This window comes from Trifolium pratense, linkage group LG3 (assembly GCF_020283565.1).
Source record: "Trifolium pratense cultivar HEN17-A07 linkage group LG3, ARS_RC_1.1, whole genome shotgun sequence".
In the NCBI taxonomy this organism is placed as follows: domain Eukaryota; kingdom Viridiplantae; phylum Streptophyta; class Magnoliopsida; order Fabales; family Fabaceae; genus Trifolium; species Trifolium pratense.
In genome coordinates this window covers 39,656,888-39,728,976 of record NC_060061.1, presented here as the reverse complement: position 1 = coordinate 39,728,976, position 72,089 = coordinate 39,656,888, and the positions used below count along the sequence as shown (strand labels likewise).

Sequence of the window (72,089 nt, the reverse complement as noted above, 5' to 3'; positions counted from 1 at the left end):
TAATTTGACCATTTTTGTACATGAAGAAAATTGTATAAACCAAAGAAATAGAATAAATGTACCCAAAAAAAGATAGAATAATATTTTTACTACATGTTGGTAATCCAAGTGTGAGTCGAGTCCCACATCGGAATGAAAAGTAATTGTTGAACATTTTATAAGTGAGATGACTCATAAACCTAATCAATGCCTTACGGTTTTGGGTCAAGATGTGTTGTACGATTCACTTATGTAGTTGTTCAAGGTCCGATGTGATGATCCTCGAACCCTCTCATGACCTAACTAGGGATGACAAAAATACTCGTATCCGCGGATATCCACAGATAAAATCCACCACGGACACGGGGTGGATAACTTAATAAATATCCGTGGATAAAATAAATGGATAATTTAACTACCCGTTACTTAATGAATATGAATGCGGATTTAATGGTATTCAGGCTTGCGGATATCCGTATTCGTTAATAAATAAGAAAATTACATAAATATCCTTAAAATATAAAAAAAGGTTTTTATATTCCGTATAACTTTGTGATGAACTCTATTTTAGGTATAAATAAATGTAGGGTAAATGCCTATTTACCCCCCGCAAAATTAGGGATTTTTCGTTTACCCCTGTGCGGATTTTTTTCTGTTTAACCTCCTGCAATGTCAATATTTTTTTCATTTTGCCCCCTAGATGGACGGTGGGCATCTGATTGTGCTTTTTTGCTGACGTGACATGCACACGTGGAAATACATGAAATTTATATTTATTTTTAAAAATCCACGTCAGTTAATATTTTCTTAAAAAAATTATTATTATTTTAAAAAAATTCTTAAAAAATTATTATTATTATTTAATAATTTTTTTTTTACTGTCAAAAACAGTAATAATTTTTTTTTTTATAAAAAAACTCTTAAAAATTTATTATTATGTTTTCATTAATAACTTTTTTTACTGTAAAAAAAATTAATACTAAAGTTTTATGAATTTGTAAAAATAATACAAAATAAATTTTTAAAAATAAGTTAATTATTTTAAAAATTTATTTGTTAAAATTATTTTTTATTATTTTTAAAAATTCTTAAAAAAATTATTAAAAAAAGAATGATAAAGTTTTACGAATTTTGTTTTTTAAAAATTTAATTTTTTTTGGGAGTAAAAAAAAACAAAGTTTTATGAATTGTTTTTTCAAAAAAAAAAATTATTATTTTTTAAAAAAATTATATTAACTGACGTGGATTTTTAAAAATAAAAATAAATTTAATGCATTTCTACGTGTGCATGCCACGTCAGCAAAGATGCACAGTCAGGTGCCCACTTATCCATCTAGGGGGCAAAATGAAAAAATCTTTAAAGTGAATAGGCATTTACCCATAAATGTATGTATATTGTTCCGTTGCAGGGGGTAAACAGAAAAAAAAATCGCGTAGGGGGTTAAACGAAAAATCCTTAATTTTGCAGGGGGTAAATAGGCATTTACCCATAAATGTATGTATATTATTTTTTAAAATATATATATATATGGATATTACATTAATTTTTGGTAAAAAGAAGAAAAATGAGTGGTGACTTTTGTTGTTAAATTGAAAGTGAAATGTATGAATATTATTATGTGTTAATTTTTTTTACTTCTTTATAAAAAGTTGAAGAAATTTTAGGTAATTAGAAAAAAATATATGTTTTTTTATTTAAAAATTATCATCCATGAATATCTGTTAATATTTGTGGATATCTCAAAATTCGCGGATTACCCGCTTAGTGGATACCAGCACGGATACAGGGCGGATACAAATATCTTATTTATCAAACGGGGCGAACACGGATATCATATTATCTGCCCCCATGGATATCCATTTACATCCATAGACCCAACAGTGGTATCAAAGTCTGGTTTGACGAAGGGTTGGACCGGTACTAAATATGTGTAGGTTAAGTACGTGTTTAGTCCTAAAATGATACATACAAGCACGAGCAAGAATGTAATACCGATAGCGATATAGACAAGCAGCGAACCAGTCAGAGAGCGACGAAAGTGCTGATGCATAGAGATATTCGAACAAATAGAGTCAGAAGAGGCTACCAGTTGCGGCGCCGCCACACATATTATGGTTTTACGTCCCACCAATTTAAAAATTTATGTCCGTCGATTTGTGTGTTGGACTAATTGTGATGTTGCACATGTTGTTGAATTGTGTTGAAAACTACAAATAGAATAGAGAATGCAGATTAAATTATATGTATGTTGTAACAAACAAACAGATAATGTAATATGAATCCATATTTCAAGTAGTCAAGCATTTTAATTGCAATCAACTAAAACTCATAATATATGTCATGGTCATATATTTTCCAAGCATTCATTGCATAAACAACCGAATTACACTACATAATAATATTATAAAAGAGAGAACTTCCAATATTCTTCAAAGAATATGGCGTAACTGACTAACTGTCATCGTCAACAAATAAAAGTTGACATATCATAGAGCCCCTTATGCATGAATATAACTTCACCAATCCAAACTCATACTTGTTGCCACTGTAACCTTTTATGCAAAATGTTTTGAGCTGTAATGAAAGACATTCTGAAACAGCCGGTGGATCGTTCCAATAATTGTTCCAACAATCTTGATAATAGTTAAAAAAAAATTGTTTTTAAAAATTTAAATACATAAAATTAATAGTTACAAAGGAGAAAAATATTCATAAACATGAACAAAACTTGAATGTAAAAATGTTGAAGTTTGAGGACATGTGAGAGTATTCCTAGCAACGGTGTGCACTCCTCTTTCGTGTAATGTTCAAAACATACGTCTGATTCGGTCAAATTTTCAATCTTTATATTTAGCTAGGTCAAATTTTGAAACATGGGTAGATTTGTCCAATTTGTCCATATCACCTGTATGTTTTGCAAATTTACACAATTTAAGAAGTTCAAAATAGTAAGTTTGTATTTGAATTTGTTTTTTTATATTAAATGTATAACTTTTTAATAAATAATTGTTGTTTTTAAATAAAAAGTTACTACTAACATGTGCAATATTGCACATTACAAACTCAATACTTATTTAGCGGCGCAACTTGTTGTTCGTCTACCTTTTATTCACGTGTAATTATTTATACATATATACCAAAAAAAAATACTATACCAAAAAAAATGCACCAACAAAATATGAAGATTCTAACAAAAATATTAAAATTGTTATACGAAAATTGAAAACTACAGCTACAAATAGAACAAATAATACAGATTAAATTATATGTATGTTGTAACAAATAAACAAATAATGTAATCTGAATCAATATTTCAAGCCGTCAAACACTTTAATTGCAATCAACTAAAACTCATAATAATATATCATGGTCATATATTTTCCAAGCATTTATTGCATAAACAATTGAATCACACTACATAATATAATAATAGTATAAAAGAGAGAACTTCCAATATTCTTCAAAGAATATGGCGTAACAGACTAACTGTCATCATCATTCAAATAAAAGTTGACATATCATAGAGCCCCTTATGCACAAAGATAACTTCAATCGCATTTGCTACTTTGAAAGACATGCACTATTAATTGTCATGGTTTTTAGTACTTTTGAATGTTGCAAAATATATTTCGCTAATACAAACTCGTACTTATTTCCTCTGTAACCTCTAATGCAAAACGTTTTGAGCTGTAATAAAAGACATTATGAAACAGCTGGTGGATCGTTCCAATAATTGTTCCAACAATCCTGTTAATAGTTAAAAAAAATGTTTATAAAAATTAAAATACATAAAATTAATAGTCACAAAGGAGGAAAGTATTCCTAAACATGAACAAAACCTTAATGTAGAAATGTTGAAGTTTGGGGACATGTGGGAGTATTCCTAGCAACAACGTGCACTCTTCTTCCGTGTAATGTTAAAAAAATACCTCTGATTTGGTCAAATTTTCAATCTTATATTTAGGTAGGTCAAATTTTGAAACATGGGTAGGTTTTTCCAATTCGTCCATATCACCTGTATGTTTTGCAAATTTGCACATGTTAAGAAGTTCAAAATAGTAAGTTTGTATTGGAATTTGTTTCTTTTTATATTAAATGTATAACTTTTTAATAAATAATTGTTGTTTTTAAATAAAAAGTTACTACTAACATGTGCAATATTGCACATTACAAACTCAATACTTATTTAGCGGCGCAACTTGTTGTCTGTCTACCTTTTATTCACGTGTAATTTAATTATATATATATATATATGTATATACTATACCAAAAAAGGAACAGAATATGAATATTCTAACAAAAATATTGAAATTATTATATCTTGAATTTCTAAAATACTTGGTAAAGATTTGAATTTTGAAATAGAGGGAGTGGTGTGTGAAACAATATTATAATTCATTTAAACAATTACTTAGGAGTATGGTATTTGTACCTCTTCTATATGTAAAATCTTTGTCTTACAAACCAAACTCATTGGAGTGTTCAAACCCAAAATCCTTACTTTGACCAAATTAGGTAAAAGATTCAAATTTTCTATTATGTTGTCCATTCTACCTGACATATATAACTCTGATTGCATATTCTCTAAAATAGGACAACCAAGTAGAAACTTCACAATATATTCATGAGATATAAAATGGACACTATTTAAATAAAGAGTTTTGAGATGAGGAAAATCAACTTGATCAAAATGAAACGCTTGCATGTTTGTCAATGTAAGAACTTGAAGCATCTTAAAATCGAAAATGCAAGGAGGTAATTTAGTAAGACATTTATTATTGGCCATGTTGAAGTTAAGATTCTCCACTCCATATTGCATCACCATTTTTAAAATTCCATCGTATTTTTTTTGGTTGAAGCTAGAATATCTACCGTAATTGAATTTAAATGAACGGATTGCATCATTTTTGTCTCGTAAAGTGAACGTTGAGGGAATAAATTTGTGAAACATACCGAAGTCTTTGAAGGTTTCATCGTCAAAGTCGAGAGCAAGGACTAAGAGTGATAAGTGCTAAAAAGTAGTAAATTTACATATATATTTTAAGCACTTATTGACTTGTTTTATAAGTTATTTGAAGTAAAAAACCCAACTATTTGATGTAAATATTGTCATGATCAAATTCTAATCCCAAAACAATTTGTTAGGATTTGCTGAAAAAAGGGCAGGAACTGAAGCCTTCGCTCAGCGAAACATGGCGAGCAATGGCAATGCTCCAAGGGTCATTGGCGAGAAGTAGCGAGCCTCAGCGAACAACATCAAAGAAGGTTCGCTCAGCGAAGCTTAGCGACATTCAGCGAACAAAGTCAGAGAGTTATGGTCTGGTGGCGAGAGGTAGCGAGCTTCAGCGAAGAAATGATGAGTCAGGTTGTTTGCTACGTGTCAGAAAACCCCTTCTTGAAGCAACCTGTTCGCTCAGCGAACATCACTTCGCTTAGCGAACTCACCTGTTTTGAAAATCTATAAATAGCCATCAGACTTCATTTTTTAAGGATAATTCACATCCAACCACTCTAAACACTCAAAAACACGTCTAGAAGCAGAGAGAGAGAGAGACCCAAGGAGGCAGAGTTAAAGGGATTTGAGGGTGGATCTACAACTTTTGTTGGGAAATCATCATTGATGTTGTTCATCTCTCTTTTCTTCTTATCTTTTATGAAGCTATCATGAAAATGAATAGTTAATCTCTCTTTTGTTGGGATTAGATGTAATTTACTCTATTAGTATGTATTTATCTTGATCATGGTGTTATGTATGATTTTAGATTATCTATTAATGTTGATATTATCTTTGATTTCAATGTTTTATCCTTGGATTTGAATTGTTATAGACATATACCTTTTGAATCCAAAGAACTAGGATGATATCTTTTGAACACTAAATTCTAGAGATAGATTTAGGTTTAATATTCACTTTTTGTATCGGATCCTAATGCTATTGTATTGATTGATCATCCGAGACATCGGAGATTAATAGGTACAATAGATATCTCGGCGTTATCCGGACACGGAAACGTATGACGAGCGATACGTGATAATATTGGTAGATGACTAAAATCTATATAACTGATTAGGGAAATACAAATGAATGAGTTAATGAAATCTAATCCCAGCAAACTAATCTCTCTGTGATTTTCATCATTTCTCCACCATCACCATATTTTCGTACTTTCTCATAAACAAACTCCGTCAACCACTTTACTTGAAATTATATTAATTGTTGAACGGCATCGATATCGCATCAGTCCCTGTGGAGACGATAAAAATATACTTACTTTTGTACTTCAACAAAGAGCCACACCAGATTCCATCTCTTTGAAAGGACGCTTGTGGTTGCAGCCTATTTAGTCGGGAGAAAGGAGAGAATGTGACAGAGAATTGAATCCGACAAGTCGTCAATCCTATTTGCCATTGAAATTGACGGCATTGAAGATTTGTTCATCCTTTTTCTTTTTATGAGAGGAAGAAAGTATCCTTGGTTAGGAATGAGAAACTAGGATTCACACCTCTATTATTTATAGCTCATTACCGGAAATATCTAAGACTAATAATATTTTGATTTATGTTAAAATATCGATATATGTTATTCAATAATAATTTAGGTGAATTTATCGGTACACATTATATTTGGAAAAGACTGGTACATACGTTGAGGTGAATTTATTACAATTGTCCACCTCAATGGTATGTCAACACATGTCCAAATAAGATGTGTACCGGAATATTGACCACTAATTTATTATCATAATATCTATATTTAAAATAGAATTAAATTGAGTGACCAAAAAAGAAAAAATTAATTTACAGAATAATTTTGAGTTTTTGACAACACTATCAAAACACCTTTTATGTTCTTATCAACAAAAAAAAATAAATCATCTTTTATGCGGTGATGGGTTGTGGATTTATTTGTTCAATGTCATTAATATAAAAATATAAAATGTTTCATTAGCTTGTAGATTGCTTGATTGTCTCCCTATGATAATTTTTTTGCAACTTAATATTAACAGTTCACACCAAATTATATTTTTTTTTTGATAAGCCACACCAAATTATATTGATTGATAAATCAATGTGGATTCTCTCCTTTCGGAGTGTCTACATCAACCTCTCAACTATTAATATAGATCAATAGATGTATCTATTGGTTCTTAGAGAAAACAATAAATATGGTTATTTAAAAACCTTAAAATAATATTAAAAAAAAAAAGTCTTAAAATAATAATAAAAATATAATATCTCTATACATTATGAGATTCTCACAAGTTCTCTCGTGCATGAATAGAAATTGTTTAGGTGACATTTAATTAAAACTTCTAGGAAAATAGATTTTTTTATGAGTATGGTCTAAATTTATATTATAAAAAATATAATTAAATTTATATTATAAATGTGGGTATTACACATAGGGGTGACAAAGCGGGCAAACCCGCCCCGTTTAGGTTTGGCCCGCTTAAGTCCGCCTAAACGCGGGACGAGACGAACCGAGTTAACTTAGGTGTCCGAGTCTAAAATCACAGTCCACCCTGTTTAATGGCGGACAAGCGAGTTGGCGGGCCGGCTCGACAAACAATTTTTTTTTATCTATTTTTATTTTGACACTTGTGGTGCTACAAAAAACATGTATGTAGCTTATGAGACAAAATCATCAATGAAGTATATCATAAGTACATTGATTATATACTTATAAACATGTATGTAGTCACTCTAATTATCAATGAAGTATTTGACTATGTGTTTAGGGTAATGAATCGGAAAAAAAAATGTGAACCACACCGTATGTGTTGTTGATTCAAGTAATAGAATAAAAAAAGTAAGTTACGCTATAAATCCGGTGAAGAAGAAGAACGAGTATGAAGACTAAAAAGACAAAAAAAAGCAAGAACGATAATAAGAGTAAAGTGGCAACAAGTAATCATAAATTTGGCACCGGTCGTATGAATGAATAGAAAAAAAAACTAAATTTACTTTAAATAAATTTTGTATTTTATTGGGTTGGGGGCATCTTATACTATTCGTTACTAAAAAAAATAGATTTTATATTTTTATGTAACTCGCGGGCCGGTCTGCCCTATGTTCGCCCCGCTTTTTAAGCGAGCTTGGCAGGACGGACCACCTAAAGGGGTTGAGCTCAAAACTTAGGCTCAACCCACCAAAAGTGACGAGGTAAACGGGCCGGCCCGACGGGTTGGACCCGTTTTGCCACCCCTAATTACACAGTACAAGAAGAAGAATACATGGATTTTATGACGGATTTATTATATACTTACCGGTCGTTTGGACCCCCAATAAATTTTTGGCGGCCAAAACTACCACAAATTGAGTAAAAAAGGTCACTGAGTGTTTTCAGAATTCCAAAAAAAAAATGTTTGTGGCCGTTTTTCACACTTTATGGCGGCCAAAAGCAGCCACTAAATGACCATTTTCTTGTAGTGACATTTAATTTATGAGGATGGTCTAAATTTATATTATAAAAAAAATATAGATCATTACTCATAAATTTAAACTCTTACTCTAACACAAGTATTTTGGTCACTTGTCATCTTCTCCATTTAACTATTTATTTTTTTTGGTCAAGTAACTATTTTTATTTACAAACATGTGTAATCCACACATTTATAGTATAAATTTAGACCATACTAATAAATTAAATTTTACACCATGGAGATTTCCAAAATACAAACATCTATAATTAAGGAAGAACCTTTTGTTTTTTGAAGTTCACAATTTGGGCATCCTTAATATCATTTGTCTTTGTGGATATTGTATATGCTCAGAATATAACTTTTTTTTTTAATACATAATATATAACTCTATCATTGATGAACATGTATTAAATTAGACCATATATATATATATATATATATATATATATATATATATATATATATATATATATATATATATATATATATATATAATGGAGAAGACAAAAATAAGCCTTATCTATATTAAAATACTTCAAAGATGAAAATATTTCTAATTGATCGTAAACACCTTACTACATTTGTAGAAGCATTCTTCCCTATGAATAATAAACTTTTGTGTAAACACAAGATGCGGTGAAACATTGCTCTAGCAAAGCTTGCTCGTAATAATTGACATCGTCAATTGGGTGAATGTCTGAAGCAAATGATACACATAAAAATTTAGAAAATACATTAGTATACTCGTTATAATATTATCATTTGTTGCACATTTTAGTAACACACAAATATTTAGGAAATACATTCAAATATTTGTTAGAAACATTATCATCTTCTACAATTTTTAGTATCAACTATTCGAACAATGTGAAATATGACATTAACATGCAAATATAAGTTTGTGTTATGCAAAACATCATATGAATATCTAATTAAATGTTGCGCAAAATATAACATGGTAAATTCCTCAATTTAAGTAATTAGCATAACTTGGACCAGAAAAGCATATGATTTGTTTAATATAAATAGACTGATATTGCGTGCTATTGTAATCTTATATTTATATGGCTTAATTACATATTTGGTCTCTTATCTTTATTTTTAAGTTTTAAGTTGGTCCCTTATCTTTTCTTTAAGTTTCAAGTTAAAAGTTTCAAGTTGGTCCCTTAAGTTTGGTCTCAGTCATGTTCCAGGTTTTTTTTCCCAGTACCCCTTATTTTTTTTTCTGTTTTTTCCGTAATACCCCTGTTTTGAAAAATGTTGCCGTAATACCCCTTCTTCTGGGACAAAACCTGACGCGTTGCAGTTCCCCATTGATGGCTGAACTGACAACGTCGACATGTGCAGGGTGATGGCGGAAATGACAGTTCCGCCATTGACCAAGACTTTTTTTTTTACTTTTCGTTTTTATGCCAAAAATGACATTTTTTTTGTTTTTCTTTTAAAAAAATTAATACCATCATCATCATAAAAAACAGCAACCATATAAAAACTCATCTATCCAAGAAGTAGAAGGAGGTTTTGGTTTTGAACTGCAACACAAAGAAAAAAACACAGATCTGAGAGGGAAACAAAACAAAAGAATAAAAAAAACAACAACACTAACAACCTCAAGAAGCAGCCGAAAAAAACACAGAGAAACAAAACAAAAGCTCCCACATCAAGCACTAATATGACTCAAAAAGAGGTCTTGATTGCAGATCTGAGAAGGATACAAAATTGAAATTTTGATCGTTGTTGATTTGAGTTTCTTTCAATTTTTCAGTTCTAAAAAAAAAAAAAAGAATTAGAAACAATATTTTTTTTGGTTTTTTGGGGTTTAGTTTTGTTTGTTTAGATTTGATGTTCTTGGGTTTAATTTGAGTTTAAAACTGTTAAACAAGTGTTTTTAAAGGTGATTTGGGGATTTTTTTGTTTTTTGTTTTTAGGGTTCATGTGGTGGTAGGCGGCGGCCGGAGCGGTGGCTTCTAGTTTGGTGATGAACATTCCAATGAATGTTCTTGATGGAGTCAAGAGAAAAGAAGAGAGAGTGTGAAAGTGAGAAAGAGAAGAGAGAGAAAGAAAAAAGAAAAATGATATTTTTGAGAAGTTTTGGGTATTTATAGCACCTGATCCTATGCAACGCACGCCTACCGAGCACCTTCACTCTCCTAATCGTTTGATTAATCAAAGGGCCCAGATCAATGGCGGAACTGCCATTTCCGCCATCACCTTGCACATAGCGATATTTTAAATTCCACCATCAGTGGGGACCTGCATGCGTCAGTTTTTGTCCCAAAACAAGGGTATTACGACAATATTTTTCAAAACAGGGGTATTACGGAAAAAAAAATAGGGGTACTGGGAAAAAAAATTCCATGTTCCATGTCATTTTCTCTTAATTAAAAAAAAAAACAGAATTAAAATATAAGGGACCAACTTGAAACCTAAAATAAACATAAGGGACCAACTTAAAACCTAAAATTTGACGGGAGGGACTAACTATTGCAATGGAAGAAAAGATACGGAACCAACTTGAAACTTTTAAAAGATAAGGGACCAGTTAACTTGAAACCTAAAATAAAGATAAGAGACCAAATGTGTAATTAAACCTATTTATATTCAGGCAATCAATGAATTGTTTTATACAGTCAAGTTGTTCACAGTAAATACGTGATTACATTACTTTGGTTTTGGGAATAAAATCTATGCAACGCAACCATATGATCTAAATTTATGATCCATGCAAAATAAAATATAATCACAACATTCATACACAATTAACAAAATTAATATTTCGCTCAAAATAATTAATCACAATATTGCAGATTTAAAAAATCTCATCCTCTCGAATCATATTTCTTAAAGTCTTTTAGTTTCATCAAAACCAAATGGGAAAATTTCACATTCTCAGATCCATTTTAAACGTATGGCCAAAATTTATGCATGCAAAATGACATTAACTAATTTGTAATTTTACCTAAAAGAGAACATCTTGATATCACATTCAGGTTTTCTTCCATAATCCACATCAATCTTTTTGATTTGTTCACAAGATGATAGAAAAGGAACATTGATCATATGCAAACTACCGATTTTCACACCAATTTTTCCACTGATATATACATCAAACACCATCTCATACGCACTAATGTCTGATTTTAAATCATCGGCAGCATATTTGTTGACATTTGCATCATTTGTTGTCATTGTCATATCCAAATTTGTCTCATTTCGAGGCATTTGAGCGAATCCACTTAATGTAGTCTTACCTAATAACACATCATCACTTGTGACGTCGATAAAAAGAGGACCATACAAAAGTTTGAGTTCTTCATTCTTATTTGAGAATTTTAAACCTAAACTTATGATTGTATCCATTTTTTGTGAGTTATAATCAACTTGAAACTTGGTGACATTGAATGTCCTCACGTTGATTGTAGGCATCCCTGCTTTCAGAAACGCTAAATAGGATATTCCCAAAAAGATGAAAATAACGATGAAGATGAATAGAATAACACATGACCATGCACAACATGCCAAACAACATGGATGATAATGTCCATTGTCAAATTCTTCAATAGATTCATGGCTAAAGGACTGACTTTGGGGGCGGTTGTTAGGGGGAAATTCAAATGACACACGACGCCCTGATTTGCGACTACTGTTGGTGGATGAATTCTTCACCAACGCGGGCTTGATATCTAATTCTGCCATTTCCCAACCTTTCACCACCCCAAAGGAAGGGAACGTGCCTATGTCCAAAGTTAGTTTTGCATAATAATTTATGAAAGATTGGTTGTTTGTGTGATTGATGATATTTTCCGCTTTAGGCAAATTCTTAGTTATCACAAATACAAAATTCATCTATCTATAGTAAATACAGGTTAGCATATAAACACAACGAAAAGTTTTTGTATGCCATGCAAATTTTTTCAACCAGTTAACATGTAAATATACACACACTTCATAATTAAGGCTAATACTACGGTGGACCACCTTCACAAGTGGTCCACCGTGGACAAGTGATCTACCGAATACGAATTTTACAAAATTTACTGTTAGATTGAAAGTTTATATCATATAGGTAATCCACAAAAACATTTAGAAAAACTTAAAATCATTTGATATGCTTATAAAAGAAAATATAAAAAAAAGGTGCATGATATAGTGTAAATACATAACTCATCTAAAAAAGTCAAGGACATAAAAGTGAGATATTCTTAATTTGCAAATATACCTAAAATTGAATATGAATATCTTTGGTACTATATCAATCTAACATTAAAGTTCAATGATTATTAAATCGTGAAACCATGACACAATAATTTTTTATTTTATTAATCTTTAGACTTAGTTATGTAAGTTATCAAATCACCTAATGTAATACACACATATATAGAGGATAGATCAAATTAGACCGCTGTAATATTTAAGTAATGTTAAACCGCTCAATAACGTTTTAACGGATACAAATTTTACAAAATTCACCGATGGATTGAGTTCCCCATATAGAGGTAAATGTTATCACTTGCAAGAGTGTGGTGTCGGTTGATGACTCACTTTATGCAAGGTTTTTAGGTCTTTGATACTTAGATTGTAGGCAAAATTACACTACAAGTCCTTTATCTTATTTTTTTGTAATAGTTTGGTCCTTTATCTTTTTTTTGTAACAATTTGGTCCTTTATCTTTTTTTTGTAACACTTTGGTCTTTATCTTATTTATTTATAAAAAATAAAGGACCAACGTGTTACAAATAACAAAAGATAAAAGACCAAACTGTTACAAAAAAAGGGACTAAAGTGTTACAAATAAAAAACATAAAGGACTAAAGTGTTACAAATAAAAGATAAAGGACCAAAGTGTTACAAAAAAAAAAGATAAAGGACCAAAATGTTACAAAAAAATAAGATAAAGGACCTGTAGTGTAATTTTGCCTTGATTGTACTTCCCTTATAATATGGTGATCTCCTTTATTATTGAGTCGTTTTTGTTATATTTTTAGTATTTTGAGTCAAACACAATAGGTGTTACATTTTGTGGATTTCACGTAAATTTTACGTGCAAAGTTAGCCTAATGACGCTTGGTGTCATGATAGTCCTACAAGAGCCAAACACAAAAAGGTTGAAGTGCTCTCATATGATGTTTAAGAGTCGTGATACTTGGTTCCGTAAAGGTGGGAATTACGGTTAGCTTGAGGTGAGTCAAAGCGCTACGCTGACAGAAGGATAAGAACAAAATTTCACTGAAAGACAAGACAATTATCTTCTCCACACGCTACCATTGTATTATCCTCGTACTAATTCATATTGGGAATGTGATTTATTCTATTAGGTTGTCCTTATCCAAATTAGGATTGACCCGTTATCCAAGAAGTTGTCTATAAAAGGACCCATTAAACCCTAATACAAGAGACATTACATTGACTGAAGATCGGATTTGGTTGCGCCTCCATTTCCAAACCCTAACCACCAATCCGTTCAGCTGTTGAAAGATTAGTCGTTGGTTGTTGTACTTTTTAATTTTACATTTCTAAACTTTATTTTGATGTGTAAACTTATAATTCTAGTTGTATGTTATGCTAAGCTCACAATGAGGTAAAACCCTTGTTGTTAGAATCGTGTGAAGTTTAGTGAAACTCTTGTATGCTATATGTTTAATTCTAGGACTAATCAACTTTTGTGTGTTGAATATAATAGTTCCCAAACAAAATCTTCCCGCGCCCCATTGAAAACACAAAAATGTTGTGTTCTAGTTCTAAAACTTAAAGCGTTTTTTTTCCTTTCCAACTTCTAAATCCGAAATGGATGATTTTGAGTTATAAAATTCGAATTGTATCTTATAGGAAGCAAATTTCATTTATATATATTTTTTGGTCTTGGCGTAAATCGGATATTCTTTGTGTGCAACTACATAAACTACTCCCTCTAGCCTTATGAGACCCATGACTGACCCTGACTATTTAAAGGCCCTGCTTGAATATTAAAAATGACCCGTACTAAAAAAATGCAAAAAAATAATACAAAAACCTCCATTTAAATTGTAAATAACATAAAAAAAGCACATTTTTTTTTGTTTTTATCGTTGTTAATAACATTAAAAAAAGGCATACTAATCAATGATTAAATCTGCCGCATAGATTGAAATAACCTAGTGGTTGAGTTTGTGAGTGAGTTTTATATGTAACACGTTCAATTCTTAGGTTTTTTCAAATTCTTTTATTTATTTTAGTTTAATTTGAAACGAGTAAAACTAAAATTATGAAAAAAAATGGCAATGTTCGAAATTGACCCAAGAGTTTCTGAAAAGTGAAATTTTGTTTATAATTGTGGTTGCAGGGAGTATATTATCAATGCTCATTATTGTGTATGGCCTCTGAATTTTGAGGTTCGATGTCGCCGCATATCCGACACATGACTTGAGGATGGGCTTGGTGAGACCTAAGTGAGTGACAAACTCTATGTATGAGTTTTAACACCGTTGCATGCCAAAATTATAAATCGAACACAAGAACAAGAGATTAATAAAGCTAAAAGAGATCTTTACCATTTAATCTAAGCGCTTATGAGTAATTTTTTTTATACATTTGTTAAATTTTAGCGACTTTAAATTTGTGATGTGTTGATGTACTTTATCATATTTTGAAGGGTAAAATGTGCTTTTGATCCTTGTAATGCTAGAGAATTTGAGTTTTAGTCTCTATAAAAAATTCCTTTCAATTTACCCGTGTAATTTCAAATTACTTTGGTTTTAGTCCTTAGTGTGGTCATGTTACACAAAAAATGCTGACATGACCAAAATTTGCTGACTGGACCACTGCCACATGTGTTAGAGGGAGCTGACTTGGCAAATTACATGGACAAAGACCGAAATTCGCACAAATTACGGGGAAAAAACCAAAATCCGCTCAAATTGCTAGGACCAAATTTAAAATCCATAAACGTGAAAACCTATTCTCCAATTCTTCATCTTCTACCATGTCACCACCACCATTAAAGAACTCTTCTCACTTTTTTCTACGTGAAAATCCATAAATTCTTCATTGCAAAAAAAACTTATAGTATAATTTTTGAAAAATCTTACGATCTCTTCAACGATTTCTGCTTTATGATAAAGTTGACTTTTCTTCCCCATTTTTATCATAAAAATTAGAGTTTGTGTCATGGGATTCTGTAAAAAATTAGGGTACCATAATATAATCACTGTGTTGATAACGGATTGTGAAAAGTGCCAAAAAAAAAGGATTTTTTTTTAACACTAAATATGTATTGGAAATTAGACAAAATTTTGAAATTAAGATGAAATATGTTTCCCAATTGAAATGAGGATCTTAAGATTAAATATCTTATAAGAAAATGAAGAATTTATGGACTTTGTAGTTTGAAGAAGGTGAGAAGAGTTCTCTAACAATGGTGGTGCAAATGTAGAAAATGAAGAATCGGAGAATGACCGTTCACATTTATGAATTTTAAATTTCGTCTTTATAATTTGAACGAATTTTGATTTTTGTCGCTGTAATTTGTGCGAATTATGGTTTTCGCCCTGTAATTTGCCAAGTCAGTGCCTTCTAAACACGTGGCAATGGTCCAGTCAGCAGATTACGGCCATGTCAACATTGTTGTGTAACATGGTCTCATTAAGCACTAAAACTAAAGTAATTTAAAATTACAGGAGCAAATTGAAAATATTTTTTTTAAGGACTGAAACATAAATTCACTAATATTACAAAACCTTAATTAGTTTTTTAATGAGTTTTTTTTCCTTCTTAAATATGTGATTCTTAGAGGAAGAAACCTTAGTAATTTATAGTTTGTCCACAAAGTAAGTAAAATTTGACAAAAAATTATTTTCACCGATAATCAAATTCAGGTTTTCTGGAACAATTTATCATTCAGAAAGTTCACTTATGTCCAATGCGTTGGTTTCTAATCTAATGATATTATTATTATTATTATTATTATTATTATTATTATTATTATTATTATTATTATTATTTTAATTTTGACCCCCTATGTTTCAGAAAGTTGTGATTTTGACCCCTATGTTTCAAAATAGCAGTTTCAGCCCCCTATGTTTACACCATTTTTGCAAAAGGTCAATTTTGACCAAGTCAACACTGATGTGGCAAGTCACTTAAGTGGCTCAGCTGCCACGTCAACTTTTTTGTCACTTATTATTATTTTTAAAAAATAAAAAAAGAAGAGGAAGAAGCAGGTGAGGTAACCAGTAACAAAAAAACATTGGTACACTTCCAGTTTGGTGATCAAATTGTCTTGAACTTCCGGTTTGGATTTATAGCATTGCTACACTTATTGACAGATTGATATTGGAATTGTGTGGTATTGGAACTTTCGGTTTAGACTTATTTTCACTACACTTAAGTTATGATGAATTATATGCATAACATGCCATTAAGTTAGAATATGATCTTAATAGCGGCGATATAGCGGTATAGCGTAATGTTAGACCACCTCTCTGCTATGCTACAAGGCGGCTTTCCGCTACCGCTATAGCATTCATCCTCACCGCTATATTGCATTCCTTCTTACTGCTATAGCATTTTTTAGGGTCGGCGCTACGCGCCGCTATCTAAGATTAACAAAGCATAATAGGCTCTATCTCAACATACATTCACCGTGTTAGAAGTATTGATAAAACTATATCATGTTAAAGCACCTGCTATAAGTCTGATTTTATGAGATTGTTGTTACAACATCTCATATTGAGGGAATAACATATACAACAAATTTCTAGATGGCCAATTTGTTTTATTGATTAATCAGTATGAGAAGCAATTTTGTTAACTCACAATAATTGAATCTCTAGATGATCGATGTTTAGGCTACCAATAACAGGACATTAAAATAGAACAAGTTCTTCTCTATTTTCATTTCAATTCTAACATTACAAATTGATTTGAAGTATAAAAACAACACCACACAATTTGATTCATTAATAGATGATGCAAATTACAGTAAAACATGATCAACAACAACCCCAAGATTACAACGGCAATCACAACAATTTCTCATTATTTTTCAGTTCATCATTCCTCTTCAACAAAGCTCGTATAATCTTCCTCTGTCTTACTCAAACCTTCATGTGTTGCTGCAGTACATACGGTCTTGATCTCCAACAAAGGTACTTTAGGGTTCAAAACAAAATAGAGGAAAAGAGAGATCGTACAACAAAACTTGAGATTAATTCACGATAGAAAGAACAAGAGACCTTACAATTGATTCACAGTCGAAATCGATCAAAGTTTTGCAATTGAGAAGAGAAATTTTTTTGGAATTGAGATAAGAGAAGAAACGGTTTATGTGCTTCTTCCTTTGTTTTTTTTTTTAAATAATAATAAGTGACAAAAAATGATGTGGCAGCTGAGTCACTTAAGTGACTTGTCACATCAGCGTCGACTTGGTCAAAATTGACCTTTTGCAAAATGGGTAAACATAGGGGGCCAAAACAGCTATTTTAAAATATAAGGGCAAAAATCGCAACTTTCTGAAACATAGGGGTCAAAAGTGCAGTTTAGCTTTATTATTATTAATTTTAGTAAACGTGTTATTTTAGAGTTTCGGCGGGTTATTTTGGCGCGCAAAACATTGCAATTTGGGATTTTCGTCCTAAAAAAACCCTAAATCTTCAAATTCATTTCTATATTCTCATCGCGACGAACGAAACCACCAACCTACTCCGTCCTCCGCCGAACCGTTCGTCTCAACTTCGTTATGCTGCCGCCTTTGGTTCTGTAGCAGTCTCGCGTATCACCTTGCTGCACCACCAGCTCTTCTTTTTCGCGTCTCACATTGCTCTGCCGCTCACCGTCACCGATTTGCTTTGAGTTCGGTAACAGGTTAGACTCTCCATTCTTGATTTCATTTCTGAATTGTGGTTTACGTTGATTGAGATTGAGGTTTGAATTTGATTTGATTTATTTTTATTCTTTTGTTTGATATATTTTCTTTGTATTGTATTGGTAGCTTTGGTTCATAAGTTTATGAGAAATTTACACTTTATGATTAGTTCACTATCTAATATAAGGTTTGAAGGGGGATATAGTTCTCAAGTTGGTTATCAATAAGGTGTATGATCATTTATGTCGAGATTATCTTGACGTAATCATGTTTAATTGGGTTAAGTTCAACTCTTATGTGTCTTTCCTTGGGTTAAGTTTAATAGTAGATTTAGTGATCAAGCAATGAATTTTAAGGTGTTTTAAATATGTAGTTAAATTTTTTTGATGATCAAGTATGTGCTTATTATAACTTAATTTTTTTGTAGTACAATATTATTTGAATATTTGATATGGTGGCCCGCCCGAATTTTATAGTCTAGCTCTGCTACTGTCGGGACACGCCTAATTCAAGATTGTCTGTGATTCATATTACTTTACGTTTTTAGAGGCTTAACTTTTTTATTTCCTTGAATTTTGTTGGTAATTACAATTATGTTTTGCTTAAAACTTGTGGCTTTTATTTCTAATTATGATAAATTGATGATTTCATGAATTTGGAGTATTTATTTCATTTTTCAGCAATTGTGTGTTTATTAGTATGAAGTGTAAAATTAATTCCTAAATATATCAAACAGTGTCCGCACTGCTATCTGAGATTGAGAGTTATGGATTTAGTTTTATAACTTTGAGAAACCATTTTGTTCAGCTAGGCCCAGACATTTGAGGAGAATATTCTTATTGTATTTCGACTATCAAACGCATACATCATCACTTCACTTTATCTTCATTCGTTTCCTTTTTTGCAAATCATCTTCAATATTCAGAGAGATGATCCCACAACAAGAATCAGAGTTTGATATTGGTTATCTCAAACCATATTACGGTTAGTTACATTCAGTTCCAATTCTCATTTTCTTTCTTTCTTGGTTTGTGTGTGGAAATTTGGTGTAATTTCTATTTGATTGGTATTGGGTTTTAACCACTTAGACATTTTCTCTTCTTTTTTCCCAGGAAAGCTGTTTCCTTATGCTGATATGTTTAAATGGATGTCTTACGGCCACGGTAGCATTTATCAAACTTTTGCTTATGTGAGTATGTTAAATGAGTATGCATCCTGATTTTTTTTGTGGGTATAAAATAATTGTAGATGGGAAACATCCTGGTTGTGATCAGTCCTACTTTGGAAGGAGGGAATTTTCCTTCACTCTGAAAGGTGATTTTTATCTGCGCTTCCAATCCTTCAACAGTGCACTTGAGCTTGAAAACTCCATCAAAGAAAAATGCCCTTTAAAGATTGACATTGGACCTGTCTACACAGTCGATGTAAAACTTCCCCTCTCCCTATATTCAGTATTATCATGCCTCAGTTTTGTTATAATTCGTGCTGCATTTACTGATGAATAGTAGTAATGATCACTAGAAGCAATAAGAAAGTTATGTGAATTATCATATTAGCAGTGGAGCCTGGACCCTAGCCTAGGGGTTCAAACTTTTGAGTTCTTGGTCCTTTTGGGCTAGTGGTGCAAAAATAAATATTCAGGAGGGTTCAAATTGCAAAACAGATAAGGGTATATTAGTATTTTTTAAGGTTAGGGGGTTCGTTTGAACCCCCTCAAACCCCTTGCCTCTGCCCCTGCGTACGAGTAAATTTTTTTCTTGTCTTTTATCCAATTCTTATTTCCCCTGATTATTTTTTATGTGGTTCAGCCTGCAAAAAGGCATGCCTATGCACAGGGTGATAATAAAGTCTTCACTCCAGTTGAGAGGGAGTTGATTTTTGATATAGTAAGTTTTTCTGGCTCGAGTCTCCTACTGAAACCTTTAGATACTTTGGCCTTCTTGACATTTGTTGACCTATTTTTTTCATGGTGGGCTCTAGGATATGACAGATTATGATGATGTCAGATACTGCTGCAAGGGTGCTGATGTTTGCTTGGATTGCTGGCCATTGATGACCATAGCCATCAAAGTGATTGATGCTTCCTTAAGAGGTAGTAATTTCCATCCTATATGATGTTGACAGATGGGGCAATGCTTTCCAGAAGAATTAATTTTTAAAAAATGGGGCAGAATTAGTTCTTTTATATCAATGAAATAAGTTGGAGTGGACAGAGTTACCTAGAGGAAATACTCTAAAATAACACAAGTTCACTTATGATCTTCCCAATTCATAGCATTGTATATTTACTGTATGTGGTCATTCCTCAGCATTATATATTTGCTGTGCCAAAGCAGAAAGATACATGATTCCTATTTGAATATTTATGATAGGAGAATAGTTACAGGCTGGGCTGTGTGTACATTTCAGCATCTGGCTTACCTGAATCATTGTTGTCGCTGGGAAATATGGCTTCAACAATGGCCACTATATCTGTTAGAGTCCATTACTAGGCACGGTATATTTTAACAGCCCGGGCCCCCATTTTGGGCGATCCCGGCCGTCACCTCACGATCTTCTCCACCCCCGTCTCTAGTGGAGTTTTTGCCTTCCGTGGGAATTAGACCATGTACCCTGGGGATAAATACATGTTCAATCCATTCCCACTACCAATTGGGCTACGTAGCTCAATTGGTGGTGGGAATGGATTGAACATGTATTTATCCCCAGGGTACATGGTTCGATTCCCACGGAAGGCAAAAACTCCACTAGAGAGGGGGTGGAGAAGATCGTGAGGTGACAGTCGGGATCGCCCAAGATGGGGGCCCGGGCTGTTACATATATGACACGAGTTTAAAGGACATGCACTGTCTGTGGAAGTTTGTTTTACACTGACATACAATGAGAGTCCATTGTTCCGCTACGTCATCCCGTATAATTTGGAGTTCGCATGAAGTGGCAAAATGGTGAGTTCTCATTGGTTGTCTATGTGAAATAAATTTACACCGACATTGCATACCTTAAATTAGTACATTTGTTTTCCTCCCGATTCTGATCTTTCATCATTTTTAATATTTTTATGCCAAGGATCGAGAAGTTTATTCCCTCCATTCATTTTTTTATTCAGTCTCATATGCTTAACTAAAATTAAGATGGTTAAAATACGTTGGGAAGGATGTAGAGTAATATCCAACTTGCTGTAAAATCACCAATTCTACCTTTATCAGATTGAACCTATTTGGTCATTGATTTTATTATAGGCCATATATAATAGCACAAATATTGAAATAGTGTTATTTGATGTTTGAAAACTCTAATCTTCTCCACCCAGTGTCACTGATTGTTGTGTTGATTTCTTGTTTGGAACTACTGTTTCAGATGACTTTGGTTTTAAGCACATACTCTGGGTCTATAGTGGACGCAGAGGTGTTCATTGTTGGGTGTGTGATGGGAAGGCAAGAAGGTGAGACACTAGACCATCAATATTTCCTTCATCTACATGTAGTACACATTGTCATTGATTCGATTATATTATCTTTACTATTGCAGGTTGACTAATGAGCAAAGAGCTTCTATTGCTGACTATTTTCGTGTTTACAAGGTATTATACTTAGTAACAAGTGGTGGGTTTGTCAAGGACTAGGAGCAGTCACTGCAATATTAGCCATCGGATCTATTTTTCACACACTTACAACCCTTGATCCTTTTTTTTTTTCAAAAAATTAAGATAAAACTCAAGTTAGAGATAGATACTACTTGACTGCACACAATGGCAATCTGAATCTGTTTGTCAATACTTGTATTAATGTTTGTTGATTTCATGTTTTGTCCAGGGCAATGAAAATAGTCATAAGAAGGTTTCCTTGATGGGTGCTGCTCTTCATCCTTTCTTGGCGTAAGTCTTAAGATGAATGACTAATGAACTTTCTGATGCTTATTTCATATCCTAATCAGTGTTTTCTTTTTCCAGGACATCATACACCAACGTTCTCAAGGACTATTTTGAGAAAATATTGCTTACAAATCAAAACTTACTTGCTACTGAGGAGAGATATGAGAAGATCCTAAGCATGATTCCTGATGAATGTACATTTTATTATTTATGTTCTCCCGGTATGGTCCGTGTTATTTAATTTTACCGCTATTATCTTATGCTATGAATATTTTACCTTTGCAGCTATTGCTTCTGAACTTAGGGGAAGATGGCAAGATAACAATAGGAGGTCCTCTAGTGCAAAAGAAGATATTAATGTTGTGCGATGGGAACAGTGCAAGCAGCTGCTGCAATCTGGAAAACATAAGGTATAAAATATTCCTTTTGGAAAAATTTAGAATATGAAGGTAACAATGGCATCTTCTCTCTGTAATATTTGTACAAATAGTTGAAAATAATTGAATGAGCGTAGAACTGAAGAGCAATAGATTAGTTTTTACTTCTTAGTTTATCTCTTAGGGCCAGTTTCTAATCTTACAGTATCTTTAGATTATATCTCAAGATTAATTTCTATATTACCCAGTCTTTAGTATGATCAGTATATTGATTTCTTATTTATTTATTTAAGATTAGGAGTCTCGTATCTCTATAAATAGGGGTAGTGTTTAGTTTTTTGTATCAAGTTTATTATCAATTGTACTGCACCATAATCATATTCTTATTCTTCTCGTTTTTGTCACCTGCTTATGTTGTATAGGATGGTTGCATATTATGTGATTCATTGCAGAAAGTCATACAAGATTTGCTTAAACAAGCATTATATGAGTTGCTATTTATTGTTAATGACTTAATCCTTTTTGTAGGCACAAGGGTTGCGTAGATGCGTTGAAGAGATTGTGTTCTTCTTTACTTACCCCAGGCTAGATATGGAGGTCTGTCTATCAACTGGCCCCATTTTTCTGATATCCTCTACATGATCTTTCACGCTATTATTAAAAGCTATTTTCATTTATTTACATTCATAGTTCCCCCACGATATTTCTCCATATATCAAAAACAAGTAACACCTTCAACTAATTTTCAGTTTTGCAGCCAAAATTGTTCATTTAATCAAGACTATTTATGTTTCAGGTTTCAAAACATATGAATCATTTGCTTAAAGCACCATTCTGTGTACATCCAAAAACAGGTTAGTATCAAGTATGACTGCGCACAACTTTATATTGACGCAAGCTGTTGGTTTCTTTTAGTTAGACTTTACCAATGGCGACATATGCCATTATCTTTCGCTTATGATTTTTCAAATGGAAAATTGAAATAATGAATCAATTTTCTTGTTTGAAATTGTCAGATAGGTTCACTAGTTAATTTGATTGTCAGCATAATTACCTGTTAATTCTTATTTGTTCTAGGTCGTGTCTGTGTCCCTATTGACCCAAATCGGTGTGACGAGTTTGATCCCACTACAGTACCTACCCTTTTTCAGGTAAGCTTATTATGCGATAATAATTTTTTAATCTGCAATGAGTGAGAGAAGGAAGCTTCCCTCAGGCTCAAATATTTGCATAGTTTTAAATAAAAATGTTTTCATTTATTACTTGAAGTAGGAGGCACTTGCCTAAAAACATTTGCCCCCTTTTCCTATATATTATCATGTTTAATACGAAAAGATCATCTTTGGGCATATCTATAGTGGGTATGAATTCCCATTTGGCCTGGCTGTATCCCAATATCTTCTATTAGGATACTGTTTTCTGATATAATAATTTCTATTCATTTTATGTTTATGTGAATCCTGATATTGTGATTTGTAACATTGCAGCTTCTAGAAGAGCTTAATAATGAAGGCTTGAGAGCTGATGTTAATGGTGGTATGTTAATTTAATACTTGAACAATCCCGTTTGGTTTGTAAAAGCATTTGCAATTTTTATTTGATAATGCCATTGATGGAAAGTGACTTCTGCTTTAACAATTGTGGCAGAGAGAAGTTGAAAGACATTGCATTTTCGAGAACACTGACAATAGTTATTTGACACTTTCCAAATTTCTGCTAATATTGCATCTGTTTTCACTTATTAAAGATGCATACTTAAAAATTTGTAGAATGCATTCTATAATGCTTATTTTTTAAGTGAAAATAAAAACAAGAAACAAAGGAAGCAAGTTTCGTTGCCATTCCCACATGTCTTCTAATGCTAATTGCAACTTGTTAAAAGTGATTTTAATACATTGTTTGGTAGCAGAATGGAGTGGAACTTCACTTGGAAGTGCCGTCACACTTTTCAGATCATCATTCTTAGAACCTTTGCTAAAAGCCTGCAAGGTATGAATCATTTTTAAATTGTTTGTATATTCACTTTTGATCGATTTGAAAGAACTTTGTGAGAAAAAATGCGAACAATTATGACTATTTTGTTTTTCATATATACTTGCACATGTTCTCCCCCCAGTTGTTTTAGTATGTGGAGGCTGCTATTCTTAATAATTTTATAATTATATATAAATAATATTCAGCATTATCTATCCATCATAACTAATGTCGATAATGAATACCGCAGGAGGAGATAGAAAGGTCCTATAGTTTAAAGTTGCAGCAGTCAAAGAACTCCATAGGTTGGTAGTGCAATGTATTCTTGATTGGTCATGTAGAGCTTGAGATCAAATGGGGTCACAAACATTTGCAGGTTGCTCATCTAAAAGATAAAATGTTTGTAGTATTATTTACTTGTAAAGAGGCCCTTTGCCTCCCCTTTGTATTTTTCTAGAATCTAGAATCTCTGATTTGTTTCTTGTGAGTGTAAGGCAGTTGAATTTCAGTCTATGTTGTATATAAGTTGGATGAAAAGCTTCTTAGGTGCTCCTATTTATCTATATGATATTTTACACTATTGTACCATATTGTTTTTATTCCATGAGAGAATTAAGTATCATTTACTTTGGATTAGGACAGCTCAAAGCAAACAATTCCTTGTTCAAAAAATTATTGCCACATTTTTTAAAAGAGTAATCTATTAAGATTTTTTTTGTCAAATAACCTATTAACTTGAAGTGTAGAGAAATCGGAAATTCTAGGTTTGGACACAAAATGTTCGCATTTGTGGGAGAATTGAAAAGGGATCTGGTTACGGAGAATTCTTCACTCTTCATTGATCCTCCCATGGTGTAGTTATAATAAAGAGAAAAAACAAAAAATAAAGAGATTTCTATCTGTTTTGACGGAACTCAACAGTACTAACAACATGGGAGGTTTGTGTCTTGTCAGGGGGTTGTTGTTACGTATAGTTAGTTTAAGAGTGGTTAGTGTATTTTTCTCTAAAATATATTACTATAAATTATTTTGCCGGCTTTGTTTCACATGAAAAAATGAAAAAATGGTTCAAGTGGTGCATGGTATATAAGTTATGAATAACATTATAACGAATATAAATTTTATGAAATTCACCATTTAATTGAAAGTTTATATCATATAGATCATCCAATTTTGTTTTAAAGAAATTGAAAATCTTGATATATTATTGATACTCATTAAGATTAACGGTATTCAATAAGAAACTCATTATTTTTTTTTTATGGATAATCTATATGATATAAAATTTCAATCCAATGGTAGATTTTGTAAAATTCATATTCATTATAATGTTATTGATGACTTGTGCACCGTACACTCACTTGAATCACTCTTTCATGTATACTCTCATTCATTTTCATGGTCATTTTCACTCACTAGTAATTTTAGTAAAACAGTGATGTAGGTAGGTACGAATGCATTCATATATGGCTAACTAGCTTGGTTGGTTGTGTTGCAGTATAACATTGCGTGTATGCTTGCTTATCACGTAACTTGCATTTAGTGCAAGCCAGTGAAAGAGTCAAACAGAGAAGAAATTTCTGATATCTGTCGGTATTCTAAATTTCAGATATCTTCAACGAGATTTTTATTAGATGTAGATATGTAGATGTTTTAGTTATTTTTTGTGGGTCTAAATTGCCACACATACTCTTTTTGCTCTTTTTATAAGGAATAAATTAAAAAATTGCTTCTTCAAGCTTCTTCCCTTAAATTTAAGCAATATCAGTTGCCACATGCACAATTTTCAATAGTAAAAAAAAGCCAAGGGGCAAAACTTAGGAAATGACCGTTAAGTTCTCTACATTTTGGAGATACTCTTTAGGATACAGATAAAATTGTACTAATTATACATTTATAAAATTCAAATAATGGATGATTCCATTTTTCATACATATAGTTATTTGTACATTGTACAAGTGAGAATACTAATTCTACTACATACCTTCAATCCAAACATAACCTTAAGCACGGTTTCAGGTTTGAATTTTGTGAAAAATAAATGTATTGGAATGAGAGACTTGTTAAAGATGGTCAGTCAGGTTCTCCGACGAAATTAATTATCGACAAAATCTGTGAATACTCTCGATCCTAAGGATAACAAATGTAACAAAAAATAAATAAAAAACTTCAATTTCTAAGTGTGTTAAAATGAAGCATTCTGATGAAGAGAATTACTATAATAAACCAAAGATTTAATAATAGTTGTTCACCTCTCATCTAGAATCTGTAATTTCACATTTCTCTTTATTGAAAGCAACAACAATGTGACAACTGAAATATTAAGTAACATGTTATATATCTTTCACCATTAACATGCAATGTCATGATAAGATAATGCAGTAAACAAACATATCAAATGAAGAACTAACAAACATCACAAAAAAAATTACAATACAACTAACCAAATGTACTTGAATCAATATCATCAATTAAATCATGATGTTAATTAATACATAAGAATTCAATTAAGGAAAACAACCTAACTATTAGAAGAAAATAAATAATTAAAGAAACTCCATCTATGAGATATACTGAACAATTAGACAGAAAAGTTTTGAAATGAATAAAGTTTGAGAAATCTTGATGACTAAGCTTGAACTCACTCTTATATACCATTTACTATCACTTCCTTGTTAATAGAAAAGCCATAGTTAATTAATCTATGGAGTTTGAACATTTGAGTCCTTAGATTTATTCTCTTCGGAAGACGGTCGGTTCTCTGAGTCAGATAGCCGGATCTCTTCGATCATTCTCACCACTTCTACCATGTTAGGTCTCATATCAGGCACTTTTGCTACACAAGCCATGGCAATTTGTAACATTTGCACCATTTCTTCTTCGATGTTTTGGTACCTCATTAGCTCAACATCGAAAACCTCAGCTGTCCACTCTTCCCGAACGACGGACTGAACCCACCTAGGGAGATCAACCATATCGTCGCGTCCAGGAGATTGGAGAGGCGCTTTACCTGTAAGCAATTCGAGAAGGAGGACACCAAAACTGTAGACATCTGATTTATGAGAGTGCTTACGGGTTTCAATCACCTCAGGTGCGCGATACCCTGCAGCTCTAGAAGGGTTAGCGGGAATGTTCATAAGTGAGGTCAGGCCAAAATCAGAAATGCAGCCGTCGTTATCTTGGTTGAGGAGGACATTTGAGGACTTGATATTTCCATGTGTGAATTTGGTACCTCCGACAGAATGGATGTGCGCAAGTCCTCTTGCAGTTCCAAGAGATATTTTTACTCTCGAGTCCCAATCTAATGGAGTTCTACCACCTGATCGACTTCCTGTAATCATATCGAGGTCCAATTCAATGGAAAATGAAGCGTATTAGTTGGCTTAGGTAGACAGACACTGTAATAATAAGGGCAATTAAACTACAAGTATAATATGAAATTATCCAGAAGGACTTCAAGCCAATGTTTTAAAAACCAAACTGGATATCAAACGGCGAGGTTCAATTGCTTAAACAACTCAAACCGGGGCGAAACCGTGGTCGGACCGCTCAAATAACCAAATGATAGACAGTGCTAGTTCACGGTTGAACCGTTTGGTACGGTTTTTAAAACATTGCTTCAAACATTGCTGTAATCATATCGAGGTCCAATTCAACCAATTGAACCGTCTGGTAAGGTTTTTAAAACATTGCTTCAAACATCTCAGAGAACTTAAAGGAAATAAAGTCTACACAAGGAATAAAAGAAAACTAGTTTTTGCATGTGAAAAAACAAGTTTAATTTTAGAAGATGTCACTGAAACTACTAAGAGTTAGAGGAAAAGAAAGGCATACATACCATGCAAGAGTGTGGATAAGTTGCCAGCTGGGACATAGTCATAAACCATAAGCTTTTCATCTTTCGAATAATAATAAGCGCGAAGCGGCACAACATTTGCATGTTGTCCAACCCTTCCCATAATCTCCATCTGTTGTTCAAACTCCTTTTTGCCTACCACAACTTCTTTCAACCTCTTCACCACAACCGTCATTGCTTCCTCCAATATAGCCTTATATGAGGTACCATAGCTACCTTTTCCAAGAACTTCAGCTGAAGCTCTAAGCAAGTCTTCAAGATCAAAATTATAAGAACTTCCTTCAAAGAAAACCAACTTGTTCTTCTCATGTTCTTGCACTCCACTCCCAAACTCTTCTTTTGGCTTATCACCCCTACCACCGCTACCGCCGCCGCCACTAGGACCCTTTCCTTTAATTTCTCCGGAGCTTTCGTCACTGTCCTTCTTCAAACAGCAAAAAACAATAACAAGAACTACAAAAAATAGCAGCATTGCTCCTCCAACCGCAATGGCAATGATAGCTATCTTACTTAATTTATTTTTGGAGCTTCGTTTTCCAGATGGAATAGGAGTCGAGGTAGGAGGAGGTGTAGATGGAATCGTAGAGCATGGCTTTAGAGGCGGTCCACATAATCGAGAGTTTCCTTCAAACGATGAATTAGGATAAACACGGAGGGACGAAGGGATAGGTCCACTCAAACTGTTGTAGCTTAAATTCAAATTACCGAGCTTTGTAACATTGAGATTAGGTATGGTTCCAGATAACGAGTTGTTTTGGAGATTCAAACTACTTAGCTCTGTCAAATTTTGTAATGACTTTGGAATTCTACCGGAGAAAGAATTATAAGACAAATCAAGTACAACTAGTTGGGGTGACAATGAGGTAGGAATATCACCAGAAATGTTATTACGCTGAAGGTAGAGATACTGAAGAGATGGAAGAGAAGCAATGTCAGCAGGAAGATTTCCACCGAGTAGGTTGGAACGAAGGCTAATAATTTTCACGGCATCAAGCTTTCCAAGTGTATTGGGTGGGATTGAGCCAACTAAACCGACTCCTGGGAGCCGAACAGTAGCAACTCGAGTTCCATTTTGATTGCAAGTGACGCCAACCCAAGATGTACAGATTGAGGTGGATGGATCCCACGTCAGGTTTCGACGGTGTGGCACGGCATTGATAAAATCAAGAAGGGCTTGCTTATCCGAACTAAGGTCAGAAGCAATAGCAAGAGGGAACAAAATAGCTACGACAAAAAGGAAAGAAGCCACCGAAGCAGAATAAAACTTCATGGACATAAATTTAGAGTAAACTTCAGCAGGCTTCATATTTTCCTGTTTTAGCAACATGAACATAAATCAAAGTTAGCATCAATCAAAATAAAGATTAAAAAGAAAAAGAAAAAACTCTATTTCTAAACAATTACTCCCTCCGGTTTTGAATATGGTCCAGATACATGTTTTTTGCTTATATTCCCAGAGAAGTAAATTGAATCTGGTAAATACCATAAGCATATTATTGTAAAGACTAATCAATAAAGTTAAAACAGCTACTTTAAGCATGTCTACACCTATATCATAGCTACAAAGCAATTACAAAGAGTAATCAAAGGTGAAAAATGATGATTGTTGAAAGCTTAAGCAAGAAAGGAACAGTGCTTGGTTTAAAAAGATACTAGATAACTAGTAAAAAGGTTAATCTAGAAAGAGAATCAAGTTTTTCTACTGCTAAAAGAAATATAGGTTGATTCATGACATGAACAACAAAAAGAATTCAAAGATTTTGGCAGAAGAGGAAAGTGAAGAATAAAAATTGGCACAAGATTTTGTGATAATTTCATAAACTGTTTGATAATTTAGGCACCTGAATTACTACAATGAACTTGTTGAACAAAAAATGAACCAAAATTTTCTTCAAATTTACAATGAAATTGTTCTACAAAATGTATTAGGAAGGAAATTACAAGATGAAAAACAGTTCAAAGTTGTTCAACAACTAATAATGGAAAAAATTATTAAATATTTCTCCATAAGCACTTTCAGATCCTAAAAAAAATAAATTAATCCAAAACACAAGTTTCCACAAACACAACGATTTAGCATCAGAAAAACCTCAAAAATGCTTTGAAGCCAATTTTAATCCTAAATGTTGAAAAAAACATGTTTTTTAACATAATTCAAACAACCCAGATCTGCATGTACAATTAAGTGTACCATATATGGAGAGAGAGAGAGAGAGAGAGAGAGAGAGAGAGAGAGAGAGAGAGAGAGAGAGAGAGAGAGAGAGAGAGAGAGAGAGAGAGAGAACCTGAAATGAAACATGGGAGAACACAGAAACAAGTCTTTGCATTAAGAATTCAAAGCTTCAAACAAGGTAAAGTAGTAGCAATTTTTGAAGCAAAAAATGAAGTTTTTTTGGTTGTGAGTGAAATTCTCATAAAATAGTTAGAGAATTCATAATCTGAAACTGGGTTTCATTGAAAACAAGCATAGCATTGGTAATAACTAATAAAGCAACAAACTTTGCATTAAATTCAGGAGCATTTCAAACTATACATAGAAAAACAGTAGTAACAGCTACAACAACAACTGAAGAGAAACAAAAAAAAAAAACATTTTTTTAACGTTAAAAAAAACAACTAGATTTAAGAAAGTGACTTCATTTTTTGTATAAAAATAATAAAATAAACAAAAAGAACAAAAAAATAAAAATAAAAAAAATTGAAGAGAAGAAAAGGGCAATGCAGAATGGACACTGACCTCAATTGAACTTGACCCTCCCATGGACTTCACAGAGAAAGAGAAAGGTTGAGACTTTTTTTTCTTCTTTTCTTTATATAGTTCAATATTTTTTTTATTTTATTAATATATTATTTAATTTAATTTTGGTAACTGAAAGATTGACACTTGAGGGATTATTGGATGGTAGTGTGGTGGTGATGAAGATGGGAGAGAAGTCAGAGGACAGAGTATGTAACATGATTATCTATGATGACCTCTTTATAAAAGATTTTATTTATCATCAACATTGAATAAGTCTTGTATCATGGATATAAATATAAAAAATAAATATAAATAGAAAGTGCATACATACATTATGATACATATATATTTTTTAATGTTTTTCTCTCTTTTTTTAATGTTTATTTTTTTTTTGAAAAATAAGAAGTATTATGGGTCTTGCCTACGAATTTTAACCATCTTAAATAGTAAATTTTTATGAATTTTATGAAAATATCAGAAGACAATGCAGTGGGAATTAAAATGTTTAATTTTTTGAATAATCATATTTTTTTTAAATAAAATGCTAAATAATATCCCGAAAACACTCATTAGCATTTTTCAAGTTTTAATAATAATCGTGATGCTAATGAGTCATTTTACAATTGTTAACGACATGTGTATTCTCTATCATGAAACTTTTTGAAATGATATACATTGTTGATGTAAACTAATTTTTAGAGTGATAGGATACTAAGTTACTTTTTTTTTCCTTTCATTTTCTTCTTTTTCTCTTCTAATCCTAGCCGTCACCACTTTTTCTCTTCTTCTTGATCCACGAGAGATGAGTGATTTATGGTCAATTTAGGCCCAAAATCACACATTCAAATCGCTTTTCTTTCTATTTTAATTAAATAAGTGTGATTTCCACACGTAGTATATTTTTTCATTTGTTTTTTTTATTTCATCACATTGTTTTGATTTTCCTATCTTAGTGCGGAGTATTGTTGTCTCGTCTTGGTGGAGTGTTCATTTGTTTTAGGTTGAAAGATTAAGTTTGATTCAGTGCAGATCCAATCAATGACTTTTGTGTCATCAACGCTACAAATTCGGAGACATGAATATTCCGGACACTACAATATAGTTAAATATGTAGGCTTATGCAACATGCTATTTTATGTTACAACATATATGGTGTGCGTTTGTTCACAGATTAATCATTTTTATTTCTAGGAATTTTGAATTTATATTTCATCGATGTACTCTTCTCAATTTGAATGAATGAATATATTTTATTTAGTAAAAAAACACGTGTCTTTATTTATTGTAAAAAAAAACATGTATCTTTAATACATGTTAAATTTAGAATAGTCAAATTTTTTTAAGATCTGCAATTTTTGGTAGATGTTTTTATAATAAAAGACAAAGAGAATAATATGTATGAAATAATCAAATTAATCGCTCATACATTTTAGAATATAGAGAATAATTAATAATATATAGAAATTATGAACATGTGTCTTTATAATACATGTTAAATAATAATACTATAAAAATAAAAAATTATATTTTTTTATTACCATAATACGTTTGAAGTAGAAATGTTATATACTACAAATATTTTAAATGTACGAGTCTTTTAAAATAAATATTTAATTTTTTTTAACATGTGCTTTTTCATTAGTTATGTGAGGACTTTTTCTTCTAAACTTTGCATTTACTGCTACTCATTCATCTTTACTTCCATTGTTTGTCCATATCAACAATAATTGACTTCTAAACGGTACCTCGAGGCCGTGAGTGGGTTTATATCAGAATCATAGGAAGAAATTTATTTCCTCATCACATGCTCCATCACTTTAAATTAATTAAGGGCTATGCTAAGGCCTAAGGGCATGTCTTAAATCAATTTCAGGCTCCTAAATTACAGTACCTTTTTTCCTTAAAAATAAATAAATTAGAGTACCTTTTTTGACAATAACTAATTACAGTATTTAAATATATTAAATAACTAGTTTAAAGAGTCGCACGGGTCTATTGATTTTTATTTGATATCTAAGTTTGCTATTATATTAAGGTAGAAAATTCATTTAGAATTAAATGTTTAAAAATTTATTATATAATATTATTAAAATATAAGTAGAATTATTGTGTTTTTTCTTGTAAATTTATTTATTCAATTTTTTATGTTTCACAGTTTCAGTGATAAATAATGGTCCAATGTATAATTTTAATAAAAAATTATAAATTTATTAGGAATATAGAGGATAATTTAGTAAGTTTGATACTCCCTCCGTGACACTATATAAGCAAAAAACTCATTTTTAGGTACATTGTTTTATTAATGTATTTAGTCTATATTATAGACAAAATACATTAATAAAGCAATGAACCTAAAAAGGTGTTTTTTGCTTATATAGTGTCACGGAGGGAGTATTATTTAACTTTTTTATTATTAGTGGTTAGTAGTAAACTTGATAGTAATATTGTTTATATTTATTTTCATTTTCCGATGAAAAATATTGTTTATATTACTTTTTTTTATAAAGTATTATTTTTTTATTAATTATTTTTATATTCTTATTTTTACGCGGTTTCTTCTTATTTTTGCTATATTTTTTCTATAATTTTTTTATTGACTAAACTTTCTACAATGTTTTAATTGCTTTTTTCCTATTTTTATATGTATAGATTGTTCTGTTTTGTTTCTATCTATAATTTGTTTTGTTTCTATTTTTAAGCATATCATCTTTTTTTTTGTATTTATCTTATATTTTTTTTAGTAAAATTACAATGAAGGATATAAAACTTGCAACGTGGTTAAAAGTAATAAGAAAAATTTAGGAACTTTGGTGGTAATCGATTTTAATATATTAGAAATAGATTAATGTATCATCTTTTTTTTTTTTTTTTTTTTTTTTTTTTTCAGATTTTAACATCAGTATCCGGTTCACTGGACCTCCTAATCTAATTCGGATGTTAGATTTGACATCAAGTGGTTCCGATCGTAGTTGTGGAGGATCGAACCGTGGTCATTCCTACCTAGTCCAACGTCAATTACCACTTGACTGACTAATGCTTGGTTAATTTAGTAAAAAAAAAAAAACTAATGCTTGGTTAATGTATCAGCTTTATAATATAAGTAATGGTATTTCATGAGAAAAGTACAAATGGTACTAGCTAGTAAATACTCACATATCGGAATTAAGTACAAAGGGTACTTGATCCAAGATTACCTTTGTACTTTCGTCGAAAATATCATCAACCGACAGCACTTTTGAGTTGAAGATAGAAATCATTCTAGCTTTTCAAATTGACCACACTACGGCGTGCCACACCAATAAAAGGCCCTTGAGTCATTTTTTACTTCCGAGAGTGGCTGAAACACTCTTCTTCATATCGTAAACCCGCAAACAAAGAGAAAAAGACGGCCAAGAGATTGTTTTCTTGTGCTATGTATGAGCTGCTCAATTTTGTTCCAAATGTTGAGCTCCTTCCAACAATTAATTACATAAGGGCATTCAAGAAAAAGATGCATTGCATCCTCTGTTGCGGCCGAACGCAAGACACAATCTGGGAGACAAGGAACACCGTGCATTCGAAGATTAAGGTGTGTCAGGAGGCAGCCTCAGATTAGACACCAACAAAAACACTTGATTTTTTTAAGAAAGCTTAAATGTCCAAATTTGACGCCAAGAAAAATAATGTTAGAAATAAAACCTTTTAAATTTATAAGATATTGAATGTACAATTTTTAAACTGAAATTTTCTTATTAATATATTTAACTAGTACTCTTAGTTTCGAGACACCATTTAACATGGCCATAAAAAACTTGAAGGGAGCCTTGATGGGGTTATATTAGAAACAGAATATACATATGATGATGTTGTTGATGACAGAGCACGACAAGCAAATCCACATCCAACCAACCACTCTCCCCAACCACTTTCTACCTTTTGGATCTGGATCTCCATTTTATTATTTATTTATTTTGTATACGAAAAATAGAAACTTCTAAAACAAATTCCAACTAAGAGATGTATAAAAAAGAATATACACAAATGGTGCTATAAAAAATCTCAATTGTGTCATAGACTATTGAAATTCAAATAAAATACAAACAATGCGAGAATCAGCTTACAATTTAGTAATATGAATTATTTTTATATGATCATGAGACCAAATATAATCTCTTGGTCATACTCATAAAATTTAAAATTTTCTTTTCTTCTTCAAAAGAATTTCAAATTTTTTTTATTTTATTCTTTTAATTATTTCATAAAAAATAAAAATTATGTGAGTGTGACTATATGGTCACGTGATCATAGAAGTCTTGCTCTAGTAATAGATATTGCAATGATATTAATTATTTCATAAAAAATAAAAATTATGTGAGTGTGACTATATGGTCACGTGATCATAGAAGTCTTGCTCTAGTAATAGATATTGCAATGATAATACATTTTTTTATATTATAATTAGCATCATTTGATAATTTTATTAGGGGAATATTCTAATATCTAAAGTTTTGTTAAATACATGCTCACTATCTAATAATTTAATGTCATGCATTTTTTATATTTAACTATTTTAAATTTGAATTAATTTTGTCCATAGGATATCAATATCCACAAAATTGTATGGTACCGAAAACTTTAATATTTAAATGAAGAATAACATCAAAAGATATTAATTTATTTTTTTGGAAAATCTAAAGATATTAAATTAATTAGAGATTTGTTTATACATTGAGTGATTTAAAAAAAAAACACTTATTTTTTTGAATTTTTTTGTAATTAATGAATTTTTTATTGAAGGAGAAAAGTAATTCATGATAAACTAATTAACAAAATTAAAATAATTAATTAACCAAACCAATGTTATCGTGAGGTTAGCTCAGTTGGTAGAGACATCGCATTATATATGTATGGGCCAGAGTTCGAACCTCGAACATTCTTCTTATTCACCTTTAAGGTGAAATTTCTAGACACTAAGCTACTTGACGAAAAACAATTAACCCAACCAATTGTGTTTTTTCATAGAAAAGAAAAGCCTAGCTAGCTACACACACAAAAAAAAAGCCTAACTGGAACAAAATAAATGTGTATGAATTAAAAAAACAAAACTGAATTAAGTTGAATGTAAGTGAATTGGAGAAGTGAGGAGCAGACAAAAATTCTATCTAATTAAGTATTTGAATGGAAAGCAAAAATTAATAATGATAGAATATGCACTAATGAAACCATAAATTTGTGGTAATTTTGTTTTCAAATTTTTTTAATGAAGTAAACTATGGAACAACCAGCTAGGTCACTAAACAAGAAATCTATTGAATGTGAGACTTCAAGTTCAACTCTACTATCATGATGTCTCAACTTTTAGCAAAAAAGTACATTATTACAATTTTAGTGCCCTAGTATGTGTTGATAGAGATCAGTCACTAGTTTTGTGACCCAATATGCTTCATTACAATGATAGTAAGATAATGGAATTTAAATTAAAAGTGATTATATGCATGTGGGGAAGTTTTGGAAATTTAATTTTGGTAATTTTAATAGAACCTAGCTATATCTCATAAGCTTCCTATAAATTTTAAATGTAACAATGTAGTATAAGGGACCACATATTTAATGGTACCAAACTTTATTATCAACTAATAGAAAAATTATTCTTTATGAAATTCTTCATAAATAGCATATTATAATCTTCTAAGTGTTAATTGCCAATTTGCCACTTATAATGTATTTATTTTCAGCTTGATTTTCCTTCTCCACTTGGGTATCTCACTTCTTATAACAACTAGCATTCCATTCCAAACATTCTTCCCATTGTAGACTTTTGTTAATTTACTTTCAAAACCAAACATTCATTGTATAGAATTTAATCATACCAAATGTTTTAGATTGGACCCATACCAAATTCCTTATATATACTCTATACAACATACAACACACTAGAAAGTCATGTTGTCAGCACACCCTAGCGTCTTTGTTCAACAATCAATCACCGCGTGATGAACATGATATGTGGATCTACAAATTACACTGATAATTTCTTAAAATTTCATTTATAAAAGGATATTTGCCACAAGCTGACTTGAACATATCAAAGTGTTTACGAGTACAACACTCCCATCAAGGAGCTCAATCGATCAATATCATCTACCATGTTTCATCAACTTTGCCTGTCGATCTTAGTCCCTCTCAGATCACCCATATAACTAAATATGTGAATTCATTCAATTCATTAATCAATACCCAAAAACTTAAAATCATTGAGGAGTTAAACAAAACACTATTTTAAAAAATATATAAACTTAAAAATCCTTAACCAATAGGGTTTGTGAAGTAGAAGTATGTTAGATTGGTAAGGTGGGTGCATATATGAAATATGAATACTCTAGTTGGAAAGTATCTCAATTCCATTTCTTGTGAAAAAGAAACTCATTAGAAGTTCTGTCCTTATTATGTTGACCTAAAACAAAATTGTCTAATGGATCAATACATGTGCACTTCATCATAAAAAAATGAAAAACTTTCCCAATCACAATCATACTTGATTCCAAGTGATCTGTATTAATTTTTTTATTTATTTTTAATAAAAAGTATATTCACATGTCAGCTTGGCAGAGAAGTAGAATTTTTGTTGCACTAAAAATTAAGATGATAGCTAATTAAGTAATAAATATTTTAAAATATATATATATATATATATATATATATATATATATATATATATATATATATAGTACTACTATTCCTTAATTGATTGTTTATAGAATGTATATATAAGGATGCAGAGTGGTGTAGTATATTCAGGGACGGACTTAGGCAGGGGCTTGGGCCCCTCCCTTCCTCTTGTTCATTGTCTTACAATACTAATAATATATGGGTAGTCATATTGAATAAATAGTGTTTAAGGTCATGTTAAATAGTGTTTTTAGGGCAATGATTAAAGAAATAAAAATGGAATGCATTACTTTTAAAATTATACTATCAATTTTTTGAAGGAAATTTTTTTTGTCAGACTTCATTTAATCATCTTTCTACTGAATTTAGACTTTACTTATTTAACATTTAATATTACATTTTTCGGCTCTCTATCTTATCAATTTCTGGATCCGTCCCTGACTATATTATGTTGACAACCCTTCAAAAAGATGCATGGCTGTGATTATTAATTAGTATATATGCTAGTTGCTAAATGGGGGTATCTATTTGTTTTTAGGAATCACAATATATTCGTATATTTATATTTGGTGTTTTGAATGAGTAAAATACTAAAATCAAATGTTGAGTCAAACAAACTTAGAGATTATTAATACTTCTGACATCACATGCATGGAGGAGATTCCAATTGAGACCAAGGAGAATTAGTTGTGCAGATGCATGTCAATTTTTTATTTTATTTTTTTAACAGAACATGTTAGTAATAATATTATGTTACAGGTGAGGATCAAACTCTTTTTTAAAATTAGTTGTGCAGTTGCTTTAAATTAACGTGAAATATAAATAGTACGAATTTAGATGCTCATAATATAAATGGGGGTTGAGATTCTCTAATATAATAAATAGCACGATTTTCGCACAGTTTAAGATCTTAGCCACTAATTATAGATTAGATGGTTCATATTAATGCAGTTTTAAAATTACTGTAAACGATCTCAGCCACACGTTTTAGATCAGACGGTTCTAATATGTTATAACGTCTTAATGTAACATCAGGAAATCCAGACCCATGTAAATATGGGTCCTTTAATTTGTTCAAATTTTTCATAATTTTGAGATATGTATTTTTTTTAGAAAAAACACATACTTTTTATTCTTCAATTTTATGTGTGATACTCTTCAGCCGATTTCTCACATACCCTGTAAATTATTTTGAAATGATATGATAAGATCATAGATGTTAAAAAATAATGACTCTTTCTAGTTTATTTTAAAAATGAATTTTTTAGACATTTTATTAGTTTGTTTGGTAACATTATTATTATGGTGGATGTAATTATTTTATCATATGTAAGCATCAACTTAATTATTATTATATAAATATTGTAGAATCTCATAATTGATAATGATAACCAATAAATAAGAAGAAAAAAAAATACATTTTATTTATTAGCTAGTTAATTGTTCTTTCTCCTTCTAGTGTAGAATTCATAGTCTTGGTAGGATTATCCTATCATGATATTTCAAAAAAAATAAAGTCAATGCTCAATAATGATTTGATGAAATAGCACATATATGTTTCTTTCAAATTAGTTATATAAAAGCTTTGGGTTGGAATTCTAATTTTCTAGGTTTTACTTTTTGGTGTGTGTAGTGAGTGATACAATCCCATCATGGCCTAATGAGCCCCACATGTATCATATCATATCATGTATGCTTATTATTAGTAGTCAACTTACGTTTAAAAAACACTCACTTACCGGCTACACTAGTTGCCTTCCGTCACAATTTACATGTCCACTGCAATAGTTTTCCTCTATGTAATATGGGTATTCCTAAAATGGTGAAGTACTCGTACCGGATACGTACTAGTACCGGATAATCCATGACACTTGTATGATACGCACCGATTCCGTATCTATTTTTATTTGGTTGATTTATGATGATGAATACGGAAAAAATATATTGACTATTGAAAAATCTGTTAAAATATTATAATTTTTTATTATATTTCAATTATCTCTCATTTTTTATGAAAATAGTTGAGATGGTGGACAAAAAAATTAAATCTTCAAAGCATGATGATAATAATTCACTTAAAAATAATTTTTCTAATATTTTATATTAACGTACTCGTACCTTAAATTTTCTAAAAATGTTATACCGTGTATCAGTAACCGTATCGGATACCTTACCCGTACCTAGACAACATAGGTTCTCCTTAAAAAAATAAGGAATTTAGTAAAATAACATTAATATGAGTCGTCTGATCTATAATTAACTGACACAATTTAAAACTGTTTGAAAACTTAAAACAACAAATTTCAATCATAAGTTATGAAAGTAGAATAAAATATTTTTATGTAAAATACAATAGAAAGTACTAAAAGTACTACTTAGATACCAGCTGTTGAGTGGATCATGTAAGTAAAACTATAATTAAACTTCCATTTCTACAACGTTATGGAAGAAACCTCTTAATTTGTTTTTCACCCATTAATTCTATCTTGGGTTATTAAATAAGTTGGGTATTTTGTCAGATTACATTCCCTTTAACTGCAAGCAAATGTTTCCGAAATCATCCAATAATCACCACCTACATTACTAATAAATCTACTACAAGTACTAGTTGCAAGTAAACAACTTTGAAATAAACAACAACAATAGTACTAATTTTGAATGAAAATATTAATAATCAAACTACCCACATTAAGATATTAACAATAATTTAATAAAATTCTTAGCCAAACATTTATTTTTTTACTTTGAAAAATTTAAGCAAATTGTGTCATGGGAATTCATCAGCGCATCAGAATAAAAGTCCGAAGACTCGAAATACTTATTACCCATCATTAAAATCTTAACATTATTGGCGGTGAGATTCAAACTCGAGTTCTTGTAAGATTTTGGTAGAATTCTTACTAACCGGAAAGCCGGATCAACCTAAGGTTGATCTTAACTTCTTTTTTTTTTTGTACATAAGGTAGACCTTAACTCTAGTATGAATAAAATTGAAAACATAAAACGGGTCCCTGGTACCCTAGGAACAATTAAATGTTGCAGTTCTTGGTGACTAACTGCTGCTTCCAATACAGATCTTGAATCTACTAAATCACCAGCTCATGATTTATTTAATTGTTGCAATTCAAAGACTAAAATGTTCAATTTTAAAACGGAAAACTATTTTCATGAGCAAGATTAAATTGAAATTCCAAAAATACAGATAAGTCTTTATAAAAAGAATATAAATTATTAATAAATTTAATAATACTGTCAATTTTTTAATTTTTATAATTTAGTTAACATGTTCCTATATTTAACAAGTTATACTTTGTGTTTGTTTGGGGAGGAAGGAGAGGGTGAAGTCCCTGCTTGGATTTTTGAGTAAATTGTTGGGGGACCAGACCTTGAAAGTGCACACATGCCCTTTGCAACACGGCCTATAAATGTTAACTGATTTTGCATACTGTTCCAAATTTTATTGGTTCTTATTCTGATTCTGTTGAGTTAATTACGTCCAAGAAACTTCACGTGAGACCCCAGCACATTGTATTCATTGACCCCAACGATATCATTCAAAATAGTAGTCACTTTCACATAAGGGTTATACCGGTTAAGAAAACTAAAATAGAAATAAAATTAAAAAATTTACGGGGAACATTTCCTTGATAATAATGCAAATAACTAAATGCATATGATTCACAATATTATTGTTCATCTATCAAAACAAGAATATTATTGTTCTTGTAAACAAAATAAATATTATTGTTCAGTCTCATAAGAGTAGCTTCGTTTGTAGTTACTAGCGACATTATTGGAGGGATCGAGGTTTGAATTCAAAGTTGTCCACTTCTATATACGTGAATCTAGCAAATAGACTATTAGACCGAAAAATAGAATATTAATTCATATATTTAAGTTTTTATATGATGAAAAATAATTGTATTTCTTACAATATCATTTCATTTTTTTAATAGAAATTTGCTTTATAGAAATAATTTAAACCTAGTTTGAAAATGATAAACGTTAAATATGATAAAGTTAACTAAAACTTGGTTAAGCCAAATATGATTTTTTTTTTCTTCTTTAATTTATGAGTTAACTAAAGACTACTAAATTTAAGAATTACTTTGTTTTAAAATAAAATTAGCAAAATTCTAATGAAAAAGATCCTTAGACACATGTTAAAGAAGCAAATATAAAAATTTGACTTGAAAAGTGGTGCATCGAACCTTTTAAAATTTGACACTTTTTTAACTACCTTAAAAGCATTTGTTAGCATGACCTATAAAATTATCATTGTATAATTTTCCAAACTAGTAACCGACCCGTGCGATGCACGGGTTTGGAAGAACGTCATATATATAACAATCATGGTTGTTGTCAATCATGGATGCTATGAGCCAAATGAAGTTAGTCATAAGCAAACGAAAATTAATCAAATTAGTTCATTTGGCGGAACGCCAAATTTATTTCAATCATGGATGCTGTCAATCAAGTGAGTTAAGCATAATATATCATTACAAATATAGGATGTTTTAAATTAAAGGCATCATATAATTTAATCTTAATTAAGTGGGTTAAACATAATTGATCATTGCAAACATAAATGCAGACCATATGCACACTTCAAGTGAATCATCACACCGAATTTTATAATGGAACTTTCATGACCTATGACATTTATAGAAAGATTACTACTATTTGAGAATAGATAGGAGTGCTATGGGACATGGGAGTGCTATTCAAAATATAGGTAGGAGAAACGATTGTACATTATGATGATAGAAGAATTTTGTGAAGGACATGATAGCAAGTTCCAAAATAGAAGTATTCTTCAACATAGGAGACTTTTATAGGCCAATCTCATTATATCCAAATTCAATTTACAAAAACAACCACATAAATTATCATTATCATGACAATATGAAGAAAAAAAAAAGTTTCAATGCACAATAAGGATGCAAGAGTACATCAGGACTCGATCTATTTCTCTTTTCCTCTAAACAATAATTCAAAAATAATCACAGCTCCTTTTTTCCATTAATTTGGTTGATAAGTGGCGCGCAGAGATCATAAATGTCTATATTGTAAGCAGAAAAAAATTACGAACCATTGTGGATTCTTGTGACGCGAAAACTAAAAAATCATATTCGCGACGCGCAGAAATTACAAACCTTTGTTGTATCAAGAAGGCATAAAAATTACGAATCTATGTGAATGCTAAAATAGTGTAGTATCATGAAACTCTATATGGCGCAGAGATTAAGAAACACTCTATTAGAGGCTGACCTAAAGCGCAAAAATTAAGAAACTCTAGCAGCGCGCATAAATTATAAACCTCACTATTAGAAGGATACAAAATTATCACAAAAAAAGGATACAAAAATTACGAATCTATATCGATACTCGGAGGGATCCCTTAACCATGGCTCCTTGATCCTTGTAGCTCATATGCTCCTTGATCAAGGAACACCATTTATATGTCAATCATGGATGTTGTAGATCATGGTAAATAAAAATATTTGTGTCAAAATATCATTCCTCTTGTTGATTACTGATTTCTGCCGCAGAATCTAATTGTCCACCTTTATCGGGGATCACGTTCTTGTGTAGTCAAAACTTTCTCGTATTTATATAGTCGGTCATATGCAGCCGCTCGATTAAGATCAAACAGTTTAAAACCACCTGCGGGTTTGGAGGAATTAAACGGAATTAAACGGGCTAAGTAGTTATTTGAGAAATCAAGCATAAAATAAAAGAGCATACAAAATTGATTATAAACTTTCTAAGGCTACATCATTGAGCAATTTGAACACAATGATTAGATAATCGAATTGAAGAAGTGAAATCAAAGTCCAAATTATACAAACAAAATAATAACGATAGGGTTAAGTAACAAAGGCCTACATGAAGTGATGTTCGGCTTGATAAGAAGTCTTGTGTCCGCCATAATAAAACGAATCAAGTGAAGCATCACACAAAATTTTATAGTGAAGCTTTCAAGACTCGTGACATCTATAAAATTAAATTTTTGTCTAAGAGTACACTTAATTTAAATTTCTCATGAGTAGTACGTTAAGATGATGACATTAAAAATCATTCATATAATCATTGATAATAGGATAGAGAAGTACATTGTATAATCGATACATTCGAAAGAGTAAATAAACTTAAAAACCAAATCAAGAAACTGGTCAATACACCAGCATGATGCAAAAAAAAAAACTATAGCATCTCCCATTCCTCACATTTTCTCAACACCAGCAAAGCCACCACAATCTGTGCTTTGGCAAAAGTGACAAAATTCCAATAAAACTAATGCATATCTCCAACTTGAAAATTGCTTAAGGCTTCATAGCAAGCACCCTGCAGACAATCAATACAACAATCAACAAAAATCATAAGAATCCATTTTCTATTTCAACTAATTTTATAACTCTTTCTAAACCACTAAAGGGTAAGCTGCATTGGTGTCAAGATAGTACTAACTATACATAACTTGTTAAAAATTACTCAAAATACAACCTATATTTCAGTTTGAATGAAATTTAGAGTGAAATTACAAACACTACAAATGAACCAAAAATACATCCTAATTCATGTAACATTAAGTACATATAACATTACAAACAAAATCATCAAATACACTTATATTCTTCCATGCTTGCAATACACTGTCATCTCCAAATACAAATCTCATAAGAAGGCCACTTGTAGCATACAAATCAACACCAAAGCCTTAGTATCCAAAGATGCAAACATAATGTATCATTTTATTTCATTCTAAGCATATATGTGCCAATTACGTAAAAATCGTAATTTTAAGAAAAAATAGTCTGAAACCTTGTTTCTATACAATAAACAATGGTAATGAAATAGTATAAATTTAATGGCTTTCTCTGCACATTACTTACAAAACTTCTTTCAACTACTTCAAGCTGATCACACCATATGAATACTTGGAGTCAGCAACATTAGGTGAGTCTTTTTGATGGCCTGCATCCTGCTGCCCTGCATCATCATGGCCTACATCCCTCTGCCATCGTGTTAAAGCATCGTCATCTAGTGGTGACTGCACAACTGATGCATGTGCATGCTTAGCCGCCTGTCAGCTTATGCTGCAACACTTGGAATTTGGTCTACTTTCAACTTTCAAGTAAGAACAACTTTACAAATTAAATTCACTCAAAATCGAATTTTGTAGCCACATAACAAAACTTAAGTGAAATTGAAAACAAAAATGAGAGTTTTAAAATGCATACATGTTGCAAATGGTACAGTGTCCTCAAAGATATCTGTTGTAAAGAAAGTAAATGAAAATCTTTCAAAATGAGCATTTAACTTCAATATAGAACCAAATTAAAAAGACACTTATGTCATTAAAATGCTTAATTACCTTGTTCAACTTGAGGGCCAAACACAACATCAAACTTAAAAGTCTTCACTCACTTAGTTTACTTGTTGTCATCTTGTGTTTAGTGGAGCTTTCCAATTGGTGTAAGGAGAGGCCCAACAGGATTGATGCAGGCTAAATCATTGCAACCATATAGAAGTTTCTAGTTGCCAGCATGTGGTTTTCTAAGCATATAATAAGTGTCAATTAACTATTGGATAGAATATTAGGGTTACCAAAAGACAAATAAATTAGGTTATATGAAATGGAGACCTAGAGGTGGCAATATGTGATTGGTCAACATGAAAAAATGTAGGAGATTGATTGGGCAAAGATTTAGGGTTTCAAATTGGGGCTTGCAAAACCACTGATCCTTTATTATATTAAGATTAAGATAAGATAAGAAAAAGAGTGATTTAAAACGTGTTTCCACACTAATTAACCAGATATAAATCATGTTTGATGCACGCACTGTCCAATACTATACAGTAAACACACATCTCCCTTAGATCAAAATGGAGTAGGACTGTAGGAGAATATCTCATTCTGTCGAGAAAAAAAAAATAATCTCATTCTGCTAGACCAACCCCAATCCTAATTGTAACTGACCAGGGACTACTTGTTTAACATTATTAAGTCACTTCCAAATAATACATTTTCCTCTCAATATTCATAAAAACTCTCATAATTCATTTAATGTGAAATAAATAACTATCTTTTCATCTGCTCTCCTCCCCTCCCCTCCAAACTCCCAAAGAGCTTAGTTGAATGAAAATAAAAATGTAATTGGAAAAAATATATCACAATTTTTTTTACTAAAACAACTGGCAGTAAAAACTACTTCAGAGCATATCGTTTCATGTTTCACCGAGGGAAATTGAAGGCAGGTTTGGTCTCAATGTTTTATTTTAATTTGTCCAGACTTGGGTTTTTATACCTTAGTAAATAATCAAACATGCAGGTACTCAAAATATTAAGCTGTCACAATAAATCTAATCGTTAAGTTAAATTAATCTGCATTACATAATAAGATGAAAAGTATGCACGAATCAGAAACATTTCACCATTTTTCTGTTAAACATTGATGACCCACAATTACTCTAGAAAATGTAATCTTTAACTATATTCTGCACCATACGTACGTATACAAACAAATCAGATAAAACCCCATCATCACTTGTAAAATTCAAAGTCAGTATCAGGCTTCTTCACGTTGGTCCTGTAACCCTTCTCAAAGTCCTTTGGCAGTATGACATATCTATTCTTACGAACAGCATGCATTCCCGCTTCTTGACAAATAGCAGAAATCTGCAGCACAAACAATCATCAAATAAATAATTAATGGAGGCATCCTTCTAAATGGTTTGGTTTTTGTCTTATTGTATAGTAGTCAATTTTCATTCGCGGTTAAACATTTTAAGATTATATGATTACAAAGTATTTCCCTATAATCCCATTTAACTACACAAACATATTCCGACTTCATAAAGAAACATGGTAGTTTTCTTTCTAACACCAGTTTTCAGTTCAAGTGAAACTATCAAAAGTAACATCTTATTTTTTCAACTACTCTTAAACTATATATTTGATACATTATGCCAAATTCTAAAAGAAGCTATCAACCAACTATTGGGGCATGTTCTAAATAGTCTTGTTTTAAACCTCACAAGATGATGGAATGGAAGTGATAAACAATAAATTTTGATTAGATGAATCATCTATGGTCCTAAAACTTATAAAAAGTATATTTTGCATAAAACAATAAACATGAAGATCATCAGATATGAACAAACCTCGGCAGCACTAATTTTGTCAGGACGGGAAACATAATCCTCTAGGTCCACCTCATCACTCAAATTCATTTTGGCAGTGCAAACCTGTTACAAGTGAACCATTAACTAATAGGTTAGAACACAGCTGAAAATAAACTATCAGTTACTTCAAAATAAAGGCAGTGAATGTTTGCAAGAACATTGAACTTTCCCAGTCATGAACTATTATTGACTACAAACATGGAAGCATATAGAATTATGACATAGAAATGCAAAAATAAAAAAATAAAATAAAATAAACTCACCTGAAATACAAGCCTCTTTTGGCGTCTATCAGGCAAAGGGAACTCAATTTTCCGGTCAAGCCTTCCAGGACGCAAGAGGGCAGGATCCAAAGTGTCTGCTCGATTGGTTGCCATTATGACTTTAACATTCACTGTCTGGTCGAAACCATCCATCTGAATAGAAAACAGAGGTTAAACCACAACATCAGAGAATATTTAAAACATGAGAGGATGTCTATTTAAACCAAAGAGTCAGAGGTTAAGAGATAAGGAAATTAAATCAATGTTCATCAACACATTCACAGCACCTAAGAGAATATATAGAAATGTCTTGCATAGAGATACCTGATTCAAAAGTTCCATGAGGATACGTTGTACTTCTCTATCAGCTCCGGTTTGGGCGTCAAATCTAGCAGTAGCTATTGCATCAACCTCATCAATAAATATAATTGCAGGTGCATTCTCTTTTGCTAGACGAAATACATCACGAACCATTCGGGGACCCTGAAATAGAAATAGTGGAGAAGATTAGAAGATGATACAGCTATAACATTTTATACTTCTTTTATGAAGATAATGAGTTTTGAAACTCCCAGGAAGCTTCAGGAAGAGTAGGTAGTTAAAATCATGGACAGGAAACAGCATACTACTGAAAATTAATAGTTATATATCCTGGATAAGGTGTTTGGATATGATAAATATAGATGATAGAAAATAGTAATGGGATAAGTGTAATCTCCCTTTTTAGGGCTACAGATAATCAGACAACTGCTTCTGATTTATCAGAATGTGGCAGAAACTTGAAGAAAATGATATAATAGATTGTGACGACCTGGCTAACTAACCCTCTATAACAGCTAAGAATAGCTGTAAGCCATGAGCCACAAGAGGAAGATGCACACAAGTTCCATGAGATACACATGACACTCCTAATAGAGGCTAACTATATTGTGAGAACATAGATGATGATTTGGTATTCTATTTTCCAATATCAATTTAAAATACAAATTTTCTTGCAAGTTGTTATCATGCACAAAAACTCTAGTTCTGCCACCATACCATGGTTAATGCTAATTTTGGATCATCTCCAGAGGTTAACATTGGATAAGCCCCTCCAACATCCACAAACAAAATAACTTATCCCAAGAACTTAATCTGATTTGGCGTCAATTTAGATCCTTGGATGGGTATATTATCTTGGTTTCGGTTTATATTTATGCACATCTGCAACAGATGAAAGATGGATTGTCTTATGGGTGACACAAAGGAACCTGATAGTATAGAGTATAGACCAGTGGGATGCTGAGAAGTCCCTGACTTAATCACGACATGGCTGGTGTATTACATGGAAGGCCGCCTCGGCTCTAAACAATAATATAATATATGTACAACGATAGTCAAGGACTCTGGGATAACATGAACCAGATGTACTCAGATCTGAGCAACAAATCCTATTTTACGAGTAAACCTCTTACTAGACTTGGTGAATGTTTTTTGTAGGTAAGGAGGGAAGGAACAAGGAATATCGAGTAAGTTCAGGGGCAGTGGAGGGGAGTCAAAGATAAGTCCAAAGCTAGCCTAATCATACTTTATTTTATTCTATTAACACTCGGCCAATGATGACCACGCAGCACTAATTGTCTATGTGCATGACAATAAATTGACAGACAATGGCGAAGTTAAACCAACAAGCTTGAAGCAAGATGTATTAGAAAATAAGGATTCGGGTCATGTGATTATGGATTGAAAAGCTACAAAAGGAATTACGGGTTGGCAATTCTATACCTATGAAAGTATGCTGAAACAAGTAAGCAATCTCGAATTTCAGAGCAAGTTGGCTATTTAAAATTCAGTCCTAGAAGATAGGGCTTGGATAACATAAATATCAATAATAGAAAAATGCAATAAGTATATCTTACTACTTTCTAGAAATGTAGACAATCAGATCAGATAATGGTTTTCAATTTATTTCTTATCTCTTCTACAAGAGAGGACTTTGTCTTCAAATTTTCTTTAACAGTTTGTGATACAAATTTTCTTTCAAATAATGCCAATAAAATATATATGACCAATCTTTTTGGAACAGAATACAAAAACAAAAAAAAAAAACACAAAATTGAAAATTAGGAATCTGAAACCCATAATCTTCAAATGCAAACAAAGACAGCTGAGTAAGTTACAACATTGTTACCATAACTTCAAATGCAAATGGCTTAAATTCATACCTCACCAAGATACTTCTGCACAAATTCAGATCCGACAACCCTGATGAAGGCAGCAGTGGTATGATTAGCAACAGCTTTGGCAAGCATTGTTTTACCAGTTCCAGGGGGTCCATATAGTAGAACACCACGAGGGGGATCAATACCAATTTGTTTGTAGAGCTCGTGATGTGTAAGGGGTAGCTCCACAGCCTCACGGATTTCCTGCTTTTGGATATCACACCCTCCAATATCCTAAAAAATATAAAAACCGTATCAACAAGGTACAGTCAGCAGGCAACATAAAAAATACTTTAAGATGACAACAATATATGCTAAACAGAAGTCAGCTAAACCATAATTAACTTCATCGTAAGCTCTCATCAACTCGTTAGACACCAACTCATTTGTCCAAATGTCTAAGTTCCCACCCATTATAATGCATATGCTTTCAGTCTCAATGTAATTGTCCCCCCAACCCCCTCAACTACATGTAATAAATAACTACAAGAAACTCCGCAAAGCTCATCTACATGTAATGCTCTCCACTTTTGAAGTACGAGCATATTTTCAATCTTATATTTTTTCTGGTGACCAGATTTTTCAAGCTTATATAGCAACTACTAACCAAAAACACTTAAATTCTACCAAACAAACTCAACACTTTTCAATGTCAGGCATTGTTAAGCGACATTCTCTCTAACACTTATACATATTCATTGTCTGCTTCTGTGTCCAATAAAAGAAACAGAGACACTTCAGTAACGATAGTTTTAAGCTCAATCAGTTGAAAATTGAATTTTCCTAGAAACTAAACCTAGTAACCAAATCATAATTGAAAATTACACACACACACACAAACCCCTAATTAACGAAGCAACTAAACCTAATTGAACGAATTTATAAAATAAAAACCCTAGATTTTGCAATTCTAACACACAAAAAGTGGCATAATCCAAAACCAATTGAAAAAAAAATCGTTAAAAAACTAACATTATAAGTAACATCAGGCTTCTCAGACTGACTAAGAAGTGAGATACTAGAATCAGCTTCCGGCGGAAGAACATCAACAAGCGCATTAGAATGCCGGTGAAGCGCAACCGAAGCAGAAGGCTTAAGAAGCTCCCTATTAATCGTACTAAGAATCCTAACATAGTAATTAGATCCAGTAGTAGATCCAACAATTCCATTATTCTGATCAACCATCTCCATAAATTGACCAATAACAAGTGGAACCGATTGGATCCGTTTAACTTCTTCTTGAGCACGAAGAAGCTCTCGTTTGAGATTCTTTTGTTCGTCTTTTACGTATTCTTCTTGAATATCGATGAATTCGAGTTGTCGTTGAAGAGATTTAAGGCGGCTGTAGAGATCATCTTCGTCGGAAGATGATTCGCCGCCGTAGTGGTATTCGGATTTTGAAGATGGAAAGGATGGTGGTGGTTCGGAGATTGGTTTTGGGTCGAGTACCATCGCGGAAGATCCCATGGTTGTGGAGAGAATTTGGGAATAGGGTTTGAGATTGGGAATTTGGGATTGCTTTTAGATGAAGTAGTATGAAACGAGGTGAGGTGTTATTTTATTTTTCTTTTTCTTTTGATGGAGATTGGAGAAGTGAGTTGTTTTTAAACCCACGGAACATATACTAGTAATTTGTGAGTAATAAGTATTTTTATTATTTTGTGTCAATCTTTTTTTAGTTTATTATTTAAATTTAAATAAGTATACATGGTTAGATTTCTTTCTTGAGGAGTGCTAGCAACACACTCTTTAACTAACACACTCTCTTCTATTAGTTAAAATTTATATGGGTCCCATAGGGTCCACATTTTTTTGTGGGACCCATGTGAATTTCAACCAATAAAAAAGAGTGTGTTGGAGTGTGTTTGTTAAAGAGTGTGTTGCTAGCATTATTCTTCTTTCTTTTTAGACAAGACATTATATAATTTAGATTTGTTTCTTTTTTTAAACAAGACATTATAATTTATGTTAACTTGTTTGAAAATTAAATAAAGATTTTTTTTGAGAAGTAAAATTAAATAAAGATTTAATTCGTATATATTTATCTTTTATTTATATTATTTATAATAAATTCTCTTGTGTCGGTTATATATTTTAATCTTGAAAAATATTCTCCCAAAATTAGGGACGAAAATATCCTTCTGACGACCAAATCCTATATATTAACAATGCAAACCCATTCGTCGAGAACTATTTCAGCCAAAAATCATCCAGTTTTCAAAATACTGAACTCTCCTTGATTGGGCCACTGTTTGTTTAGAAAAAATAGGGTTTTTACTATTAGATTGTACCTCAAAATTCTCATCAATGGATACATCTCTCTCTTTCTCTAGACTCCTCTCTTCTTCCACCACCACATCACTCTTATCTCCCAAAACCAAAACCCTCTCTTCCAATTTTACCCTCCCCCTCAAACTCAACCGTTTCAACCCAAAACCTCTCCGATTTTCCACTTCATCCAAAATCTCCGCCACCATCTCCGTCGGCGACAAACTTCCCGAATCCACCTTCTCATACCTCGACCCCGCCGGCGAAGTCCAAACCATAACAGTTTCCGACCTAACAAAAGGCAAAAAAGCCGTTCTCTTCGCCGTTCCAGGAGCTTTCACACCAACATGCTCACAGAAACACTGCCAGCTTATCATGTGCGATTGTTCCAGCTTAATAGGGTGTTTTAGATTCGTTTTTCAAAAGCTTTGCGCGCGTAAATTGATTCTGATTATGGGAATACTATGCGGCTTTGTTTCTAGCAATTGGGTAAGAATATATTCTGATTCTTCTTTTCTCTATAATCATTTGAATAAGACTATTCTCAACAGTGTGTTATTGTTTGTGATTCTCACTTATAAATATCCATAATTTCTTTTCTTCTTCCATTGCATTTGAGGCTGAATCAGTCATCCAATTCGATTTCGAAATGGCAACCCAATTTGACATGTTGTGCGATGTTCTTCCTGGGCATAATTCATGGAAGTTCAAAGTTCGTGTCCTCCGTATGTGGGCAATTTCTTCTTTTATGAAGCCTAATGAGTTGAACTCTATGGAAATGGTGCTGATAGATGAGAAGGTTTGTTCGTAATATTTGGTTTGTTTGCTAATTCATAGAATTGATTATTGTGTATGATTATTTTTTTTTGGTTTTGTTTTGATATGTTTCTCGTGTTCTTGGTGATGGTTGATCTATAAATAACGAAACTTTGATTAATACACAGGGAGGTAAGATTCATGCCTTGATAAGGAAAGAATTGGTTTACCTATTCCAGAATAAATTAAAGGAAGGGGAAGTTTATAAGCTATCAAACTTTGATGTTGTTCCAGTCGTTGGATTTTATCGTACAACTCTGCATCCTTACAAATTGATTTTTCGATCGAATACCAAAGTTCAGAATTCACTGCCTTAATCATAGTTCATTGGTTAGAATTGTTTTTAAAAATTGGTATTAGTCGTCTGAAATTTGTAATTAATCTATGTGCCAATGCTAACTGCATTCGATTGGTCATTCTTATAGGGAATAGAACATGCATTGGCTCATTATGGAAGCAAGGCTTTTGAGGGGAAAGAAATTCTTTTCATAGCTAGGAAGACTTCTAGATCAGAGTATAGGTTTGAAGATTATGTAGAAATCATAAACATGACCGATGAAGAGGGATCTGTTCGTCGTTTCCATGAGCTTGGCAATAACTTTACTCCTACGAAGGTTGTTATAATTTGGAAAAACTTTATTTTTTTAGTTCTTGAGATAAACAATATTCTTAATTAGATTTTGTTACATTCAACCCCTGCTGTTGTAACCTAATTTTCGTTAATTTCATGCTCCTATTTAAATGCAGTCGATATATATTGATCCATTTGCCCAACTTGACGTGGAGGCGCACGATAGTGTATTAGTTTCAAGTGTGCAGAAATTTATCACTAAAGGGAAGAAGCCTTTGATTGATCTAGAAACTCCATCAAATTTTTCTTGTGTTACCACTGGATCATTCTCTACCCCAAATTTGATCAAAGCTAGGAAGAAATTGTCGTATGCCTTTAGTGAGTGCACCGGTGAAAGGAACATCTTTGAATGCTAATTAAGTGAAGTATGATTTAAGCCAAAAGTTTTTGGTTGACGTGTGTACTCCTTAAATGTTATAGTTTGGTACATCTTGTGTTAATACTTCTTCCTGTTTCATATGTAAACAAAAATAACTTTTTTAGATTCATTGAAAAAGTAATATATTTGGTCTATATTTTAGACTAAATACATTCATTTTCCAATGAATCTAAAAAAGCCGGAGGGAGTATATGTCACATTATCTAATGTTTCAATGTACTGTGGCTGTATGTTTAGTCATATTTTTCATTCTATGTGCGTAGGATTAATTCAACTTGGTTGTTTGGTCATGTTTAAAGGATGTACTTGTGTAAGTTATATTTTGCTGCATCTAATGTTTGGTCAGGCTGTCTCAACAATGCATTAATAAAATAGATAATATCATCTATTCTTTTAGCAGCGCTAAAGTTTATTCCGAAGCACTGGATTTTATCGCCAATAGAGTAGATAATCTTACTTAATTTTTAAACTTAATTACCACGTTAAATTCCTTTCAAGTGGATTGAATTTTAATATGAAAGGTAACAACATTGGAATTTTTATAAGAGTTTAATTGTTGTGCACCGTTGGTGTAATTTTTTTTTACACATACATCTTATTACGCGTTGCCACATCATTTAGTGAATATGACACATCACATATTTTTAATTACCATACACGATATGTTCGTATATTATTTGACGCATGTATAAAATAACCTTACACCGACTGTGCATATAAATTAAATTTTTTTTTATAAATACATAAATAATTTTTCCCACTGAATTAATATTTCGAAATACATGGTAGGTTGAAGAGAAACAGTGGGTGGGATTTGAAAAATTGCATGAGATTTTTGTTATAAGGTTTGGGCCACTGAGTGTTTAATTCTACTTCCTGTGACCCAATTGTTTGCTGCAATTGTAAACTGTGATATAATCGTTTATGGGATATTTGTTGGTATCGATTATATATACAAGATTATGATCGAATGACACCAAGATTTAAAAATTAATTTCACAACAAATTTCATCCGTTGGTTTCATTTGATCCAAATGTTTAAATCTATTACTAAACAAAACATGTGGACCAAATCGTACCCTATCATCTATAATCAATAACAAATATTTTATCATTAAAATCGCAATTATACTACTTCCTTATTTGCTTCCTTATTTTGGTAGCAGGACTTATGTTTTTCAAGTTCGAATCACAGGAATGCCAAACCTCGTGCTTTAGTTTGTCCCATGACTATTTTTAAGAAAAATTATTAAATTTGTCATATGCCTTTCTGAATCATCCATAGCTGATAATTACCTTCTTTTATTTCATGTTTATTAAAATTGTATTTAAATTAAATTTTATGAAAATAAAACTCATTGCTCTTATAAGAGAGAGTTCATAAAAAAAAACGAAGAGACAACTAATAAAGAATACTAATTAGTAGTAAAATAAAAACGAATTAACACTACAAAACCAGTAGGAAATTCCATAATTTAAGCTCTGCTATGTTTTTATGAGCTAATAAAAAAAATCGAGGAAATAAAAACGGAAACACGGATAATGAATTTATGATGATAATTTTTCTTTTAATTAGATGATAGAGAGAGTATTTGGTGGTCCACAAATCCTAGCTCAATTGGCAGAAATGCCGAAATTGCTAGTGTCGGACGTCGGGATCGGGGTTCGAACCCTGGTCACTCCACTTTGTGTGTGTGAGTTTTCATTGGCTTTACACCGGTGTAATTTATATATATATATATATATATATATATATATATATATATATATATAATTCAATAGTATTTGATTGACATAAACAGTGTTATTTATTCCAATCAACGACTTAGCAGATCAATATTTTTCCATTCAACTATACCAATTTCAACAAAGGAAATATTTTGGGTGATTCCATTTTTATTGTTTGAATTTTAGTCATCCTTAGTGGGTCCTATATGTTTCAAATTTTTATTTTTTTTTATTTTTATCTCTATATGTTTCAAAGTTTCATTATAAATATGTCATATTATGTATGATATTCATTATATCCCCCTTTCATCAATCCCATAAAAAATGGATAATAAATATGAACACCTTATTGATGTATTACCAAAGGCATCTTTCATCACTCTTTTTTTAGTTAATCAGGTTATTTTATAATTTTATATTTATTGTAATTGGTTGTTGGTTATACTGCTTGGTGTATTATTCTGTGTTATTTTTAATGTGGAGTAGTTGGCTTATTTTAATTATTACTATGATTGTAGGAATTTGGTGAAATTGAGCCAAAATTCATGGACAAGTTTTCTCAAAGATTGAGTTCTTCTTGGGAGATATCTAATTTTGTCGACAAAAGCCTTATTGTAACTTCAAATCTAAGTATTTATCAACCTCTTATTACATTTGGTTGGAAGGAGATGCCAAATGTATTTGAGTTTTATGGAGATCAATTTGTCAAATTAGGATACTATGGCAATGATATTTTTCGTTTAATTTCGATTAGTCCTCTTAAATATAACTTTGATATTCCTGTTTATCATAGTCGTTCAATGAGATATGGATCTACTTGGAATTATTCTGTTCGTTTAACGGACGATACCATAAACAAGCCTTATCTGGTAAGATTTTGTTTGTTTGCTTTTTTTTTTTAAATATATTTTTAATGATTTGTGTATCTATTTACAACTTTTTTGTTTAATTTTCACATGTTAGAGTATATTCAACCACTTTGAAGGATACGTTCGATTTCACAAATCTCAGAATATAATTGTGCGTTGTGACAGTGGACTTATTATTTCTTTTGATGTTGCATCTACCGAAGATCCATTTGTGACAACTTCTATTGGACTCGCTTGGAATGATTTTTGTAAAATCAATAATTTCCATGCAGGTGATACATTGCGTTTCAAATTTGACGTCGTCAACCCAAATAACGTGGCTCACGTTTACAAAATTGATGTATGAACTAGCATCATGTTGTAGTGCATTTCAGTAAAATGCGCACAATCTCTTGATTCTATTTTTAGTTATTTATATGAGTTTTTATTTTCAACTTCCTTTGTTATCGGTTAACTTTTATCCAATATTAATGATATCATTTCAACTTAAATATAAAATAGTATTATATTATTTTATTATTTTTGTTTAATTAGCATTATTACTTGAAATTTGTTGTTTTTATAAAGAAAAACAAAAATATTTACATTTAAAATATTGAAAAATAACTTTTATTGACACGTCGTACATCATGAATAGTTTTCCCGTCTCCCGACGCTCCTTGGTACAGTCTAGCACGCTTCACAGTAGGTTGTCGGTTTTATTAATTTTTGTAATATAAGTCGAACTCCACAACGGTAACAATGCCCGTCAACAGTTATACTGTACGGTTGAATAGTATCAACATTTATCTATAAATTCCTCAATTTCATTCATAAATATACCAATCTAAAAAAACTCCCCTTCTATTTTCTAAATGGCAAAATATCTTTTACTAATGACTTCTATTCTTACCATTACTTGGATCTGTTTCGTGATTTTCCACCATGAAGAATTTGGAAAAGTTAACTCATTTTTTATGGTTCTAATTGTTTTGTTCTTGCTAATCATAGCTTGGATTATGTAGAATCAGTAAGGATATGTTTAAAATTTTGTTTTGTTTTTCGTATTTTGTGTTGTTTGTCGAATAAAAGTATGTTTGTTAAATCTTAGCATGAATTATGTACTATTAGTAGGGATGTATTTAAAAATTCGTTGTAACTTTTTGTTGTTTCTTAAATTAAATTATGGTGTTCGTTGAACATAAATATTGATTTATGTATTAATTAAAGATAAGCTATTTTCTCATTTTATTTAATTATAAGAGATATATATCTTGAATTATATTTTGATTCTTATTCTAATTCTTATTCTGATTCTTATAAATTCATGTTCTATACTTATTGAGAATATTCAATAATTTATCTCTTATAAGTAAAATATTTTTACACACACCTGTTTTAAATAATTTGTTTAAAATTTAGCAAGTTATATTTGAAATTAATATCTCCAATTGGGCATGGAATTTATCAACTTCCTCATCAACTGAAATCAATTAATTAATATATTCAACAAAAATATTCAATAATTTATAATTTTTTTATATAAGAGATATATTTTGACGGTACTCATTGAGACAAATCTGACAATATCTCATATGTTAATATTGTTCTTTATACATTTGTAAAAAAATATTGTCAATTTTTTTTATTAATAGTGCACACGATCAAATTGTCACAATTATGTTTGGACGGATATAGTATTGATATTATTCCTTTTATATTCCTATTCTTAATCTCGAATTTATATTTTATTTCAAATTTATTGTAACATTATTATTTCGACTGTTTTATATTTCAATTAAACTTGAGCTTGTGATTAACATTGTAACGAAAAATTATTTTTTTTCATAGAAATAGTACACATGGTTAATTATTATTTCGACCACCCTTTAATTAAATATAGTCATATTATGGAACATACTGTTTGTTTGATATCTATGAATATATCTTTCTATTTATTGTGCACTACTAAACATTTGGTACCCCTATTGTGTGTTCAGTTGGTTTATACCAAAATAAGGACGATATCTTCTGAGTTGTCAATCAATTTATATTGTAATAACTCATAGTCATATATTCAGCCACATTTGTGTCTTTTATTTATTCTTATTTATATTTTTAGTTTTTTTTTGAAAAATTATTTATATTTTTAGTTAAACATTGTTATTTTGGGTTTTTTTATAAGTAAATTTTTTATTTTTAGATATATTTGATACTGTATGTGATTTATAATTAAGGCTGAATATATTAGTTATTGATTGAAATTAAAAAGTGAAAATTTGCTTAAAATTTGCTTATAATTAAGATGGGATGGAGTATTTATATATAATTTTTTTTTGTGTCATTTTGTCATATATAATACATCGAAATGGTAATTGGTTTAGTTTATCCGAGTATGCGGTTAGGGACTTTATGCTCGCTGTTGAAATTTAGTTATCACTGATTTTTTAAAAAATTATATATTAAATAGGGTAACTCAAATTTAAAAAACTAAATTCTTTGGTTTTTTATATATGATGGTTGCCTTTTTATATATGCATTAGGACCGGGATTGTGTGAGTTTTACCTGGAAAAGTCGGTGTACCATTGTTTTAATCGTGTCCGTTTGAATTAATAGTATTGACGCTAATTTGCCATTTGGTTTGTTTTTTTTATTGAATGAATATGCTTTAAAAGAAATCCTAAATCTCTTTGTTATTCCTTTCACCGCCGCTGTGAATCCCTTATTCGGTCGACATCGACTTTGATTCTCACCACCGAAATCAGTCTCTGCTCTTTCGATTCTGATATCCTCTTAGATACTCCGCCGCCATCTTCTGAAAGTCGGTAGTCTCGGTCTGTTGACCCACATCCATTTGAGGTTTTAACTATTTCACCAGGGATTGTTCCTGTGAATAGGTTGAGAAATTAGTGAAATTAGTTTTTCGCATCTTCCATTGTATAATTGGGGAAATTTTGGTGTGGGTGAACGGTGGTTTCATGTGGCATAGGCTGTTAGTCTGGTGAAGGAGAAGATGGAAAATTGTAATCATAACGTGTAACGTGGCAAGAAAAAGCCGGTTTGTAAGCTCAATTTTGAAACCTGCTAATTAAAATGATGTGGTACAAGAAAAAGTATTAAAATGATGTGAATACGTCGAGTGATGATGCAGAAAGTAATTACAAACCTTCTGTTCTATTTCTTTACTTGAAGTAAGCCATGCTTGAGCAGTAAGATACTCTATTTGTTCTCTTGCAAAAACCTGTTAAGGAAAAATGTAAGCTACAAAGAACCAAAGTCATGTGAATGTGGCACTACAGTCTCACAGAATCCACAATCCCGGTCCACGCGCAACATATTCTACCTGCCATACTGTTTGCAGGTTTGATTGTTGTTTCCATATTTTCTGTGTACACAGTAATTTCATTAATTACCGATATTCATCATAGTTTTTTTTTTTTTGACCAATACAGTTCATCACTATAGGTAATAATTATATTCCTTTGAGTCTTTAGATTATACTTTTACTCCACATGTGCTCCCAGTGAGAAGAAAAATTCTGACATACCTCATTGTTTGGTTAAATCTAGGAACAGCCATATTTATACGTATACTTCATTCATTCGATCTTAAATATAATCAAAATGTATTTAGTCTATACTTGATCAAATACGTTATAATTTTTACTAATATTTAAGATTGGAGGGAGCAGGATCCAATGCAAATATTAATTTTAATCTATAAACATACCGTATTCCTTTCGGCCTTATATGTAATTAAAAATAACTTTTTTAGATTATTTGAAAAATGGATGTATTTAGTCTAAAATTTAGTCTAAAATTTAGACTAAATACATCATTTTTTCAATGAACATAAAAATGATACTTTTGCTTAGATACGAGGCCGGAGGGAGTACCTTCTAACACTCTCCTATCTATACTCTATAAAATCATATATTCATAGATGAGATTATTCACACCAAGGTAACGTGTGCAAACCTTACTCCACAAACCTTACTCCATTTCAATGTCTTCTTCCTCAAATAATCCCACAAACCTTACTCCACTCCAAATGTTAGATCTATGGAAACTTAAAATTCCTAGCAAAATCTATAACCACACAATTAGTGCAGAAACTACTAAAGTGTCTGCAAATAGTTCCGATGAAAAAGCAATAACAATAGAACTTCATGTACAAGGATTCTATAAGCTTTTTGTTCAGCCTTTGGCTGGACTTCAACCTATACCAACCGAAAGTGATTTTATTGTATCTCCTATCTATAAATACAGTTTCAAGATTCCTCTTTTCTATCTCTCTATTTTATCTTTCATTTTATCTCGAAGGTTGGCCAATTTACCCATTAGCAAGGATTTAGCTAATTATATTGAACCCTATATTGTTGAAAATTGCATTTCAATGGGACAACAATTTGGAGAGAAAGAATTTAAGATTGTTTTTTATATTGAGGTCGTTGAAATAGATCTGGCAGATTGTGAAGATTGCGATGATTATCGTAGACGCGGTATCGTTTGATTGATATTAATGATTAATTGTTGATGGTTTTCTAGGTCTTGGTATTTTTCTTTAATATATGGTATGTAATTTTATTAAGTCGTGGAATGCCCTTATTCCTGATGATGAATATTAATTGGTTTGTAATTTACTTATAGTTAGAATTGAAATTTATCTATTTGGGTTGGTCTGTGCAGATAATAATTGTATCATTACTTTGTGATCAAATATTCAAATGTGCTAAAGTGATTCAAAAAGAAGCTAAAGGATTAAGAATATATTGGTCATCATATCTACGATCATGTGCAAGACCTCCATTCAAGATAAATATATATTATGAAATACTTTGTTTGTGATAAATCTCATGTCTCTGATGTGTTTTATCGACAAAGTTATTGAACCTGATTTATTGGCATTATGTTTGATAACTTATCATTAGCTTCAATGATTTGAAAGTTTATTTATTTATGCTCATGCAACATGTGTCTGTAGTACGGACTTTGAATATAAATATCAATTAGTTTTAATAATCTGGTCTTACCTTTGGGAAATTTTATTTTTAATTTATTTATAAAAAATTTATCCTTTATAATTTTTACTATTTATGGTTGAAAATAATTGTTAGATTATGTATTAATTAAATATTTTAATTAAACCCGTGCATCCGCACGGGTCTTACACTAGTACATTAACAAAACAATGAACCTAAAAAGATGTTTTTTGCTTATATATTGTCACGGAGGGAGTATGTATTTATATAAAAATAGAGAAAAGGCTTGAATCTCTGTTGTAATTCTTAAATCATTTAAATTGTGTCATAGAGAAATGAAGTTAGTTTACAATTACATAAGCCGAATTTACAGATATCCATGTAGCTAGAAATAGAGAAAAGGCTTGAAAGTTAGAAAAACAAAGCACAACAAAAATCACCTAAACAAAGTACATATGTATTTACAGGGAAAATGTTTGATTATGAAAATTTAATTTTATAATCGGGGTTTTTTCGGTCATTTAAGGGGTGTAACTGGATTATTAGGGGGTGTTACTAGAAATAATTAAAAGGTTTAACTTTCTTTGTATATAATGTTATTATTATTGCTACTTGGTTGAACTCTCGGTGACCTTAGTTGATGGTGTACTGATACTATGTCTAAAACCCGAAGTCTTTATGTGTGAAATCCATTGTCTGAAGATTGTGATAGACCTCTCTATTTAGCGAGATTAGGGAAAAGATTACTAGAGAGGTGGTGTTATGGTAAGTTTGAGGTTAGTGAAGTTCACATTGCTTACAAAAGTTGAGATTGAGGTTGAACATTTCATAAGTGAGAGAACATATAAACTTAATGTCTTAAGGTTTTGGGTAAAAGTGTGGTGTCAAATTCACTTGTGTAATTGCTTTGAGCTCAATGTGGATGATCCCCTTTTTGTCCCCCCTCGTGACCCAATAGTGGTATAGAGTCAATGGTTTGACGAAGAGTTCATTTAACTCCTTGTATCGAAAGTCATCCTGACAAAAAGTGACCAGGCGTCGAGTCCCGTTGAGCAGTGGCAACAGTGGTGCAAGTGTAACAAGTTTATGTGGCTGAAAAAAAGCTTCAACTTGGGGGGTAGCATAAAAGAATTAAGAATGACCCACATTTGAGGGTGAGATTGTTGTGACAATTGTGATATTAGTGAAGTTCCACATTGCTTATGAAAGTGGAGGCTGAACACTTTATAAGTAAGATGCCATATAAACCCAATGCCTAAGGTTTAGGGTAAAAATATGGTGTTCAACTCATATTTTTGTTGGGTCACGAGCTAAGTCCAATGTAGATGATCCTTCTACTGTCCGCTCGTGACCCAACAAAAGGGTGGTGGAAAAGCTAAAAAAATTATCATAGGAACGTGAGAATTGCCAATACAGTAGGAAATATGGAACAATAGGTTGGATAAGTGAACTGATAAGACAAGAGAGTGGACAAAGATAGTAAAATATGTAGGTGTCATATGAACAAGATGAGGCAACGACCTACTTTTGATAGTATCCATATTTTATAAGGCCAATTCAATGGTGCCATAGACCTAGACAACTTATGCACATTAAAAAAAAAAATATACTGTAGTTGTATAATAGATACTAATACTAATACTAATACTAATACTAATACTAATAGATAAATTTTCATGCTAACTTATTTTTCTTCAATTCATCATCATCATCATATATATTAAAGACTTTCGTTCCATTTGGAGCCACAACTACAATTATAACATTACAGATGTTGTTGATCGAGTAGGCAACCCCAAAACACAAGAATCAAGGAGAGCGAAAAGAAACTTCACCGATTTCAACTCCCAACCCGCTTGTGAGTGCTTTGTTGCCCTAAGTGTAAGAGGAAAAACTAACTTAACTTCAACCGAAAGGGGTTGTGAACTAAAACCAGACCATTCACATCATTACTCTCACCATATTTCTCTACCTTTTCCATAACAAGTATAGTTGCAACACTGATAGAATATGATATATAATTGAGTTAATTGTTCAAATTCGAGAAGGAATATGTCTGCATAGGAAAAAAAAAAAGGAAAAACTATAATTTTTCTCATTGAATCATTTTTTATTCCTTCATTCACATTGTACAACCAATAACTTTTATAACTACCTTTCAATACTATTTTTTTTTTGCGCAACAATACTAACTTCCTAAAACATATAAAAATATACTAATTAGTAAATTATATTGTAAGTAAAATACATAATAATTTTAAATATGCATATCATCACAAAGTAAACAGTTAGGAAAATGACTTTTCCTTCTTAATATACAGGCAGAGTAAACAATACAAGTCAAAGACCTTCCAATAACCAGAGCTAGAACATTGCATAATTCCCATAAACATATCATGAACCCTGATCTATATAAATTCTGAAAATATTATACAACATAGATTACAAAATCATATCATCAAATAAAAAAAAAAAATACATCAGAGCACTAACAAGAAAAACCTCACCCAAAGCCAAGCATGATCAACTACTATATATCTTGAACTTTTACAAGCCCATTAAGAAATAGAGAACCTTCTTCTTCTGGGCTTAGTCAAATCAACAAGCCCATCTTCTAAATGGGCCGTATCCTTAGCCCCATTTTTGAACGGATTCAACTTTCCCAGTTTCTTCGATACAGAAGAAAAAAACGTTGTCTTCTTACTCGAATTCGACGACGTCGTTCCATATCCCTGAGAAGAAGAAACAACAACGTTTTTCTGCTGCATATCAGTAATGTACATTTTCATCTTCGTTAACTCCGATCGTAACTCCTCATTCTCCCTCACCAACGACACATCCTTCTGTAACTCATTCGTTTCCGTGGCAACGTTGTTACCGTCGTCGGAACCACTCCTCAACCGTAACTGATCGTAGTAAAGCGCGTGTAAAACAATCTGCACCGGTAAGCGTTTATTCTGCGATGCGTGAACACGCGCTTCATATGATAGTTTTAATGGATCCATTACACTGCACACTTTTTCTCTTTCGATCTCATCTAGCTTTGGATGAGCCTGCAATAATAATTAACAAACTCGTTAAGCATTTCATCACATGAAATTCAAATTTGAATTTGTTGAGATGTTTTTGATTTTACCTTGAGATAGATATCAACGGCGCGATATAGATCGTCGTCGATTTTACGCGCGTGTTTAGGAATAAGAATAGCGATTCCGTTGAACTTTGAGATGCTGAGTTCGTCATACGCGGCGATCTCGCCGAGGTAAATGTCGACGGTTTTGGCTACGCGGTGCATAGCGGCGGAGCAAGGTTGTATGAGTTCGCCTGGTGTGAAAACCGCCGTGTTTTTGTCCTTCTCTACGAATACTGATACGATTCTGCGTACGCTTTCTAGATCGAAGAGTTTCTCGCCGTCGTAAGAGAACGACATCACGAGTAGGTCATCAACTGTTACGTGCTCGAGGATTGCTGAGATTCGCTTCTCGAGTTCGGTTTTGCAGACGGTGGAAGCGCGGAGGTGGATCGCGCAACGGAGGAGGCAGCAGAGGAAGTTGATAGGAAAAGCTGCTTTCTCGGAGGGGAAGAGATTGATGATTGATTCTAGAAGCTTCCGTTGTCTTGATCTGGAGTCTGAATCGCTGTAATCTGATGACTGGATTCCATTACCGGAATGATTCCGGACTAGCTCCTGGAGTGATCGCTCGGAGTATGTAATCAGCGCGCTTGCCAGAGTTGGAGCCTTGGCACCGCGCTGTTTCATTCCAGCGATCACTCTTCCAAAGAAATCAATATCGAGACCTGCTAGTTCCTCCGTCCACCAGTTCCCAGGCGAGCGGCTAGGGAAATTTGCCTCGCTGCAAGCCTTGGCACTGGTGGCTTCAACGCAGCGTTTAACGATGTCGAGGTCATCAGCGTAGGGAAGAAGGCGGCGGCAGGACTTGAGGACGGCAACAGAGCCGGTGAGAGTGAAGAAAGCAACCTTGGAGAGAAATTCATCTGTCCGGCCGGCCAGGTTACTGTCACAATACTGATCAGTCATTTGAAGAAACTCTGCTGCACAGCGCAAAACGGCGACGTTATGGATCGTTATCTCGAAGTTGACGCCGTAACAGAATTTAGCAGCTTTCTCGAAGATTGCAGGACCTCCTGGTATGTCAGAGAGATCAATTCTGGTGAGTTCACTTTCATCTGATTCCATTATTAGTTTTCTGATGTAGTTACTCTTTGCCACCAGCATGAACTGCAACAATGTTGAAAAACTTTTATTACAATTTTGCACTAATACATGCACTAAAACAGGTAAATTTACATATTAATCTATGAACAATCATTCACATGGGTCATGTTTGTTTTTGGATACCTTGTGGAGAGGGAAACAGACTTCTCCAACTTCAACTATAACATCAGTTGGGATTTCTTGAGAGAAAACCCTGCAATAATAATAATCAAAGTGCAAAACAGAAAATAGTTAATATATATGATAGATATTAAATTAGATTAATTGGAGAGTAAGCATGTGTATGATGCATGGATTTGAAAATGAGATAGAGTGTAGTTAAGTGTGGTTTGTACCATTGCCCAGTTCTCTCCATGGCAAGAGAGAGTCTATTGGGATTACCTGCCATGAACTTCTATGGTTGGTTTTAGTATGGGAACTTGGAAAGAGAAACTAGGAAGAAAGAATGAAATTGATGATTGAGTTGGCTAGGCAATTTGCATGGTGGTGGGTGGGTTATATAAGGACATTTTGGATCTGTAGCTTCACCTTGTTATTATTATGATTACGATTTAATCTGCATGGATTGAATTTTGTGTTTGTGGTCCAAGTTTTTTGATGTTAACTGGTCTATCTGTTATCTTACTCATGTTAATCTTTTCTGTAAAGTGGATAGTATTTTTTTTAAGGTAATATTCCATGTCATTTTCCCTTTTGGTATATGTCTTGTTTAACCTGTTGGTAATAGTGCAGACAAGAAGATCCCATTGGCTCTACTTGATTTTAGTTTCACCCGGCAAAATAATGTGGGTTTTATCACTTGTAGTTGTACCTGAATTCCACCTTTTTTTCTTTTGAGAGAGACACTGTCATGAAAATTGAATAGTATCCAAGCATTTGGAGAATCCTCACTTAAAAGCATACACCACCTAACATCTCATACTATTCAATGTGGAACTTGGACAATATTATCACCCAATTCTCTATTATTGCACCCCCTTGAGATGCGTCGTCCCGATGGCTGGCACACTAAGGCCCATTATTCAGCCCTTTTTGATTGGTCCTGCCGCAGGTAGCCTTTTTTCAGCCACGAACAACCAGCTCTAATACCACTTATTAGTATCCAAACACTTGGGGAACCCTACCTTAAAAGTTAGCTGTCAAAGAACCATACCACACTTAAATACTCCACCAATCAAACATTACATACCACTCGATGTAAAAATTGGACGACACTCCATATGATACCCAATTCTCTATCCTTCCTTATGTTTCTCATATACACATGTCGGTAGCAATCCCTTAAAATTGTTTTCTTAATTATTTTGGTGGGAGATCACAAAAGAATACACGTATGTTTATGCATTGTTATAGGTAGGTATTGTTTTGGTTAATTATGAGTGACAACTATACCCATATCCTTTATTTGAAGACATCGTAGTTTTTTTTTGCTAACTTCAGTAATTCATGTTTTTATCGAATATTTTTCAAACGCAAAAGTCATAATCAATTCTCTAATTATTTATCAAGGAGTATAACATCCTTACCCCTTAGATAAGTAATTATGTTTTGGTGGCCGCAAACTTATACTACCACTTGAGATAGTTAGAATAATTCATCGTTGATAAGTAATTATGTTTTGGTGGCCGCAAACTTATACTACCACTTGAGATAGTTAGAATAATTCATTATTGATAAGTTATTATGTTTTGGTGACCACAAACTTATACCACCACTTGAGATAGTTCATGTCTGCATCAAATTCATGCCTTCATGTGTGTTTGTTGTTGTTTTGACAAGTTCACGTGTGTTAGTTAAATGGCAGAATAAAGTGAGTGTAATGTAAGAGAGGATATGATTGATCAGAACTAGGAGAAATTTGAATAATCAATGAGAAAAGTCAGATATCTGTACTTAGAATTGGGGGGGGGGGGGGGGGGGGGGGACGACTCTTAACACTGACTACTTACAATGGTGTTGAAAGTGGGTGTTTAATGACACTCTCAACTGTTGAATCCATTGCAAGAGGGATGTTGAATGTGAGGTGGATGAGAGAGGTGATGAATCAATTCAACACCTATTGAATGCTGTCACGAGGACACGCGGCACTTGCATATTGGTCCGCAGCAGGCGCGTGTAACACACGCGGGGACAGGGCGCGTTACACACAGGGAGAGAAGGAGAGAGAAGCTGACCGGGACATGTGGCATGTTCTGGTTGGCTGGCTGGATAGGGGGGGGGGGGGGACGACTCTTAACACTGACTACTTACAATGGTGTTGAAAGTGGGTGTTTAATGACACTCTCAACTGTTGAATCCATTGCAAGAGGGATGTTGAATGTGAGGTGGATGAGAGAGGTGATGAATCAATTCAACACCTATTGAATGCTGTCACGAGGACACGCGGCACTTGCATATTGGTCCGCAGCAGGCGCGTGTAACACACGCGGGGACAGGGCGCGTTACACACAGGGAGAGAAGGAGAGAGAAGCTGACCGGGACATGTGGCATGTTCTGGTTGGCTGGCTGGATATTTACCACATTCTTATCTTTGAACTCAATTATCTCATTGCAAATTAATTTTTTATTTTTTAATTTTTTTACCAAAATTCGTGATTTTTTTTTTCTACAAATAGAGACTTGGTTCATTTCATTTGGACACAGAAAAAAAACTAAATTTTTCACTATCTTAATCTATTATTATCTTTCTAATTAGTCTTTTTTTTTGAAGTTTTAATCTTTTTTTAGTGAAATGAATCCAAACAATTGCATCGTATTAATTACGTAACTTGTGTGTTGTATTGCATTTTAAGTTAATTTGTATCGTACTAATTACGTTATTTGTGTGATGTATTACATTTTAAATTAAGAAAATAAAATAAAAAATTTAAATAAATTTTGTTAAGTGTATTATTTTAATTTAATTTTAATCGATAATTATAATTTTATTTAATCATAAAAACAAAAATTAAAATTTAAATAAGAATATGAAATAGAAAGTGGTGGGGTAGAGAAAGTGGTGGGGCATGGTGTTGAATATAAAAACCATTGGAGAGGGTAAAAATTGAATGTGTGTTGAATGATTAGGTGGAAGAAAGAGAAAATGATGTGGAGTGAAAAAGTGAGTGTTGAATGTTTTTTGGTGTTGAAACCATTGTATGTATTAAGTTCACATGTGCAATGATTAAATATAGTACTTTCTTTTTACAAAATGATTTGATATACATAATATAATATCCAATTATTTGTCATTCATACTCAATTTTATCATTTGCTATCAGTCTCTGTCTCAAATTATTATTCATATATTCCCTAATTAAATTAGCCAATTTAAAGCTGAACGATAGGATTAAAATCAACTATTGAAATAATTTATAACATTAAACTATTACAGGCGATCTGTGGTGTATTTGTTATTGTGTAACCTTTAACTATCCGAATATGGATAAAGATTGTCTCCGGTGAATTTTTTCTCATGTTTTTGCCGTAGGATCTACCTTTTTTTCTTCTCTTTCTTGCCAAATTAAGATTTAAAAATTGCTGGACTCTCATATCAAATGGAGACAATCTATTCTCATCTGAATATATAATTAATGATCAAGATCATCATCTAATGTGTAAACCTGCATAAAATCACATGATCCAGCCCCATTGAGATCGAGATAGGACGTGAAGCTGATATGATACATTTGATTGGGTGAGAGACCAAGAGTGTGTGGCTAAGAGGAATTCAACAACGTTTGACAGCGAATTAGTTGGGCACCCCTCATTTCACCATCACAAACTTAACTAGGTGGAAGATTATCCACGTAATAATACCAACATTTCTGAACTGTGGGTTCTACATATCATATGCAAGATGAATATCTTGAATCAGCCATGAACCAATTATAGCTTTACACGTTCAAATAATAGATATTCTATCCACAAAGAAAATATGTCTTTCGGTGGCTCCACACATCATTTTTTTCTTTGCTATTTTAATTTGAGTAGATCACTCATTCTCATTGAAATTGTAGAACTTGAATGTCTACATTAGGAAATTTTTAATAGATAAAAAGAACTTGATTTTTAACGTCCAACTATTCACTCATTTTGTTAAGAATTTGTAAAAATTAGATAATAAGTGATAGTATAAATTATGGACAAGTTTGTTAAATGATAATTTAGAAACTAGTATAATTTAAGTATGATTAATTTGCGGTTTTTGTTACCTATTCACAAATTTAAAAATGTAAATATTCGACCCCTATAAATTTCGAGTAGTGAATTAGGGATTTATTTTAATTTAATTTTCTCTTAACACTAATAGTAAAATATCTGCCTTAATTGTACCGAAAAATAAAACAACAAAAAGAAAACATTTGCCTTACAAAAAGAAAAATATTAACATGTGCTCTAAAAATACATGATAAACAACTTAATATAAAATTATTTATTTCAATAGTTGTGCATTTAATTTTTCAAAAATAAAATTATTATATTTTTTAATGTAATAATTCTATTTTAAGTTTCTTAACATACGTCCTTAGAAAAAAACAATCACAATTTTTTGCCTAAACATCAAATTTAAAGTTGATTAGTGCATTGTTTGGGACATTGTGTAATTGTTGAAAGCGATTCACATGCTCTTATGGAAGAATTCTATTTTCGTAGAAGTGGTGTGTATGAGTTTAATAATTTGGTTAGTCACATTAGAATGTTTTCCTTAAATTCAAATTTTGAGGTTAAATTTATTAAATGATAAGTGAATATAGTTTTTCACTGTCTAGCTAGGAAGGTTAAGTCTTGACTTAACCGCCGTGTCTTTGATTTTAATTTTTTTTCATGTATTATAAATTATTTGATTAATAATATGAGTTAAATTTGATTTATTTAAAACAGTTGATTAGTTACTGTAAAAAAAAAACAGTTGATTAGTACAAAACGGAGAAAACAAAGGGCATTGGCTTTTCGATTTGTCTTTTTCTAAAACAAGTTGTTTGATTTTTTTTTTTGACAAAATTTGATTTGTTGTTTTTAAAAATACCAAAATATACTAAATTAGTCTTAGAAAGAACAAAACAAAAATAGCTTATTGTTAAAAATAAGTTAGTCAAATATATGAGTTGGTCAATATTGTTAAAAATAAAAAAAAAAGAATTAGTCAAATTATTATTTCTAGTTTAGGAAGTTTTTTTTTTGTGAAAGAAAGAAAAGTCTAAAAACAACAAATTAGAAACCACTGGGGAAACTATATCCACAAAATGCAAAAATGAATAAATAACACTTATCAAGAAGAAATAAACCAACAAATTTAGTTATGTAGTCAAATTATGTATTTAAGAAATTGTATAAAAATTTTTAGAATACAAAAAATTATGTATTTAAGAAATTGTATAAAAATTTTTAGAATACAAAATTTGACTGCATTAGCTAAGTATAGTTTTTATTGATTGTTGTAGACTTTCTGATGTTATTTTGAATAATAAAATTTTAAAGAATTCAAAATATTACGCGTTAGAACAATAATTAGTAACAAAAATAGAGAATGAAACATAAATCACAAACAATAACACAAGGTTGTTTGTTCACACACTTCCGAACAGTGTGTCGCTATGTCTATGACTACATATGTGTTATACGGAGTAGTTTACTTGAATGAATTAAAACTTTCCAGGTTATAAGTCATATAAAAATACTATAGTTTAAATTACAAAATTATCCCTGAATCATAGTGTGAGAGAGTGACAAACTATTTGAGCCAAATGCAACGACAAATGATGAAAGTTGCCGCACTTACTACTACGCTCGCCCAATTACCCAATTTGTTGTCCCTTTTATGGAGTACTTAATAGTATGAGTGACTAATCCTATAAAAAGAAAAATAGAAAATAAAATTGAATAAAGTTTGCATTGGACTAAGATTCTAAGAGCGTGATGTTTTTGGGTAAAAAAATAAGGGTGTGGTTTAATTATATTTGAAATATAACCAATCGTTAAATTTAATCATGAAAATTGTAAACTCAAATTTACTAAATTGATTGGAGAAAAACAATGTTCATTTTTGCGTCCGGATAAAAAAGAATGTTTTCCCTTTATTTGGATAGATAAATTCAGACATAAGTGATATTTTAGGAATCATGAAGCGAAAAGAGGATGTTTGTTTCAACGTTGTTAATTTTATTATCAGGAATAGTATTCCTAAAGGACTTATTTCCAACCCTGTTCGTTAAGAGGACAAATCAAGATGCAATGATTGTAAGTATGGACAGCTGGAGAGGTGATGAGTGGAACTCGTGGCTGGAATGACAAGGTGTTGTTGCCATCCGAAGTAGCTGATGCAATTGCGATTGAGTTTTTTCTCACGGGTGTGAGGCCGGATAGGGATCGGAAGCACAAAAGGAGGTGGATACCGGAACATTTAGACATGTTTTCAGTTCGATCAACTTACTCTTTCCTTCAAAACATGTCTATCACACCAATTATAGAAACCGGGGTTATTTCGGCTTTGCAAAGGATATGGTTGAATGATGTACCAACTAAGGTATACATATTTGGTTGGAGGTTTTTATTAGCAAAATTGCCGACACGAGCAACATTAGCTAATCAGGGTGTCATTACAAACCCACGCGAGCTTTGTTGCATTTTCTATTTTCGTGAGACTGAAGATCTTAACCATGTGTTATTCAATTGTCAATTTTCACAACAAGTGTGGAGGAATATTTCTTATGGATGCGGCAGGTTGATATCATCATCTTCGAGGAAAGGTGGAATCATTTCAATTTGTTCAGTACCTTGGTGAACATAACAAAAGGGTAAAAGTTCGTCATTTAGTTTTGTTTGCTACAACTTGATGTGCTTTTGACTGCTTCAGAATAA

General features: G+C 31.9%; 5 protein-coding genes and 2 long non-coding RNA genes across 14 annotated transcripts; 2 read left to right on the top strand and 5 right to left on the bottom strand.

Annotated features, from left to right (window-relative positions):
- Positions 1 to 11,358: 11,358 nt before the first annotated feature.
- LOC123915086 lies at positions 11,359 to 12,099 on the bottom strand. Its single transcript, XM_045966235.1, has one exon. The coding sequence runs from the start codon at positions 12,097 to 12,099 to the stop codon at positions 11,359 to 11,361; it is 741 nt and encodes a 246-aa protein (XP_045822191.1).
- Positions 12,100 to 17,981: 5,882 nt separating this feature from the next.
- On the top strand, positions 17,982 to 25,085 carry LOC123918337 (DNA primase small subunit). 5 transcript variants are annotated; one of them, XM_045970357.1, is made up of 17 exons: positions 17,982 to 18,240; positions 19,049 to 19,225; positions 19,354 to 19,404; positions 19,490 to 19,665; positions 20,050 to 20,127; positions 20,222 to 20,333; positions 21,599 to 21,683; positions 21,770 to 21,821; positions 22,054 to 22,115; positions 22,191 to 22,306; positions 22,398 to 22,522; positions 23,018 to 23,086; positions 23,286 to 23,343; positions 23,567 to 23,640; positions 23,977 to 24,025; positions 24,399 to 24,478; positions 24,714 to 25,085. In XM_045970357.1, exons 2-17 carry the CDS (start codon positions 19,171 to 19,173, stop codon positions 24,774 to 24,776), a joined length of 1,305 nt encoding a protein of 434 aa, XP_045826313.1. In that variant the 5' UTR covers positions 17,982 to 18,240; positions 19,049 to 19,170; the 3' UTR covers positions 24,777 to 25,085. The 5 variants fall into 5 exon arrangements, with proteins under 5 accessions (XP_045826313.1, XP_045826316.1, XP_045826315.1 ...); XM_045970360.1 differs by having other exon boundaries at positions 18,007 to 18,233; positions 19,167 to 19,225; XM_045970359.1 differs by having other exon boundaries at positions 18,007 to 18,240; positions 19,167 to 19,225.
- A 1,828-nt stretch (positions 25,086 to 26,913) lies between these two features.
- Positions 26,914 to 31,284, bottom strand: LOC123916442 (probable inactive receptor kinase At5g58300). 2 transcript variants are annotated; one of them, XM_045967905.1, is made up of 3 exons: positions 31,057 to 31,284; positions 28,302 to 29,631; positions 26,914 to 27,794 (listed from the first exon to the last, which is right to left on the bottom strand). In XM_045967905.1, exons 1-3 carry the CDS (start codon positions 31,078 to 31,080, stop codon positions 27,166 to 27,168), a joined length of 1,983 nt encoding a protein of 660 aa, XP_045823861.1. In that variant the 5' UTR covers positions 31,081 to 31,284; the 3' UTR covers positions 26,914 to 27,165. The 2 variants fall into 2 exon arrangements, with proteins under 2 accessions (XP_045823861.1, XP_045823860.1); XM_045967904.1 differs by having other exon boundaries at positions 30,605 to 31,069.
- Positions 31,285 to 43,770: 12,486 nt separating this feature from the next.
- Positions 43,771 to 45,132, bottom strand: LOC123915893. Of its 2 annotated transcripts, XR_006812022.1 has the most exons (3): positions 45,086 to 45,132; positions 44,604 to 44,984; positions 43,771 to 44,055 (listed from the first exon to the last, which is right to left on the bottom strand). It is a non-coding gene; the product is annotated as an uncharacterized LOC123915893 (long non-coding RNA). The 2 variants fall into 2 exon arrangements; XR_006812023.1 differs by lacking the exon at positions 45,086 to 45,132 and having other exon boundaries at positions 44,600 to 44,984.
- A 912-nt stretch (positions 45,133 to 46,044) lies between these two features.
- On the bottom strand, positions 46,045 to 50,972 carry LOC123914427 (26S proteasome regulatory subunit 6B homolog). Its single transcript, XM_045965574.1, has 6 exons — positions 50,333 to 50,972; positions 49,364 to 49,594; positions 47,484 to 47,642; positions 47,160 to 47,312; positions 46,876 to 46,959; positions 46,045 to 46,390 (listed from the first exon to the last, which is right to left on the bottom strand). The coding sequence occupies exons 1-6, from the start codon at positions 50,825 to 50,827 to the stop codon at positions 46,256 to 46,258; spliced, it is 1,257 nt and encodes a 418-aa protein (XP_045821530.1). The 5' UTR covers positions 50,828 to 50,972; the 3' UTR covers positions 46,045 to 46,255.
- A 1,778-nt stretch (positions 50,973 to 52,750) lies between these two features.
- On the top strand, positions 52,751 to 53,346 carry LOC123916402. The gene is made up of 3 exons (XR_006812123.1): positions 52,751 to 52,774; positions 52,870 to 53,058; positions 53,192 to 53,346. It is a non-coding gene; the product is annotated as an uncharacterized LOC123916402 (long non-coding RNA).
- Positions 53,347 to 63,257: 9,911 nt separating this feature from the next.
- LOC123912844 (root phototropism protein 2-like) lies at positions 63,258 to 66,561 on the bottom strand. Of its 2 annotated transcripts, none has more exons than XM_045963421.1 (4): positions 65,585 to 66,561; positions 65,373 to 65,442; positions 64,149 to 65,252; positions 63,258 to 64,065 (listed from the first exon to the last, which is right to left on the bottom strand). In XM_045963421.1, the coding sequence occupies exons 1-4, from the start codon at positions 65,635 to 65,637 to the stop codon at positions 63,571 to 63,573; spliced, it is 1,722 nt and encodes a 573-aa protein (XP_045819377.1). In that variant the 5' UTR covers positions 65,638 to 66,561; the 3' UTR covers positions 63,258 to 63,570. The 2 variants fall into 2 exon arrangements, with proteins under 2 accessions (XP_045819377.1, XP_045819378.1); XM_045963422.1 differs by having other exon boundaries at positions 65,631 to 65,770.
- Between the last annotated feature and the right edge of the window lie 5,528 nt (positions 66,562 to 72,089).

Excerpts from the sequence above, each read along its gene's own strand:
- LOC123915086 (XM_045966235.1), bottom strand. The coding sequence starts at position 12,099 with ATGGCAGAATTAGATATCAAGCCCGCGTTGGTGAAGAATTCATCCACC.
- LOC123918337 (XM_045970357.1), top strand. The coding sequence starts at position 19,171 with ATGATCCCACAACAAGAATCAGAGTTTGATATTGGTTATCTCAAACCA. Across the intron at positions 19,405-19,489 it reads ATGGATGTCTTACGGCCACG|ATGGGAAACATCCTGGTTGT; the intron begins GTAGCATTTATC and ends AAATAATTGTAG. Across the intron at positions 23,641-23,976 it reads CAGTACCTACCCTTTTTCAG|CTTCTAGAAGAGCTTAATAA; the intron begins GTAAGCTTATTA and ends GTAACATTGCAG.
- LOC123916442 (XM_045967904.1), bottom strand. The coding sequence starts at position 30,646 with ATGCAAAGACTTGTTTCTGTGTTCTCCCATGTTTCATTTCAG. Across the intron at positions 29,632-30,604 it reads TCTCCCATGTTTCATTTCAG|GAAAATATGAAGCCTGCTGA; the intron begins GTTCTCTCTCTC and ends TTGCTAAAACAG. Across the intron at positions 27,795-28,301 it reads CTTATCCACACTCTTGCATG|GAAGTCGATCAGGTGGTAGA; the intron begins GTATGTATGCCT and ends ATATGATTACAG.
- LOC123914427 (XM_045965574.1), bottom strand. The coding sequence starts at position 50,827 with ATGGGATCTTCCGCGATGGTACTCGACCCAAAACCAATCTCCGAACCA. Across the intron at positions 47,313-47,483 it reads TCATGGAACTTTTGAATCAG|ATGGATGGTTTCGACCAGAC; the intron begins GTATCTCTATGC and ends TTTTCTATTCAG. Across the intron at positions 46,960-47,159 it reads AAAAGAGGCTTGTATTTCAG|GTTTGCACTGCCAAAATGAA; the intron begins GTGAGTTTATTT and ends CACTTGTAACAG.
- LOC123912844 (XM_045963421.1), bottom strand. The coding sequence starts at position 65,637 with ATGGCAGGTAATCCCAATAGACTCTCTCTTGCCATGGAGAGAACTGGG. Across the intron at positions 65,253-65,372 it reads TCTGTTTCCCTCTCCACAAG|TTCATGCTGGTGGCAAAGAG; the intron begins GTATCCAAAAAC and ends ACATTGTTGCAG. Across the intron at positions 64,066-64,148 it reads CCGTTGATATCTATCTCAAG|GCTCATCCAAAGCTAGATGA; the intron begins GTAAAATCAAAA and ends TTATTATTGCAG.